The sequence below is a fragment of the Diplotaxodon limnothrissa genome, linkage group LG19, assembly GCF_057381915.1.
Source record: "Diplotaxodon limnothrissa isolate DT_005_m linkage group LG19, D_limnothrissa_male_GT1.1, whole genome shotgun sequence".
Classification (NCBI taxonomy): domain Eukaryota; kingdom Metazoa; phylum Chordata; class Actinopteri; order Cichliformes; family Cichlidae; genus Diplotaxodon; species Diplotaxodon limnothrissa.
Genome location: NC_140614.1, coordinates 31,592,710 through 31,664,798, shown reverse-complemented (window position 1 = coordinate 31,664,798; position 72,089 = coordinate 31,592,710). Strand labels below are relative to the sequence as shown.

Genomic DNA, 72,089 nt, shown 5'->3' with positions numbered 1-72,089 from the left:
TCATTGCTCCAGGCTTTCAACTATGTTGTCACCCATGATATGCATCAGACATGGATCCAATGCTGTGTGAGATATAACCATTGGGTAAAGGATGGGAGCCCTTGAGCTTCATGATAAGCACTGTCACAGAGACATAACATATGTATCTATGCTATGCTTTGCTTAATGCTCCAGCAGGCTTTGGCTGGCTTCACCTGGGGTGGCAGGTGAATTCCCCTGTTGAGTACCAATCCCCACGGGAGAAGGGATCAAAGCATGGTGTCTGAAGTAATGCAGGGAATAAGCGGGCACGAATAGCCAAAACAGGTACATCTCTAGGACTCCGAAGTCTCCAGGGGGGGGATCTCAAACCGCAGATGGACTTACTGATCATCTGACTCCTTCCTCCTCAGGGTGATGGAAACTAAGCAGCCGTTAGAATGCAGCCTTCTCTCCAGATGGGTGGATCACAGGTCAAATCGTCCCAGACAACTGACTGGGGACATTTGGGTGGCTGGTCCCAGGGGGACAGCACGGGACAAGAGGGAACCTGCCTGAGACTGGCAGCTGCAGCACTCCCTCCTGGCCTAACACACCCGAGGGTGTACCTGCTGCTCGACTTGTGCCCCAGTGGCATGTGACAAATGGTGACATGCTTCCGCTCCCTGCTTTGTTAGATCGGTGGCCCTGATTGAAAGCAAAGCAGCAGGCACCTCTCACACCCATATGTCTGCAGAGGATCGGAGAGAAAGGAACGCAAGAGGGGGCAGACTCATCTTCAGCTTTAGCGAAAGGCTCAGACAAATGAAAATTAAGTGATATCATTCCAGTGCATAAACGTATGCAATTTTCTGCAATAATGGGGTAGTGAAGATGAGCATATGCACTGCCATCTTTTTATTTACATATGGATGAGTCCACTTTTGTTTTCACGCACACTACTCTCTTCATTAAAATGTGCAGCTCAAGTCATTCAAAGAGGGATCATATTTCACAGAGGAATGAGGAGAGTTCCAAAGGATTTTGAAGAAATAAAACAAGAAAGGAGACAACTGAGCCAGGCCTTCCACTGAAGTTCAGGCAGCCTTTATTAAAAGTGCAGCATGATTGATAACCTGTCAGTCATTGGAATAATCACCACCAATCCCAACTCTCGCAGCCAGCTCAGCTTCCCGCCCTCATCCTTTATGCCCCTATCACCCCGAACACATCCACTTGCCATTGAAAACCTGTAATTGAATGAGTTTTTGTCATTATTGTGATTAATCATATTAATTTGAACTAATTAAGAGATGGTTCGAAGTTATGACAATTAGATTAATGAAATTAGTTTTAACTTTTTTTTCACCCAACCCAATAAAAAAGGGAAAATCAGACCACGACTGTTATGAAACAGTTGGCAATCTGGATTTTGGGACTAATTGAATGTCTGATTTTATTAATGATGAAATTTATAAAAGTCCTTGAGGGGGAAATTAACGCGGATTCAGCTGCTAAGAGTGGAAAATTAATTAAAATTCCTGGAGATATCCCTGTCATTAAAGGCACAGGCCCTGTTAACCCTGGTCCTACTGTGAATAGCTAGTGTATACACAGGGGCTCTCCACTGTGAATGGAAGGAGATGTGCATATATATATTTTAGGGATGACATTTTTTTAACCTTTGCATAGTTAGGCTTCTGTCTGCATTAGAGAGCCATTACATCCCAAATGTAGAAGACTATCAGTAAAATCAGGCCATACTTAAAACTAAAGTACCATTAGCTATAAATGTCCAATACCAAAATCAATAAGAAATTAAGACATATTTAAATTGAAGCTTCTCATCTAAATTAGTCTTTGTTAGTTGTGCATTTTTAGCCATATCATTTACTTGGTTTAGTGCTCTGATTTAAACTCAGTACCTTAAAAAATACAGTAAAACACAGCAATGAAATAACAATTGCTATGGGATTTTCTAAGGAAGCTGTATACAGAAATTCATCCATAAAATATAAATCAAAATTCTGGCATCTTTGGTGTTTGATTCCAAATGTCTCCCAAACCATTGCCCTTAGCGACTTATTTTCTCATTAGCTCTTATTATCTTTGCTAACAGGCTAAACCAAATAAGATAAACAGTGTGAAAAACAGCTAAGCCTGATGCTAATCTTGTGTTAGCAATTAGCTCAAAGCCCTTACTAAAGCAGCTAGCAAGAATGTAAACTTAGCATTGTTTTCTCTTACCTGTAATATCCCATGTGTCTTTTTGAATGTTGATTTATGGTGCTTATATTTGAAGTACATTTCTATTTAATTAAAATGTACCTGCCGTCTTCCATTCTGGATGTTTAACATGCATTTAGCTATGATTCAGGTTGGATAAAATGCCTGCAGACAGAAGAAAAAAAAAGTGACTGGCTTGTTACAGCATCAGTTAGTCATGAGAAATTAAAAACAAGCACTGTACAAAGATTGAACTATCCCTCCTTTCACCCTCGAGTCTTAATTTTTAATATTCCAATATTTACGAGGTAAGGATTGCACTTACCTCTGCTCACTGTCGTCAAATAGAAAAGTTAATTTCTGTGTGAGTCAAACTGCAGTTTTTTGGGTCCTTTCCAAGCAAACTCTGTCCTGTTGCTTGGCCAGTGCTTGTGATTGACACCCAGGTCAACCCCTGCCACTCTAGGTGCAGTGGGGGTCTGACACTTGTGTTGCACGGGCTCTGCGCGCTCCTTCAGCTCTGCATATTCACTAGCCTGTCTCCCTCGCTGCAGGCCAATTCATAATTAACAGCTGTTGGCTTGTCAAGAGTGGCCCTGGCCGTGGCACACACACATATATTTATATTCACTGTGAAGACCCCCTTGCCATGGATGGATTTCAGAGGCCATGAACCCATTCTCTTTCCCTGAATGATGGACACTCACCTGAAAGCTTAAACACATACTCAGTCAACCTGCTCTCGCCATCCCACCTCCTCCACTCCCATCCCTCTCACTTCCTCTCTCTCCTTCTCCCTTCCTCTTGCTTCCTTTCTCATTCAGTTTCCCTCTCTCTTTTTCTCTCCCTCCCGCTCAGCGCCTTCTGCCACCATGTCAGGAACTTTTGCATTAGGTCCAGTCTGGCTGGCTCGTGAGGAGGCAATATGAAAATGAAGCGTGGCCATGGCTGGCCCTTTGCTGTGTGTGTTTGTCATACCTGTTTAGCTGAAGTTGAAATGTAAATATAGACCGCGGGAGATCTCAGCAGCGATAGGCTGCTTGAAATTCTAATAAACAAGTAGCTGTCCACCTGTAATAAATGATACCCATAAAAAAAGGGTGATTCCTTGAGCAGATAAAGATGAAAAGTAATTGTTTGTGCTCACACAAAATTAATCAGATCAAAACAGGGGCAATCATTTTAAAGAGACACCAGACCCATAAAAAAGGCAAAGCTGTGATAAAATAGTGGCTATCAGGCATGCAGTCTGGAGGTTAGCATTACAATAATATGGAGGGCCGGTATTCATGTGGCTGGAGATAGGATTATTGCATATATTCAAAGAGGGGGGAAATGTTTATGGTACATACGTATACAAGCAGAGGGTCGCAAAGACATTCAAGGTACAAGGTCATGAACAATAGGGAGCTTTACTGCAAGGAGGATATAATTGTATTCAAACTGATGCCAATAAAGTACAATATTAATACAAAACAGTTCACAGGAATAATATTTAGATCCCTTTTAATATGATTAAAAATGACAATCTAGCTTATTTACGACTGAGAGCAACTGATGAACAAGGATCGATGCATTACATAAATAAACTTAATGATTATTAGGGGGTGATCATTTATCAGGTGACTTGCAGTCAATAATTTATCAAAGGGTAACTGCAAGGTTATCTTTCTTAGTATGGTGATATTTGTCCATCAAAAAATGTTCAATTACCGTATGTAAAAAGAAGCCTAATTTGAATGAGGCTTTTCACATGTTTGTTTTGCCATGGCTGCCATCACTTCTATTGAAACTACCACACTTGCAGTGCCAGCCAGGGGTGTTCCCCTTACCCAGATGCTATATTGATCAGCACACACAGCTCGTGCCATTCGGTCTGAGGGCCCAGATATGATAGACCACCTGGAAAGGGAAGAGGCAATGCAAACACGGTTATTTTCACAGCTTTGATATGCTAAACACACAAAAAACCCACTGCAGAAAAAAGGGGCCAATTTCTCAGTGTTTAGCAATACAAATGGTGAGGACATAGAGGAGCTCTGTTCAGCTCTTATGCACTGGCTGTGGTCCTATGCAATGTGTTTACCAGGGCAGTGGAGAGAGACCCTGATGCACACAAATAACATAGAGCTCTGTGCCCACTGGCCACCTTGGAGACCATCCATAATCTATTTCTGGCATGTGGAACGTTTATTTTGTACAATATTGTCTATTTGAATTGCTACGTTTTTCCTGCCTGAACCTTCCTTCTCCTGTTGATGATCTTTTGCTTGGGGGTCGATCGGCAATTTCCAGGGACAGCTTTTGAGCTAAGATGAACCTCAGAACGAATCGCAGCTTCCCCAGAACAATTCTGACCTACTTTTTTTGCCCTTTTGCGTGCAAAGCTGCCAAACTAAAGTACAAAGAACTCTTAGGGTGTCAAATAGAAGAGATCAACAAGTCCTCCATTTAGCAGCTGTCATAACTGAGTGGGTGATGAGGCTGAGGTTCCTTGGGAGGGTATTGTACAGTATGCTTTGGCAAGTGTCTCTTTTAGTTAGAGGGAAAAAAAATTTGCGCTTGAAAGTGAGCGAGCCAGCACCCGAAGGCAGCACTTGTGTGAAACTCTTAACATCGACCAAATTCCCTGCTCTCTTTATTCTTGTCTGGCAGGTTGTAATGGAGTTAATTGTACAATAAAAGCTATTCTCTAAATCATTTCCTCTCTGTCCATACAAGATTGATCACGGAACCAATCCTTTCTACTGCTGTAATTTTCATATTTAATGAGCGTGACTCCAAAACTATTACACTAATTAGTCAAATCTCACATATCGGTAATGATGCTCGCAGTAATTAATATTGTATTTAATTAAAAAATGACCCATTTCAATAGCTTGCATGCAGGCATTGCCGGTTGCCTGGTTTGCCTGCGGGTAGGAGGGGATGTTATGGGTGTGTGTGTGTCTGGGGGTGGTGTGGTGGTGGGGGTTGGGCTGTTGTGCAGGGGCAGTGGAGATGGATAGAGAGCTTGAGGAGATGGGGAGAGATGTGTTGGGGTGGGGTGAGTGGGTTAGACAGGTGTAGGTGTTGTGAGCTGCTCTCCCTCTAGCTGTGCCATTGCAGATTTCCACTTTTCTGCAGCATATGTCTGTGCAGTTAGCATGCGCTCGAAACCCCCTCTTTTTTCTTACCGAGGGCAGCCAGCCCGCGTGATTTATGTGGGGCCCCTGTTCCACTGTGCATACACTGGAAAATCTCCAGTTTACACAAGAATTGCCTGAAAAATGAGATCTGTGACTACATTCTTTTCATTAGCGGCTTACGCTAGCGTGGAGCCCGGGAGCCTCTGAGCTCCTAATGATGCACACGCCAGGCCCGTAGCCTCCCAGCTGCTCTTGGGCTCTCATTACCTCCAACATTCATGTCACAAACTCTCTTATTTAATTTCCGCAACAATTAAAAAGGAAAACAGTTGCTAAACTTGTCCTGCTTGAGGCCTCTCAGTGCGGCATGCTCAGCGGCTCAGGCAAATTGTTTGTGGAGCAAATACTCACAGACGCAAACAAACATTCGGCTGCTCATCTATAAAGGGAAACTATAAACAACAGCTGTATTGTGATCTTTTATTCCGTGCAATACAGAGCCAAAAAGAGCTCCCAGGTAGGAAATGACATTAGGATAGATATACTGCAATGAAATTTTATTACCATGGGACTGACTTCACAAATGCACACTTGGAAAGCAAAAACCACGCCTGTCTATCTCTGTAGTGTCAGATATCATTCGCCTGCTCTCCTGCAAACACAAAAACAACATTCAATCTCTCTCATAGCATAAGAACATGCAAAGACCACCCCCCTCCCCCCGCCCTAAAGCTCCCCATACTCCTCCTCCTCTCCACCTCTCCAGCCATCAGTAACAAACAATGATGCTCTCGTCCCGGGCAGCAGTTCAGTTCTCTTATCTAAATAAGATTTAGCCTTCATTTAAACAGGGCCTCCATCAGTTTGGAGAGATGGCAGAGGAATAGTCAGCGGGATAGAAGACCTAGGGCACCTCGTTTTATCTTTATTTATGTCTCTCTGCCTCGCTCTTTTCCCAGCAACAGGACTGGGTGCGCACATGCCACCGCGAGACGCACTCAACAATGTAATTGGGGTGATGAAAAATTATCGTGATTGGGGGCATTGCCTCTCTCTCCCTCTTGCCCCCCTTTTCCCGCCCTGTGCTCCCCAGCCCGCGCCCGCTCCTCCCGACACCCCCACCCCCAACCAGTAATAACATCTCCGGGCCCATCTGTCACCATCTAATGTGACAAAGTTTTTATCGCATGTATTAAGGCGGCCAGATTAAAAAGTAAATACGGCAATCTCACCAGGCCCCTGCGCTGGCAGGTTATGGTGCATTTCACGGTGGCCTGAGCACCTCATCAGTGTTCCACCGCCTGTGCCCCTGGCAGGGAAACAAACAGGCCCCCAGGGAGCAAAGCCTGAGGGGTGGGGTGGAGGTAGAAGGGACCGTGTTGGGTTGTGGTTGGCTGCGAGGGGGGGGACGACACAGGGGATGGGAGGTGCTCCAAAAGCAAGAGGATTGGGGTTAAGGAGATGTTAACAGATGCCGTTAATGTTATATGTCTTCTTCCTCAAGAGGTAGGCAGCAGCCTGTACTGTTCCTTTGTTCCTTCCACATTTTCTTCTCCTAATATCCATGGGTTAAGAGCATGGAGGAAACTGAGAAACTGCATGGAAGCAGAAGATGCAGAGGGTCCATGTAGCCAGGTAGAAAAGGTGTTGTATAATTTTAAATAAGGATTTCCTTCAACCTCATTCACAAAAGTGCTGAATTGTGCGTTGATTCCCGCAAACATCTCCCCCTGACCAGGTAATTCCACGATGCTATCAACTGTCCTCCTCCTCCGTGCATCGCTCTCTATCCGTGGTCAGTAGTTTGTTTCCAAAGTAGAGTGTTTTCCATCTGGCCGATCCATTCCAGCTCTGCACTCAGAAGGAACACAATGTGGCTCTCAATACCGCGGATGGCAGATGGGGAACTGAATGCAGTGTGCCTGTCAGATTAGCTTCTGTAATGGCTCATTTGGGCTCCTATGAGGAGATATTAGCACATGTGTTCCATACGTCTGTGCTGAGCTCCACTGCACTACCAGGAGAATCCTTCAGAAACACAAAACGCACATCTCAGGAGCCGCCACAACAAGGGAGACCAAGTGGAACAGAGGGGGTGAGAATTTTCTCAAAATCTAACACCCGTACAAGATTACTAAACAACATTGACTCTAGAAGCCTCTGAACAGCAATTCAAAGCTTGTAAAGTGTGTCCCGCACACTTCGGTGTGTTCATAATGAAGTGGCCGAGGCTGCTTTGAATAAAGCCTTAATGAATCTTAGTGGCAGCAGGCTTGGCAGAGAAGCCGACAGAACAGGATGCAGAGATTGTCAGCTGAGCACCTGGGATAGCTAGGCCGCGTGCTGGGCTGCGTGGCTGACAGGCTGGCTGCTGACAGCACTGTGACAGGTCAGTGTCTGTGCCGGAGCGCTATCTGTAGCCTCCTCCAGAGGGAGAGCCAGCAAACATGTGTAGCTGTCTCTCTGCCTGTCATTAGGGGCTGCTTAGCGAGAGGGCCCCAACGCGCCACTCTAGTTCACAATTAACTTTGCGTGGTGCTGAATGTGACAGACAGTGGACGGTGTGGGAGGATGTCGGACCAGTAGCGAGGACAGGGCGGCCGCTGTGCTGCTCCTGTCCGCAACAGATGCTAGTTCAGATGCCCGAGACCTCGGTGTCACTGACCATTCTCAGTTCCACCACACTCCACAGACCTGAGACGGCACTTGGACAAAGACCAGGAAATTCAGTGGCAGCAAATACTCTATACATGTGTCTTACACTGCATAATGCATTAACTATGCTGGGTAGAACTATAGGCTAGAGTCCAGTTTAATAGGTGTAGGTCAACAAAATAAATTCAGTCGTATGGCACTCTCATGCAGTATCTACACACACACACACACACACACACACACACACACACACACACACACACACACACACACACACACACACGTAGGAAAATATTTAGTATACACATCCAGAAATGCATACACTATTATATATTGTACATATATTTATTAGTTTCAGGTTGGCCATTCTTGTATTTTGCTCGTTTGTGTTGTTGTGTTTGCACATCTCTGTTGCTTGTGGGGCTCGCACACAAGAATTTCACTCGCATGTGCTGTGCCAGTGTGCCTGCACATGTGATGTGACAATAAAAAGTGATTTGATTTGATTTGTTTTCTGTCTGCCTGCAGCTGGATTCACTGTATCAGCCTTATACAGACATACTGTATTACTATACAGTAAGGCCTTCTGTGTTATGCCTCAGCAGTTAAATGCACTTAGCGTGTGAGAGTGAGCGTGCTTGCATTTGTAAGGGCGAGCGTGACGCGCTGACAGGCTGCTGATGTCTGCCAGCCAGGCCACACTCTGCAGATGGAGGACACCCATGGTGCTGAAAAGGCCAGGGCCAAACACTTAGTAGTCAATTCACCAGAAAGGAGTCCACCAAGAAAGGTCAAGTGGACACATTACTGCATTCACCGAGGAAGACATCAGCTTTATAGGGCGGAAGAAATCAATTCATAATCTCCTAACTGAAGCTTTTTCTCTGTGTGTGTGCCAATACCTGCAATATCTGTCTCTTTTTAGATGTGTGTATCACTGCTACAATATCGAATGACCTATTGTGTATGTAGTCTTAACGCACACATTTCACAAACACACATTTCCGTCACAACACTCTCCACAGCCAGCTCCTGAGCGTTGCACTGAGAATTTAAATAGCATGTTTGAGTTACTTGTCTTACCTGTATTGACTTTAATACCACAAAGGTAGAAAGAAGTGATCTCAGGTGCTTTTAAAGGTCTCACATGTATATTTTAAACACTGCAATGCAACACACTGAATTGCACAGTACAGAGCGGGAATATCTTTTGTTTTGTTTTTTCCCAAGATCTCAGTAATAGCCCGAGAGGTCAATTGTACTGCCGATTAAGAAAACACCAGCAAATATAAAAATGCTGCAAAGGCACACGAAACACAACTGAAGTGTTTCTGGGGAGACAATAATGTGACGGGACAGCTGCAGAGGTCTGCACTGATACTTGCTCACAAGAAGCAACGGATTCATTGTTGTGAGGTAGAAAAAGATGCAAGGTAATGTGTGTTTTAATCACAATTTAATTTGATTTTAGCCATTATCTGTTAGCATGTCTCTTCTGCAGTCACATTATTTTTGTTTCCCCAAAACACTTTTGTTGTTTTTGTTGTTGTTGTTTTTAATTTCCTTTGTATTTAAATCAATTTCCATTGTGTTTTTTGTGCCTTTGCTGCATTTTTTTTGCATTGTTGTAGTGCGTTTGAGCTCCATGGGCCACCGTACTAGACAATTTGTTTTAAGGGCTACAACAATGCCACACTAAGATTTGGAAAAGTGTTTTGTGGGTAATGTAGAGGCCACATTTTAACAAGAATGAGGCAAACTTGGTGTAATAACAGTATTTATGTCTTTGCTGCATTATTTTTTTCTATCTGGAGTAACCAGAAATCTTCTAAATTACACAAACCTGCAGTTTGAAATGAGTTTCCATCCTCTCTCAGCTTTGTGAGCTGTTATGTCAAATTAAAATTCTAAGATACGTGTTTATGGCACTTTTGATGATTCATGCCATTTAAAAAAAATCCAAGACAATATAATAGTCACAGTCAGTGTTTGTTATGTTACATTTTAATGTTGTGCTAATATTAGTCAAGTAAATATACAAATGTGTGTCTCTGCTGGCCACACATACACATTAGATTTCTAAAACGTGTCCAGTCTATCTACATACTGACTACTGATATTTGTCCTCGTTCAGCGGGTACATGATTATTGATGGGCAGACAAGGTCAAGAGTCGTCAGGCCTTCCACTTTCTTGTGCATGGCAATTAAGAGTGAATCAGCAGGAGGGAGCGAGGGAGGGGCCTGATTTCAACTAGCCAGTCAAAGTGCCAATCACCTCTATTTGGTTCTCCTTCCTCATCTGTGGATGCAGCTGGTAAAAGGGTGAGACGATGTGTGGTTTGAGTGGTGGGGGATGGTAAGGGGGGGGAGGCTCCTAAAATATGTTTGGCGAGAAAGGGGGTGTCTTTAGGCTTTTAACCTTAGCTTTCTCCCGCTACCTAGCGTCTTTGTTTAGCAAAATGGTATTCCTGATTTAATCAACGCTTCAATTAGATGTGATTGCATAAACACTCCGCTAATAACAGCAGAAAGCCGCTTGTAAGCGGTGCAACATTTGAAGGAGTTTTTCTCATTATGGCAATGAGAGCAATCTTGTTACACAAATGATAATTAGGTGTCATTAGCACATACAAACTGGGTTAATTAGGGAATGGGAGCACAAACACTTGAGGTGGACTGATCAAAGTTCCAGTCTGACATTGTTGGGAGTAAATTCAGCTAAGGCTAGGGCTACAGAGTTATCACTCACATCGGCCATAGAGCTGGACCAAAAACAAAATATGATTACACAGAGAACCATCCATTATGGAATGTATTTTATCATACTCCCAGGCTCCCGCTTATCGTCACAATTTTTTTCCCCTCTTTATTCATGGAATATTCCAGTGGTAATCTGTAGCTGCTCAGAGCATCCCCCACTGCTCCAGTAAGACGGTAGACTCACACCTGAACTTTGATACTCTTTAGAATAATTGCATATCAGCATACAGCATCACTGTGGAGCACACCAAACAAGCTCTTATGCATGGCAAAAACCCCACTGTTTGCATAAGCCCATTTATTATGAGTGATAGCACTGCCTTCGCTGACATTTCGTAAACTGGAAGAGCCTAATCTTGTTTGGGCCTGATACTTATTAAAATACCAGAATAGTCAGGCAGGCGCTGTCCAAAGCAGCACTGACCATGTCCTGATAGCCGTTGTGTTTTTGGTTACAAATAAAAATACATTTGTCTTGTGGCAGGCTGGCTGGCTGGGTTTGTTTGTGTCCGACGTGCTGTCCGAGGTGAGAGGAGCCCCGTGGCTGCCTGCCTCAGTCACATGATTTATGATCCAAAAGCAGCAGTTGAATATGGAAAAACTTCCCGATGGCTGGCCAGAGAGCGAGCCCGTCTTCCAGTCACGTAACCCTTGAATAACGGGCCAGAGGAAATGCTGTCAATATCACATAGAGACGATCGGATGTGCGCTTCTGCTTAATAAAGGTGAGAAAAGAGATTTCTGAGATGGTGGTGTGGAGGTTAGCAGCTAGGGACAGGTGGGGGATAGCTTTGCCGAATAATTGAATTCTACAATGGTTGGCAGATATCTGAATGTGACTTTGTGCGGCTTCAATCCTTTATCCCTTCCCAGTCCGAGTATTGACAGCTAAAAACAACAGCCATTATCTGTTAATTACATTAACATTTTATCAGCAGTGGGTTGCTGGGGTGCATGTCCCGCAGCTGGAAGATAGCTGTCAGTCAGAAGCACAAGCATAGGGGGGAGTGGAGAGGGGAGGGGGCTGGAGGAGCAGACCCTGGAGATGTAGCCCTGCTGGAAAAAGGCCTTCTCTCTGAGCTGCCCTACTGCCCCCATGCCCCTGCCCCTTCAGGCCTAACAGGGAGGGGGGCTGACAAGGGCTCATCGCTACCTCCTCAGTTGCCCTGTCCACAGAAGACAATCCAAGATAACCGCTGACACCTGCCAAGCTATCCAACCCCAAGGCTAGAGGCTCACCGATTTAAGCAAACTACTCAGGACAACGGCTTCAAACACATACGACCTGTGCTTCTCTGCGGTTCCCGGTGAAAACCAAAGGTGGAGCTGTTGGCTCTGCAAGCCTTCTGTTACATCTGTAATTGTATCGGACTCCTTTTTAGCTGTCTCTCTGTGTGTATCAATGGACAGTGCACCCTGACTCTGTTGGCCCTGCAACTCTTTTCTCATTACAGCTCTCATATGTTTTATTTATGCCGTTTGTAGAGTGTCCAGCTCTGTCTGGGCACTAACATGGGTGGCAGTGCCAAGCCAAGGTCTATAAGAGCGGGTGCCAGCTAGTGCTGCAGGACTTGGCAGTGTACTCAGTGTGACAGCCTCAGTCAGGGAGCAGAGAAGTAGCTTCGGCTCTGCCGCAGGTCTTTGGGGTGATCCGCAGACCTCAATCGCATTACCCCCTGGCTAGTGGGGACCCTGCTGTGCAGACTCCACCCCTCCCCTTCTGTCTCTGTTTATTGATTGGAAGTTGACTTATAACTTAATATTTTATCTTCTTATTTCCCCCACTGAAGCTGCTTCCTGTCAGAGGGGCGACGAAGGGATCAATGGGAACCTTGTCTGAGCAGGGGAAGGTCCCGGCAGGGGTCAGCCACTGATTGACAGGAGCCCTGCATCCAGCTGGCAGCAGGACAGCTCACGGTCAATGAGAAAAGCCATGTCACTCTGACCATGTTGCGTTTCTGCGTAATTAGGAACGTTTTTACATGAGAGTAGCTGCAGTGTCTAGTCACTGAGGGCTTAAGGACCAGCGGCTTGACTGAATACACACATACACCATACACCGAACCATATACACACACAAAAGAAATGCTAAGAACCACTGCTGACAAAGAGAGAGTAAGAAAGAAAGAGATATCAAGTGTAGTAATCAAAATGAAAAATGGGTCTCCAGCTACTTTAAACAAGAGCTAATTTATCACCAGAAAGTACGGATAAGTAGCCGAGTTGTTGCCGTTCAGTAAGTACCCGTTCTGCACCAAATTATTCCACCCCTGCTTGCGTGCAACCATAAATCATACACTTCCACACATCTTTTCCTATTAGCAGGCGTGCTAGGCATGGGCGCGTGCTCAGCTACCAAACACAGACTAATAGGCTACAATTTTTAATTTTGAGAATGCAACTCCCCTCCTCCAATCACTCATTCCAAGCACCCACACCCCCAGCTGCTCCTCACATCACAATATTCACATTATCACAGGAGTGTTACACAATCGGGTTTATCACTCCGGAGCTCGGCTGTAAGTGCTGTCCTCCCCCCCCCCCCCCCCCCCAGGGTCCTCGTTTTGTGTGGTGTGATTGGGGGGCTTCACATTACAGACAGGAGCACAGCCCATGACTATAGATAGAGCTGATCTCTTAGCTCGGGACACAAGGGGAAACACCTGCTAGCACTGCGCTGCACGGACTACACCCATCAATAGAAAGGACCGACAAAGTGGATTTAAAACATCATAGCAAAAACAAACATTAAATCACTAAATGGTATAAAGAAGAATATGCTAAATAATTCTTATGCATCTTAAACTTGAAGTTTGCTTCAAATTATATTTTCATACTTTCGGGAAATAATATTTGTTTGCTTTCTAAATATTACATGATAAGGTAGATGGTACTGTCACAGCTGTCCCATTAGACTGTAAATAAAAGACAGGTGTAACAGTCATCGCTCTTTGTTTTATGATAATAATCAGGGTGCAAGATTTTTGTTTAAAAAAAAAAATCTTAGCAAACGTTTTTTGTTATTTGCGAGGAAAGTGAGGCTGAGAACCTGAGTACCCTGCATGCACATATCCTAGACAAGATAGCGACACACTAAGGGCCTTTTTATACCCATCATGCAGTACCTCACACAGTACTGTCTGACAAAGGTCGTTCACCTTCCAATTTTCGTCTCCTGGCACGTTGTGCCATGGCTGCTGAAACTGATTTGAAGAGTGTCTCTTACCGTGAGCCTGGTTCTGCTGGAGGTTTCCTCCTGTTAAAAGGGAGTTTTTCCTTCCCACTGTCTCCAAAGTTCTTGCTCATAGCGTGACTTATGATTGTTGGGGTTCTCTCTGTGTTCTTTATATTATTGTAGGGTATTGACCTTACAATAAAAAGCACCTTGAGGCAACTGTTGCTGTGATTTGGCACTATATAAGTAAAATGAAACTGAATTGAATTGAAATAGCATATGAATGCCATTTTACAACATTTCTGCCCTGGTTTCAGTTTTCAGACCACCAAATATGTCCATCTTTTATATACAGTTACTTGTTTGGCTTAGCTTACAATAAGAATAAGAAATGGAGGAAAAAATATAGCCTGACTGAAAACCCATATCTGGCTACCAGCAGATTCAAAGCTCACTAATCAACCAATGGGATGGTGACCTTCTCATCTATCTAACAAATTATTATTAATACTTTAAACTGACTCAAGAAGAGACACAATAGGTTTTTAATTTTATCTCCTGTGTTTGCATATGTTACATGAACTGTTCTGCACACCCAATTCACAACTCCCTCAATAGAATAACAACAGAAGCTAAACAATGGGCAGGGAAATAAATCCATCACACAGGCTAGCAAGTTAGACTGGGAAGTCCCATGGAAGACAGCAGCGCCAGCCCCAGTCAAATGCTAAGGGGACGTTATATGTGATGGATGGAGTCTTTGACTTCCAGTAGAAGTGGCATGATGGCCTGGCATCTCTCTGAAGTGCTCCGTTCGCATTGTGACCAAATCCTGTTATGTCCCTGTTTCATTGTGGTGACAGCATGAGGAATGCTTGGTTTTGTTCTCCCCACTGTTGCTATCCATCATCTGTGGAGAGAGAGAGAGAGAGCACAGTGGCACTTTGCTTTCCACCCCCATCCCACCCCAGCGCGTGCACACACACACACACACACACACACACACACACACACACACACACACACACACACACACACACCTACACATGCTCACACCTACCCACACATGCACACACCTTTCCCGGCACATTCCTCTCTCGAACTCTCTGTTGAGACATCCTGTCTTTGCCACGGCGCTGGCCCCCTCCTTTTCATCTACACAAGTGTTGTTCAATTACGGGCGGGTGACAAATTAAAGGAAAAAAACCAACAACAACATTAGGTGTCCTGCTATGGTGTTAAGGCCAAAGCGCGACAAAGGAAGAGCTTCAATATGCCTTAGCTCAGATTCTCTACCTCTCTGAGGGTATTTTGAAGGGAACATTTGGAACAACATGGTTCCAAAAGATAGTTGCATGCACTATCAAATTTGATAATCGTTGGTCGAGGTCTCACGACAATGATGACCACAGCCTTTTAGTCACATGATTTTCATGTCTTGAAGAAATTATACTCATTAAAAAGGTTTTGGACTGATTTACAGTACACCTAAACTAGGCTTGGAAAATGCCCCACAAAGCACAACAAAGCTGCAGGATACCCTCACTTTTTAGGGTCATGGATTCTTCTCCTTCTTTTTTTTCATTAAACTGTAAACATCTGAATCACTTCTGTTTTTCACATACTCCCCACTCCATTTGAGCGGAGCCCTTTTTTTATGGGGGAATATGAAAGGGCAGTAGAGGAGATATATGCTGCAGCTCTATTCAGAAATACTTAGCTTGTAAAGACAGCCTATCCTTTCCCCAATCAATCCACTATTTAAAGGCGGATGTAATTTGAGCTCAGTCAATGTGCTTGGTGTTGAAAGCATCCTGCCTGGGTTTTCCTAACCTGGGGAAAAAAAACAGTGATGTCCAAGCGTCTAATTAAAGCTTGAGTCTCACTTGATCACATTCTGGAGCGGTCATTGGGTGCGTGGGGGTGTAATAGTTTAATTACCCCCCTTTTTCCCTACCCTCAACGTGGTTAAAGCTAATATTTAATTACAAAACAAACAGAAAGCAGAGACCTTGGTGTGCAATCGTGAATCAATGAAGCACAGCCAGGACCTATATTGTAATAATAGGGGAAACTCCCAGCTTATATTGCCGCATAAAAGACTCATAATTAGTCAAACGTAATTAGCAGAACATTACGGAATTATTAGGCTGCAGAGCAATGCCTTTCATGCTTGTGTGAAGAAAAAGCAAGGAGACGACTAATCAATGAGCTAGTCATTGCACAGGCTTATGCATATAAGTGGTGTTTATATACTGGTGAAAACCATCCAGCTCTTTACTGTAATGCAATCTGACCCTTCATAATCATAGTGTTGTCATTTTTTAAAATTTATTTCTTTAGCTTGTGCAATCTGATTTAAAGGCTGATGCTTTATAAAACACCGTCGGAACATTTGTTAGCATTGTCAATAAGGATAAAAGTGATAAAATCCGTCTGTGGATGTTTATTGAGGAATATCACACCTCAGGCAAAGTATACAGATATGCCATTATTCTGCTGCCTAATAAGCACCGAGAACCTGGCACTGCATGCGAGTGTGTGTCAGCGTGGATGATGCAATCTCAAGTGTTGAGATCTTATCTCATAAAGAGGCTTATAAATGTACAACTATCTCATGTCATATAAAGGAGCCCACTGATTTATTCCTATTGATCAACTGCCGGAGGCCGAGACAGCCTCGTAACGGAAATCAACACTCCCTCAAAGCCAAGGCAGTCTGACTGCACAGACACATGTGCACGCAAGTCATCTGTTGGACTGTAAGGATTAAAATGGAAATTATGCATGATTTATCACGCTCCGCTTGCAAGTAACTCCATGGAAAGAATTACAGGATGCATTGCAGAAAGACTGGCGGACAGGTGGACCATACAGAAAGGCATGAATATTGCAGGTGCACGCTACACAACAATCCCATCCCCAACTTTGGTGAGCTTTAAAAAAACAAACAAGTGGAGTAAACTGACAGCCAAGTTTACGAAGTGTTTATGTGACATCACAGCTGACCAGTGCTAGACAATGACCCTCAACCTGTCTCTGTATGGTGCCCCAGAGGTGTCATAAAACCTGGGCAGGGAGCTTTGCTTGGGATGACAGAGTGCCAGGCGCTCTCCCACCAGGACCTAATTTCCCCCTGTGAAAATGGATAGCACGTCCATAGCGTAGCTTAGTTTAAAATGCAAAATGTGGACATTATCTGGCATGGAGATTCAGCGGCATCCATCACACTATGCTAATGCAGCCCAGTGGTTAAGATATTCTAATGTAAGCCACCCTGGAGATGTAGAGGAATTAACACAAACAGAGCAGGGCGGCGGGAACACAGAGGGGTCAGGAGATAGGACAGGGAAGCTGCTCGTGAGACAGGCACTGCCCCACACACGCACAAACACACACGCAACACACACACAGGCTTAAATAAAATGAACCCCATTAATGTTTCTGAGCATGTACACACACACACACACACGTTTGCAGGTGCACGCGCTAATACACCTTTGAGGGAATGTCACCTTTGATAGATGTAAACACTCAAATTGATGGAGGAATATTTCAATAGACATAAACATTCTTCAAACCAATCGCCCGCTTATGAATTTCCCTAATTGTACAGGAATTAAATATCTAACAGGATTCGTTTCTTGCTGTTGTATCCGATTCCCTCTCCATTCACATTTTTCCTCCCTTGCCAGGACTTTCTTTCCATTCATGTTCCAGCTGGAGGAGCAGTGAGGTTGTTTCCCTATCCTCTGGGTTGTTTGGGGCTGTGCAGAGTCCCAGCAGAGTTCCTGTCCTCAGCTCTGCAGCACTCATGAAAGCCCTGTCCCAGTATCCTGCTCTGCCTGCCAGAGCTGTAAGGGAAGGCATTATTATCATTATATTAATGTGACATTAATTGCTTTTACTTTTTCACTCCATTAAGTGTGCTCTATCTCTTTGGGAGCCTGGCCAGATGGTTTATCACTTCCCATGCTGTTGGTAGCACCATTAATGGGCTAAGACACTGGGCTATAAAATAATTGTGCCGCAGTGTTGGAAATGTTCATCGTGCTAATTGAAAAGTAATTGCGGAGGTATAGTGCAACTGTCACACCATAAAAGCCTGTCATAGAGAGAGGGAGGAGTGCTTTCTTGTAAAAAGGCTATTGTTTGCAGTCATACAGTACAGCACAGCAAGTGGTCAAAGCAGTCTTTAGGCTAAATGTTAACAGGGGCAATGATCCATTGAAAACATTATTCTTTTTTCCCGCAACACCTCACATATTAATGTAATAAATATATCACCGCAGCTCTCTTTTATACGCCTGTCGTGATTAACTTCATCATAGTGTTTTGTTATGTCTTTAAGCCGTGTCTATACATAGTAAAATTAACACTGTGAGCAGGAGTATATGAGACAGTTAAATGAGAAAAATGACAATTAACAGTTGGGAAAAATTACGGCACTGAAAGGTGATTTCCCAGCAGGAGGCCATGCAATGTAAACATCTTTCTTAAAGCAACGGAACGAGTACGTAAGTGGTTAAAAACCATGCATGGAGCACAGACACACGGCCGCCCTTGCTTTTTCATGTGCAATCAGCATAAGCGTGCATTAAGTTCCCGTGGTGTGAATACATGCTGTGTTGCATGTGCACGCTCATGCGTAGTCACCTCTGATCAAACATTTGCATCCGCATCCACGGCTTTTCTTGCTATACCGTATATCTCGGTGTAATATAAATCAGAATTACAATTTCAATAACTCCAGCATGATCAGTAATGAGATATGATTTACTTCTAATGAACTTTGGATATTACAATGCAGAACCAAGAGTATTAAATCGTTAAAGTGTTAATGTAACATTATAAAATGCCATTAAGCTGGCAATTAATCAGCATGAAAAATAAAAAGGAAGGGTTTTAGTGCTGGATTTCTAATTTCTTAGTTAGCGCTGAGAAATAAGACCCTGCAACCCTTGATCTGGATGAGGACGTTGTGAACTTTGGGCTTGACAAAATAATATCTGAAGAGGTTGTGCAAAACTGCGTGTCATAAATGTTTTAAGGATGAAGCCGTACTAGAGATATGTGTTATTGTCCCTTTATTGATGTAAGCTTGTTGTTTGAGTTGAGGCTCTGGTTTAACGGAAGGGCCGACGGGCGTTCTTTTAAGCCGTCATTACTAAAACAAAGCAGCCTGCTTTTCAGCCCCTCATCGACTCCCTTTCGAGCCCCTGTCGCCCGGACAATCCAGCTTATTGACACTCATTGACTGGGTGTTGAAGAAGAACGGGATGGTGAACTTGTCTAACGCAGATCAGGGTCAGGGCAAGGGACAGGGGAAGGGAATGTTTGTGTGAGACCCCCACATTCGGCTTCATGCATTCAATAGTGCTGCGTTCGTGTTTAAAATCAATAAAGTGCCGCAAAAATCAGGCCAGAAAATGGAGTGATTGATTCCAACAGATTTGGTGCCATGTTCTTGAATGTGATGTTATTTGCACTCCTTTGATTCCACAAAGGTTGCAAACATCATTGAGACTGTAAACTATGTGTGTGGGCCGCACTGAGATGGCCTAGCTGTAGGTCAAGCAACCGGCATGAACTGTGAGCCACCTCAACCCTTCACCCAATTTCCCCTCCCTCGTTCTCTCCTCCTTCCCAAGGTCAATATCCTCAACAATTAGTCCGAGGAGGAGGAGGATTTGAAGCATGGTTGCACCCTCTACAAATGCCCCCTCAAGGGCTTTAGGGGGCAGCAACGGTATGTCAGGCTAAAGTGAAAAGTGTACCCATTCCCTCTTTATGTCTCCATTTGCCACCCTCATTAGGGCCATTCATGAGCACTTAGAGGCCCCCTGCACATCCACACATCACCCTGGTGGGGTCTGCCCTCTCCTCGATGCCCCTTTCCCAATCAGATAACTATCATTAAAAGTCCATGTGTGCTTGTGGGTGTGTGAGTGTGGAGAGAGGCATCCACCAACTCGTATCCATATCAAACTAATACAGTATCGATTGGTCCCAGTCACCATGGCACCAGGACAATAGTCCAGCCTTGCTGACCACTCAGTCTCACGCCAGTCTCCTCCTCCACGTGGCAGACTGTATGATCCATGCTTCTGGCATATCAAAAGGCACGGCTCTCTGCATTTAACGTTGTAACCTATAAAGAGGACAAAATCATAAACTTCATAAACTTCATCCTCCGGGTGGCAGATCGATGCAGCCGTAAATCTCTGGCTCATCCTCTTCGCCGCTCTTTTTTTTTTTCTTCAAGAGGGACAGATGCCCGCTGGCCTGTCAAGCCTCAAAGGAAGAGAAAACAAGACGGGGCAGTTGTCAGGGAGCAAGAAGAGTGTGAAAATACAGCGAGGTGAAGGAAGTACAAATGTTGAGCTCAGAGAAACCAGTCCCCCGTGAGCCCATGTGCACCGTTACAGAGAGAGAGAGAAAAACATGGGATGGAAGCACTGCATTCAGCTCAGGTTGTGTTGTTTGCTCCCACAATAGACTCATACACTTTTACTAAAGGGGAAAAAATGTTTTGAACCAAACACAGCGTCGAGTTGACGTAATTTTGAATTCCTAATATCTGACACTGTTCCTCAGTTGTTTTGTCTGGACAGCTGTCCCCTTCCATCCAGCGGACCACACATTGTCTCAGAAACGGGGTGGGCTTGCAGAAACTGTGCACAGAAGACAAGAAGCTTCTGATTTTCTTGATGCCTCAGCTGCCTGAAAACAAAGAGCACGGGCCTTCATTTTTGATTCAAGTGAGTGATTTGCATAGAAAAGTTCATAAGCACGGGACATAAGGATATGGTCGTAAAAGAGGGCAATAAAAAATTTAACTATGACAGAATATTAAAAGTGGCAGTAAATTGAAGGCAGGGTGCAGAATGACCCTTATAGAGTGACTTCCTCGGTTGGGACTGCTAATCTCAGCGTGTGAGAGGGGGCACTCACTGTACACAGAGAATAAAACATCTCCTGCCGACCCCTGACAGATATGGTTGTCTCTCACACTTTCATCCTGCTGGATAGTTAAGATTTAAGATAATGACACAACGACTTTCACGTTGATGCCGACATTGAATCTTTTTAAGAGGCCTCCTGCTGCCGAGCCGGGACGGCCTGTCAGCCACTGGCAGTGAAAGAGTTGAATGTCTTGCGCATACTCGTTTCCCGATGTCAGGAAGAAATTGTTCGTAACACCGGCCCCTCACACTTGTCTCAACTCATTTATTTCAGCCAAGGTCTGCGGATATAAATAAAAGGAAATGTTACTGGAGCATTTAAACTCGGCGCCAGCCTTGAGACCAGTAATGTAACCACATATCATCAAAAGTGCTGAATCTCCTTTTGTCACCACACATGACATGCAATTCCTCCAAACATATTCATGTTTGTTGCATTCATACAAATAAATAATCACAGGAAGCCAGGAGGGCCCTTTAAAGGCTGACCTCTACAGTAATACTGAGTGTCCATCAGATTTATCCCGTGGCTGCTAAAAATAGAGCTTTGAAATCTGAAATTGCCCCACACAAGCCTTTCTGCTCCCCCAACACCAAGCTGGGTTTACAGGATTTTATCATGAATGCAGTTCAACAGGTGGTCCATAGATGGAGCTCTTCTCATTAGAATATGCATTACATTACATTACAAGGCTCTTCTCCGGTAACTGTGCGCCGTCCATCATCCTTAAACAGCATCACAAGAGCTGTGCTGTGGTGTAGGCTCAACCTTTACCTGCTCCATGTTAAAACAAAAAACCCAAAAGTGTTGCCGTTTTCAGGAAGAAAAAACATTTAAACGGCTATAGTGACCATTTTAGTTGTGTTTCTCTGCCTTACTTAATACACTGGACCCCTTGTGGGTGAGTGTCAAACCACAAACCACCGGGTCCCTGGAGCGGTATGACTTAATTGAGCTATCCTGGGAAATCTAATTACAATAATGCACAGAGGATTGTGTAATATTCCCTCTGCTTCTGCTCTAACACCTATCCCTCACACACATGAACTCGTTACGCTCTCTCTCACTCACACACTCACACACACAGATGAAATGAAAGGGGAGGATGAGAGAACATGTACAGACACTTATAAGTTAGGAGGTTGTGGGTACGCGCGAACTGCAACAAGCGTAAAAGATATTTCACAGGAGATGTTTTCATCACGATTCATGAACCAGTAAAGCTTTAAATAGCAGGCAGGCAGATGTGCTGGGCACTGAGGACAAAACAATGTGATGTGATCGCAGGAAAAAGTTTCATTTAATTTTTCAAATTAAGTTTTTCTGTCTGTCTTTGAAAGTTTGTGAGAAGCAGTAAGAGAAACCAGTTTCCTGGGCAATGATCATAGCCGTGTCACTGTAGAGAGCTGTGAGCAAGTCACAGTAATTCAAATGCAGGTATGTGCGGTGTGTGTCTGCGCTGCTGGGGCCAAGAGACAAGCTGCAGATCACACACATACTCACCGATGTGGTCACAGGGATTTCTAAAATTATTCATCCTCTGACTGCTCACTCATTAATTACGTTGAATGTGTCCTAAAACGCCTCGCAGATACATGAGCTCTTACTGCACAAAGAAAAAAAGAGCATGTACACTAAAAATATTGGATGTTTGTCAGGCTCGGGTAGATTTCTGTTTGCCTGAGTCTGACAATAAGAGGCGCTTTTAATTGCTCCATAAAAAAAAAAGAAAGAAAAGAAAACTTGCATAAGTGGCACTAAACTAAAATGAATATATGAATCTTTTTTTTTTTATTTACCCCAGAGTTTCTTTGTGTGCTGTGGATTGTGTGCAGTTTCTCATGCTGTCAATATGTGTGTGAAGTCTGTTTGTGATTGAGTGCAAGGTCAAAGGGACACAATGGAGAGACGGGGGAGCGGCAGTGAACTGAGAGGGGGACTGCTACTGTGCCCAAGGCCATACCCGTGGAGACGGACACCATATTGAAATTAGCAAATGGACTGCAGAGTGTAGCTTGCTGCACCATTTGTGGTCCCCTTCCTCCTGGTGATATACCGACGCACCCAGTGATGGGACATCACTGTGTTAGCTGGGCAGCAGGGTGAGGTTTTGGGGTTGGGCCGGGTTGGGTGTGGTGGTGGTGGGGGGGGGACAGCTGACCTCCCCACTGTCCTAAAATGAAACGGGTCGAGTCTTATTTATTTACAGCATGTTTTGCACTCGTCCCATAACACTGTAAATTACCTGCATGGTCAAGGCTTCTTTCTCAGGCAAGGAGAGACAGGGGAGAGGAAAGGACATAAAACGTGCGATCTGGATGATATTTAATTCAGGAATCACATATGATCTGTCAATTTCCATAAATCACACTTTATGAGTCATATTTTAAATACAAAATCACATTTATGAATACAAATGTGTGAATTACAAGCGGTCATATGTGTTTGTATGATTTACAATACGTCTATAGGCCCCAGACAGAGTGCCTTACCAATATTTATGAGATTTCTATAGAACATCTCATCAGAGGATAAGGGATGGGCGATTTCCTTGCTGGGGGTCTTACGTGGCTGATCACGTATCTATTTCAGACTTCGCATGCGTGCTTATCGTGATGTTGACTGTTTGACTCCCTGTTCATCTCCTCCTGAGATGACACGAAAAGGATGGCCATAATGTGAAATATGATGTGACACATTTATCCTTTGGAAAGCATGTTGAGTTTTGTTTGCTTGATACAGAAGAGCGTGACACTTACTTGAACGTGATTATATGGCAAAGCAGGCGGCCGGAGACAGCAGACTCAGTGTATGTGTGCAAAGATTTCCATCAGAGGGAAGTCTCTAAGGACCAGACCTGGTCCTTGGCTCAAAAAAGGTAAGGGGCCTCCTCCATTATGGCAAACAAGTGCATTTGTTTTAAGGCCAATGGAGACTTCTAACCTTTGCTTGACACACCGAAAAGGTCAGGCCTATCCGTGGTTTCCTTCCTTCTGGAGTGAAGACGGACCATTTTCTCCCTGCTCTTAGGACCGCTGGAAACCTTTGGTACAATCCCAGGACCCACACTACTAACAAGCATAGTGCAGATAAGCAATCTGCACACAGTTTTAGCCTAAAACATGTAAATAAATAAAATAAAACAATTAATGAACAATCCCAGCTCTGAAACTGTAGAACAATCCCACCTGCACACTCGGATGAAACAAATGTCTTAATATAATTCAGAACACAGGCTGGAAACGCTCTAAAAACACTGTAATTGTTTTAAACGCCTGTGAAGTGAGCACACACAGCACCCAGTGTGAGTTTTTCTCCATTTGATGGACGTATCCATGCTTATCAATGTTCCTTATCTCCCTTCATTACTTCCTAACCAGTGGTTAAATTGGAAAAGCCCATAAGAACGTGTGAATACATGGCAGAGGCAATAAAACAGTAGGAAGAAGAGCCCCCGCCTCCAACACACACGCACACACACACAGACTGTACATCCCACAACAGTGTTTTTCTTGGGTGGAGGCAGATACACTGAGCAGATAGTTGGAAATATTTCTACTCCCTCCACAGCTTCATATCAGTGAGCAGCACAGATAAAGATATAGGTGGGTAAATAAATCTCAAAATGAAGGAACAAAACCCTTCACAAGCAGTTATCAGTGTGTGTGTGTGTGTGTGTGTGTGTGTGTGTGTGTGTGTGTGTGTGTGTGTGTGTGTGTGTGTGCAGTTTATTACCTGTTCTCTCATAGCACTTGTGTTCCTGCAATGTTTAAGTGCTGGGAGAACACAAGTGCACTGATTTCCGCTAAACGTGGCATTTTCTCTGCAATACTAGCAGGTCAGTGTGGTCTCATCCTCACTCTTCTTGTGTGGTGTCGCGTCTCCGCAGGGACTTGTTCTCAGTGGATTTTTGTGGGTTTGCTTAATTTCTACAGTGCTTATCAGCTAAAACGGTGAAAGACCCGAACCGCAGTTTGGCCCAGAAACAGGCCGCCGTCGTTTAAGAGACACAAAGCTCGATATAATATTTCCCGTTTTCTTTTTGTTCCAGATTTTTTCACTCTGACACTTAAGAGTCTGCTATCGGATTAAAAACGGGGATTTTAAACGTTCACCTTTCACTACATCGTTGCGTAATGGCTCTGATGAAAAAAAATGTAACCAGAGTCATTTGACAAACTGGGACAAAGGTCTGCTGATGGCCATTGGGTTTTTAGGACAGCAGCTCAGCCATGCATTAAGTGGCGAGGAGCTCAGGAGTGTAACCTGATAAATGCACTTAAAACAGTGAAGATGGACAATGAGAGGGCGAAATCTCAGATGGTCGGGCCTGTGTGCCTGCTAGGCACTTTGACAGCCTATTGATCAGCCAAAGAGAGTATTGTGTGGGGTCAGAGGTGTGGGGATGCATGGCTCAGATACTGTTAGTGGGACACATACAGCACAGCGTTAGGATCTATTAGGAAACAGATCCACTGTCGAGCAAATCACATTGTTCTTTTCGTTGAAGATCAAACCTGTTGTTGACTTTCACAGTCCTCCCTGCAGAGATGGCTGAAATTTCTCCTCCGATATAATACACAACAACAATATAGCAAACTGTCTGCCTTCTCAAAGTGATGTGACGTAACGTTTTCTGTCTGGCACCATTGATAGCCCAACGCTAGTGAAAATGCCCAGCTCCTGTTATTGAATAGTAATAGGCTTGTCGGCCGGTGCCTCCAATTTCACAAATGGAGCAATAAATACACATAACAGAATCAGTGGAACAATAAGAACGGCCATAAAGAATTGTTGGGCAAAAACAAGGAGCACGGGTGGGGAGGAGAAGGAAGGAGTGGAGGGGGGGTCAAAAAGAAAATTTGACAAAAGAAAGAGATGAAAAGTGTGAGCGTGCGAGAGTGAAACGGAGAGGGGGCCAGGAAGATGGTGGCCCACTCTTCATTTCTGTGCCACCAGCTCTCCTGGGCATTTACGTGCTCCGTTTTCAACCTAAGTGTAATTTGAGCCCTGGGTTGATACAAAGTGTATGCAGCAGCTCTGTTCAAACCCAATCACTCACCCTGACGTGTAATCCTTTCCCTCACCATCATCAACGTTGCTTTGGGAATAATGAAACACACTTAAGCAATACGCAGCAGTCGTACAGCTGCGAGCGGGGCCGCATCTTGATGAGATGCCTCGTAACTCTAATGAAAGGTGTTTTGACCTGTCAGTGGAGGTAAATGATTGCCTCGCTACTGTATCTGTGCGAAACGTATCGATGGCAATAGCCGGTCCCACTGGATGATTTGCATGAGAAATGAGGAGCGCATTACTTTAAAAAATAAATAAATAAAAAATAAAAATGACAGCAGCTGGCAGCAGCGCTCTACATTGTGTTTGGCCTCCAGATCTCCTTTTTTCTTTCCCTTTCATCCTCAATTCATCTTGTTTCTTGTCTTGTGATGCCATTGTTTCCACATAGAGGATTATCACGATTAATTGGCTAGCAAGACGTTATTTCAAAAAGGGAAATTGGCTCTTATAATTATATAGTGAAGGGAATACTTTAACTCCCTGTAATATCAGCTTCCTGAAATAATGGCGCTCCAGCCCCTCACTCCCCCCCTCCCCTCCTACTCTCCACCGCCGCCTCCATCAGCGTTAACATGTCTGTCTGCCTGTTTCCTGTGACGGATCCATTTTCAACAGTTCCTGGCCCTGCAGAGGCTGCGGTTGATTACTGGATGGTTGGGTGGCCTGCGTGAATCTCTCACTGGCTTGCCTCACTTACTGCCACCAATCTCTGGTCTTCTGGGAGCTCCTGTGTGCTCTTTGTTTTGTCCCATCGCCGAACTCGCTCTCAATGTGTGTGTGTGTGGAAAGGGGGTATTTACACCAAGCAGAGGACAAGGTTAGGTGAAGTTGCTACACTGAATTAAGTAGATACACAACAGCGTCAGTGCTGCGAACACACACACAAAAAACCCCTGTAAAAAACTGTCACCCTTAAACATTACCATCCATGTGAAATTTCCTTCAAAGTTTTACTCGACAGACTTTTAAAGCCAGAACACAAAATAATCACAGAGGTCGGTGAGTATTTAATTCATTGATCCTTTACCTTTTTGAAAATCAAAACATAAAAGTTACACAGATATTGGTGATTTCAACGATCAGAGATATCAATGTACACCATCGCCAAATGATATATTTCACATCATAAATACTCACAGCGCAGAAGCAGCAAATCAGTCACCTGCTCCTGTCTGCAGTTTCATCATCGAGGGACCAATTCTGACAAACTGATGTTCATATAAACACACACTTGCTTAGTAACCAAAGCGTGGGGGTCATGCCCACTGACGGCCAAGTCGTATGGTCGATGTGAACGCATGCTTTACCTTTACAAAGAGATCTATGAAGAATGACGGGGAGGAGGAGATGTACAACTACAAATGTTTTGGCAGGAGCACTGCGGGAGAGAAGAAGTCTTTGATAAAAACATGGATGGCTCAGGTGTGTCACAGACGTGAGGATGATAAAGACCAGAAAGTGCTGAATCAGAGAAATATTGACAAAATGATAATGAGGTAGTAGTCAGCAGGGCGCTGCATACTTCTTTTTTTTTAAGTGGTATTTCGGCAACCTACTGTATTGACGCTGATATATTTACACACTTAGACACAGCTTCTAATGTAAGACATGTTGTCTTTTCCTTAACATAGTGTCATATTGCAAGGTGAAGAAAAAAAATCTAATCGAGTTTCTTATGGCTGATCATCTTAGGCCACTACAAATTTCTATTTGTCGAGATTTTCTGCAGATGCTTTCATTAATGCCGCGCTTTCACTGAAACAAGCACAAAAGTCATCAGTGGAGCAAATCAAATACAGTTCTGATATACAGGATACATGTTACTGATTAGACGGATTTAGAATATGTCACTTGATCGCTTACAAATTCTCCAAAACCTAAGTAAAAGCATGCTTTTAGCATGGTTTCAGTCAGAATTGGTCCCTGTTGTATTGCACAACAGTTAAAACAAGTCAAGTTGGTAATGTCACCCTTTACAGCGGAGCTCGTTTACTCGATGGCGGCTAACTCAGGTTTTGGAATTGGGCGGGAAAATTTGGAGAGGGAGTGGGCGGTCAACCTTGGATGCACGGCCAATCAGACTGCTACTTAAAAAAAACCGTCATGGCGGCGGCTGGATCAGTGTTAAACACTGATATCACAAGCGTGGCGGCAACTCTACCCTCCTGCGATGTCAGGGATTCCTTTGATCGCGGTATCATATTGTTGTGACAGCGCCACAATTTATCACATCACATAAAATCCTTCAGCAGTCTAAGCATTCCCCCTTCAACACGTTCCCTCTCACACGAAGACCAGTGGCATGACTCCAGTGGACTGGACTACAGTGTTACTCACACCCAGCACAATGGACCTACAGCTAAACACAGTGGGGGTGGGGGATCTCTCTCCCACCAGAGTCCACACCTTGCACTGACACAATGATGGGCTGCTGCTACCCGTTGTAGCATACTGACCCTCTATTTCTTGCATAGCTATTCACAGGTACATACTTGAGCACCCCGAGCTCTTTCTCACTGACGTCTACCTGCCTCTCGTCCGGCGGGAGGGGTGCTGCTGGCCGTGGTGTCAACGCGAGGTCAAGAAGAAGTGCTCCACGTGTCTATCGTGGTGCGACACTGCGCACACAACAACCTCCTGCTGGCTTAAAAATAAACCCAGTGTGAAACGCCACAACCGCATCTCTGCACCTGCCATTTACCTCTGTTTCGTCGAAGTCCTATAAATGCAGGCGCAGCTATTAAAAGACAGGAGGCGTCTAAAATGGTGAGAGCAGATGCTGGGCACCTTGCTCCCAGTGTGTGGGATGACTCTGCCACAGGCTTAAAGGAGACCAAAATAGAGTGGTTGACATATGGGCCTCTGATTGTTTGAACACGGAATCTCCTGGACCTCTGCCACTCGGCATAAATCCTTTGATACTGCCACACCAAAACCCGCTGATTAACTTTCGCCTAGCCTGAATCAGGTCATCCATTTGCATGTAAAGAGGCAATTTTCAAAGGCTCAAACAATGACCAAATCTGAGGTTCAGTCTGGGGTTCATTGGCTTGCACGAGCAGCAGCAACACAAACCGCTTTGGAGAAGGAGAAACGGTGGTTAACCGAGGTACAGCGGCGTGTTCCACCGCTGAGACGGGGCTACGCAAATATGGTCTTTTAGTAACAGCAGCACTGAAAAGCGCACAAAAGATAGGATCTGAAGCTTGGCTCCCCAATGGCTCGCTTTATTGCTGAGTTACTACAGAATAGGAACAACTGACTATTGTACCTGCCTACGCTAGTTTGGTTAAACATGGGACCAGCGAGTCTTCCAGTCTGAGCATAGATCCACGACGATCACACGGCATAATGCTCTGGAGAGGTATATCCAAGGACATTTAAACTGATAAGAGTTCACATATAAGTAACCACTTTCATTCTTTTTCCCCCCATTAGAAGAAGAACAAGAGAAAATGGCCACCAAGTTCACCAGACTTTGAACTGTACACTCAGTCTTTCAAATAATAAATATTTACAAATATTATATTCCAGACCACAAAAAAGAAAATCAGCTGTTAGACAAGTAGGTGTGTTTATGATGGTTGACACCTCTTCAGAACGTTTTTTTTTTTATTTTTTTGGAACTTTAAATTTTCTGAAAAAAAAAAAGTCTTGTTATCAAGATCTGGCAACTACTTGCTGAAGTAGTTGCCAGATGCTGAGCGGCAGAAGGGTCCTTCTTCATATACAGCATGACAACTGACAGTTAATTAACAAAAAAAATTATTACTGTACATAGTATTTCTTATATATTTTAAATTAATCTGCATCATTTTATATTTATACTAATAACCAAGTTTTGCATTTGCTCTTTTTTTCCCTTTTTTTTTCTTTTTGTGTCCCGGGGTTCCAGGAAGAGGAGGAGTGAGAGAGGTCAGTCTCCATCCTGCCTAGCAGATTCAGCAGGGGTGTCTCCCTCTCTCCTGAGAACCCTCAGCCTTGGTTCAAGTCACTTTCTGTTGCCGCAGCCAATCAGCCACCCTCCGATCAGACCTTGGCTTCCAGCATCTCCAGGAAGAGTTTGTGCATGGGCACCTTGCCCTGCACTTTGATGCTGTAAAAGTGCTGCACAGCCTTTGTGGCTGTCTGCCTCAGCAGGGGCAGGGTCATGAGCAGTTTGCCAGCCCGTCGTGGATCCTCCTGATGCTGGCTGCTCTCATAGTCCTGCAGGGCCTCGTGGAGCGCGTCCTGAAGCTTCTGGACTGCCTCCATGTCCTCTATGTGCATGGAGTCTGACAAAAAAAAGGAGAGAAAGAAAAAAAAAGAGCATGAATATGATGGATTTTTTACATTTGAGACGAAGAGGGAAAAGGGAAATTGTAAGAAATACAGTTTGCTCTTCTAGACGGTGGTAATGTAACAGCAGTCATGGGAAATAGAGTCTTCTAAAACAAAATAAAATCTCATGAGTGATCTTAACTGCTCGGTCAGTTGCAGCAAGGTTAGGAACACATTATCAGTATAACTCACACCCTGACAAGATAAAGAATAGATCATAAAAAAAGAAAACACACACACACAACAACAACATCTGCTTTGTTTTATTTATATATTTATTCTTTGGTGGATTGGGTAGGGTATTGATATGGCCCTTGACCAGTGGGACTGAAAATCAATGTTATCCTCCAGTAACAATAGCATGAATAGCATCCAATCTTTGCTGAGTGAGTACACATTAAACACCTGACTGTTCCAAAGGACAGAGTGTTTTCCAAAAAAAACAAAGGAAAAAAAGGGAGCTCCATTAGAGAATTGGACACCATAAACAAACGTGAGATGAATGCAACACTTCCTTTTGATACTGTCTCCTGCAAAACGGATGCGAAAGCGATGAATGTGGACATTTCTCCACGAGTTTGCGCTGTATTATCGAAAAGTGTCCACTTCACTACATTCTCCTGCAAACAGCTAAAATATGACTCTCTCACTTTCTCTCTCAGCTTCAGATAGTCCAAATCTCTCCCACCTCACCTCCTGGCATTTCTTTTTAGAGCTGTCTGCAGTTTCAGTCTGGCTTCCCTCCGGTGTTCTTCGCTCCTATAACGTTTCGCTACAGTGCCACTGTTTTTCAAGCGATCCTCTTGTACATGGTGTTACCGTACTCCCCTCTCACTTTCGCCTTTTTCTGCTCCCACCTCTCTCAGGGACAGTCTAGGGGTCGCCCTTTCTTTCACTGGTTAACTGGCATCTGGCACTCAGGAGGCAGCATGTCATTGGCTGCCTGACTCGACTCACCTTGGCGGCGCATATTTTACCACACGGGACAATAAAAGGCAAAACAGATTTCAGGCTTCGCCCCAAATTCATTGACTGGAACAACTGTATTCCCAAGACCTTGAGACATTTCTCACCCTGACGGTTTTCAAATCCACAGTGGTAAAATGAAGTAGGTCGTTTTGTAAAGTGAATGTGGGAAAAGGAGGGGGGGTGAAGGAGGGAGGGGATGGAAGAACAAAAGACTCTGATGAGGATGTGGTGTGACATAATTATCTCTTGTTCTTTTCACACAGGCTGCATTTTTACAAATCAAACCAATTTTTTTTTCTTTTCTTTTTCCTTTCTAGTTTCTCAGCAGCAAAGGCATGCGCACACTCTAACAACCGACCTGACTGGCGCTGCGCTTTAAAGGAAGGTTTTGTCGAAAGAGGGAGAAGAAGAGAAAATAAAAACAGGGATGGAGACATCTCGACAAATGGGAAAGAAAATGGGGCACGAGAGAAAGCGAGCAGCTTACAAACACTGGAGGAGGGGGCTGACTAAAATGTAAAAAAGAAAACAATAACTTTGAAGAAACAATTTCCTCGCAATCCATCAGTGAGCCCACGTCGATCCGATTGATAAACTGCTAATTACAAAATCAATTGCTATGAATTTTCACAGCTGTCAGACAGAGGGGCTCCCGGGAGAGTGATCTCCCAGAGACCTTGTTCTAACGTTCTGGACACCCTCCGCCTCCCCCTCCTCCCATCTCTCCTTCCTCCTCTCACCTCACCTCCCTACCAACGCTCTGTTATCTGAAAGCAAAGTCCAAGCATCAGCATTTTCGTTTTTCAGTCCCGGACAAAACAAGGGAAAAACTGGCCCGGTGACCCAGGCGTGGATTGATCAGAGGAGGACTCCTCAAAAAGGCGCCTGTCAATAGCGGCGTGCCGTCTTCGCACTGGAACAAACGAGCCCCATCACGCCCTGATACTCATTCCATTTGACTTAACACATTTTATTGACAGCCCCCTGCGCTCCTAATGAAATGCTAAATTTATCTCCCGTGGCTGCCGTGCCCTGCAGCTACTGTTATGGAGATGGAGAAAGAGGAGGGAGAGGGAGCGCTGGAGAAATACCACAACATTGAAGGTGTTCAATTAAAAAAAAAAAAAACTCCCTCCGTCCCTCTTTCTCGTACACTGGCCTTATCTTCTCTCCATCTCTCCATCTCACGCTCCAAACTAAAGGTTACACTGAAAAACTCATGAAAAACTAAGAAATGTCATTTCTGAAACTGTGTTAGACAAAACCCATATTACACTGACTAGTGTGCATTCCTCAGAGGTCCAGTCGGGAAAAAGTAAAATGTCCTGAGTGAGTAATGCCCATGAGGATTTTTTTCAAGAATATTTTTAAACCTTCACTTTTGTTTAAGCCCAGAGATTGTGTCCTTTTTAGGATAGTGTGCGTGTATTCATTTGTTTTAATTCAGGTGAATTAAAAGCTTAAAATTTCATTGCTTCTTATTACTGTATGGTTCATTAGTTGTTGTATGTCAAATTTGCATACTTACACTTTTTAAACAAAATGCAACAAAATATTTTAATTACAGACATGGCTTTTATTTTACAATCGTTTTTAAATAAGTGATTAAACTAAAGAAAGGTGATTTTTTTAAACAAAAATAGAGGAAATGTTGGATAAAAAAAAAAATTAGTTTTAAAAAATTATATATTTGGTTTCCCCAAAATTTTTAAATCAAATTATTAAAAACTCCAATTTTATTTATATTGTAATTTAACTCTTTTGAGGATTCTCTTTTAGTCTACATTAGTATAAAATAAAATGTATTTCAATAAAAACTCAAGCGCACTCCGTGTCATATATGATGCGTCACTGTGCTGAAGATAACCCACCTGAGTTGGCAAGAGCAATGGCTTTGAGGGTTACAAACTCCTCCTTCTCCACTTTGAGCTTCTTGTATTTGCGGACCAGCTGCAGGATGGACACGTAGAGGTCGAGCAGGCCCGTCAGCCGCGAGTGCTCCTCATCCATGATGTAGTCCTCGGCGTACACCAGCTCGTCTTCGTACGGCAACGAGCGGAACACGATGCTGAGGATGAGGATCTCCATCCAGGCGCTCTGCAGCAGACTCATCTGGTCTCCCAGAGAGAGAGTAGAAAAGCCTGGGCAGGAAGAGAAGGGGAAGTTGAGCGAGAGAACCTGAGCACAATCTGCAAGCTTATATTTCTAGTCAAATGTTAAAGAAAAGGACAAAAAAAGAGCAATTATGTGATGTACGTAATTTTATCTCTTCCACGATTTAGAAAAAATCTTCTTTATTAGAGGGAAAGAAAGCTAAAACCGTAGGATGTCGGAGATGCGATCAGTAAAACAAATACACATGTACATGCACATGTTAGCGAGTGGTCTTTAATTTCAAATGCACAGTGCAAGGTCCTCTTTGAAGCTGGTGTCAGAGCACTTGAGTGGGCTTTAGTGTAAGTGAGGACAGTAAATCGGTGCAAAGGTCCGGGATACACAAAGCCATGTGGTTACCCCTTGTATCCTGTCACTCTTGTATTGGTGTGAGGGGGGATTAGCACCAAGACACATCCTCATTGGAGGGGTTGAGGACATGACACGCACTGTGTAACAAGAGGAGGTGATGAGGGAATGCACACACACACATCCACGGAAGTGCAAGAAAACAGACATGCATGCATATTCAGATAAAGGCATCTACATGTATGCACATGAATGCATAAACGTAAAACGACGCACATCAAGAGACACAAACGAAGCCGGGGTCACATGGTGCAAGTCATGCCCAAAGGCCTGCTTAAACCCAGGGCCAAACTCTTCGACAGCAGTAGAATAAAGCTGAAATCGGCACGAGGACAATACACCTCCGTCTCTTTCTACCCCAACGCCACGACATATGCTCAGAATAGAACATTAAATCAAACAAAGTGTGAGATCCCTGAAAGATGAGCTGTGAGAAATTCAAACAAATTAATAAGAGCAAAAAAAAAGAGAGCCAGAGAGGAATCGTCTCGTCCCTTTTCCCCTTCGTAGCTCCCTTTAGCTGTCAATAAACCGCATGACATCCCCCAACACTCCCCATATTCATTCCCCCCAATCTCCCACCTCCCCTCCTCCTGCACAGCGTTCCTGCAGGCGCCTCATTCTGACAGCATATTAGGCTCTTCGGCTCCACCCCCGATTAATAAGATTGCTTTTACAAGTTTGCTGTTGCCACACTTGCGTAGCCGTTGTGTGATTTAAGGGCGATAGATTACAGTATTGACCAGAGCGCTCACTGCACCCGCATTCCACATTTTCTCTTAAATATAAATGATCTTACTAGGGTGCAGCCACCAACCTGATGTTTATCTCTTTCTGCCAGGACAACATAAACGCATAGACACGCACGCACACACGCACGCATGCAGCTTAAGAAGAATAAGAGACATAATGAGGAAGCGTCAGAGAATGCGAAAAAGAAACAGGACGATGAGAGCGAGCGAGGGAGACGGGCGGAAAAGAAGAGCTGGGGAGAGAAGTACCCGAGTGTTCAATTTCCCTTATCGTGGTGATGACCACTGCAGGGGAAGAGCTGGAGGATACATTAATTAACAGATTGTGATCAGAATGTGAGGGCCTTCACATTTTGAAGGGGAATCAATAGTCAGTAAAATAGAGTGCTAACTGAAAGGTACCAGTGCCCTGCTGGACTGGTCAGAGGTTGTCTCTGAAGAGTCCAAATTAGACCCAACAATTCAAACTGCCAGAAGCACTCACAACACTTTACTATTATCAGTGAAGGCAATAAGCCATATTTTAAAAAGGCCTGTGCCATTACACACATATCCAGACAGCATCTTAAAACTCTTTGTTGTGTTATTTCCTTGTCTGCATACGTGGCCATTATGTCGGACAGAATGTGGACTGGCCGGAGCAAAATTGTCATGCAAGCGTGGACGTGGTCTTGATTGCCGCATCAGGTTGGCATCACAATCACAGGAAAAGGCTTTGTGTAGCCTTTTAATGCCAAGGAGGAGTGAAGCGGAACTAAAGCGCTGTTCCCAATATGACAGCTCGTGTGAAGGCCTTGTTCAGGGCTCGCTGAAGTGGCTTTGGAGTTGTTCTGATACAACAGACACCTCTCAGCCATATGCACACATGCGGCTCCAGCAGCCTACAATTACCTTTGACGCTAAAAGTCCTTGAATTTAATCCAGTGTTGTGAGATGGAGAGGTAGTGTTTTTCCCTTGCTCCATTTTCTCTCTTCAAGGCCTAAATTATCGCTCCAAATGGGATCTCATGTCGTTGCCTCGCCTTTTTCCACTCAATTTAATCGAGTAATGAAGTGACTTCCCGACTCCGCAGGTCACACGCCGCTCCGGCCGCCGCACTCTGAAGGTGGCCCAGTTAAGTGCCGTCGGAGTGGGTGATTTCCTCTAATGAAATATCAATATTTACATCTTCATTTCCAGCCCACTGCCTTGGCGGGGTTTGACCAAACATGACACAATATTGACCAAATCACAGAGGCCTGTCGGTGCGCTTGAAGGGCCTTTTCCACTCCACTGCTGAGTGCACCGGCAGCTTTCTGTCTGAAAGTCTTTGCGGCCGAGGAGATAATAACAATGCAGCTCTTGAGTTTCTCTTTGTTCACTTTGACTTAAGCACCCCGCTCAAATAGGGAGCATTTATATCTCAAAGAAAATGTTCACTTTCAAAATTCTCTGCTGCGACTTTTTTTTTTTTACACTGCTTGTGAATGAAAAACTCAATCGAGACAAAGGAGCACAAATAAATACGAGTGATAAAGAAACAGCACCGCATAATGGCCCACCTAATCGTCAACTGCATCATCATTAATAGCTCAAAGGGCAAAAATCAGACCACTAAAGTCCAACAACAGAAGCCAAAACCATCATCTCCTCCTTTATCTCCCCAAAAGCCCTCGGCTGTGAGCAGGAGGGGGCAGCCCAAACCTACAGACGGCTGCTTTAAACCCCTTGCAGAGATTAATCAGAGCACTGTTTCATCTGCCAGAGCACAGGACTGTCCAAAATGAAATGCTGGAGATTTCTGTTGAGCTGGAGTTCATATTCTATTAATTTATTATTGTTTCCCTCTCCCCGAGGGCCATTAGCGTGGGTAATAAAAAGAGATGTAATTACGAGGCACGGTGGCCCCCTCCAGCTGCAGCCCCCTCGTAACTCAACCTCAATCAGACAACAGAGCAGACAGAGCGAGGGAGAGAAAAAGAAAAAAGATGGCAGGCGGGAGAGAGGGAGGGAGAGAGCTAGAGAAATGGGGGATAAAAGAGAGGAGAAGATATGGGCCAGGGAGGAGGGAGATAAGGAAGAGAGAGAGCAAAGGGGGACCAGAGCATAAGGGAAAGGCAAAAAAGGAGATAGAAAGAGGAAAGAGAGTAATTCTGGCTGGACAGGGGCTGATCTATCATGGCCAGATATCAGAAGGACAAGCAGGCCCTGAAGACTTCTGCCCAGCGGCAATCTCACCTCAGCCAAGTCAAGTGCTCTCCGGGCTCCAGTTAGAGTAAAACTGCCCCTAACAGGACCCCAGAGGTTGAGCACATCTTTCTTTTTTCTAACCTCAAACTGGGCTGAATGATCACACTGCCATAAGCTTATTCTATATCAAAGCTTTTTGTTGTTGTTTTGTTTTATTTCAGATAACAGTTTAAAAGGGGGAAAGGACTGGGGAAAATGTGCGTGCACCTCTGTTTTGCATGGATTCTTGTCACTTCCAAGTGTGACACACAAGACATACAAGCAATATAGGAAGAAATGTCCATTTTGAGCAATTTTACAGATGGCGCAAACTCGTCTTCATGGACCTTTGTGCATATAACTCGCATGCCGACTATGACCCTTTTTTGCATTTATATGACGGCGTCAGGAGGATCCAATCAATAGCAGCTTGGTAATAAATTGCTGTGCTTGACGTAAATAATTTGACCTGAAATCCAGCCACATGTACAACACAGACAGCTCAGTTTGCTGCGAGCTTTCTCTGGACATTGATTTGATGACACAAAATGCTGCTTTTTAAAAAAAAAATTATTGAGTAAAGTCTAGTCAATACAAGCTGACTAGATGAAAAAGAGGTTGATGACTGAAAATTAATTGCGTTTTCAGGAAGCGCCTATCAGCCTTCTTTTGACGTGATAACCAGCCCATTATCCCATTGTAAGTAGCTGGAGAATGGGGTGATTTGACCAGCAGCCTGTGAATGTTATGAGGTTGAAAAACGTTAAATACAGTAATCCCCTTGTTTTAATCTGCACCCTATAACCTCCTGACCCGGGCAGCAAAGTCTTTAGCTCTCCCCAGGGTCCCACTGGCCACTACTGACTTTACATATCTCTTAGCCCCAAAGACCAGGACGAATCAGGCTTTAATCATTGCTATAATTACACATAATTTATCTCCACTGCCATCAAGTAACACTGCTTAATGAGGTATGTCTCTCTGCTGATCATCACTTAAAGGCACATCGGCAAAAAAGATTTCACACAAAAAGATTATGCACACATGTTAAAGTTTAAGAAAGTATTTAAATTTGATCTATTTTTGTCATTAAAAATATGTATATAACAGCGCCGGATGTACCTAGCTATACATCTGTCACAATAACTAAACAAGCTTGGCTTCCTGGTCCTGCACACTGTTGGCTTCCTGTCCCCCATCTCAATCTCCCTGCATGAGATTGGGGGGTTCTGCCTTCCTTCCACTCTCTGACTGGGTTCAGGCCTCAGCATCCACCTGATTGCTCAATCTGTCTTTATCTCCTGTGTTGAAGCCTACGTCAGAGGGTAAATTGAATATACTAAGAGCTGTCTGTTGGTGTCTATATTTAATAAAGTGCACTGATGAGGTGCTGATTTATTGCCAGGCAGTATTCACACTCTATTACAAGGAGATTACGCAGCTCGAGTGGGATCAGGCTGGCAACACAGTAAGTAGATTTTACAATTTAATGGCAAAGAGAAAACAGGAGCCCGGGAGGAGGAGGGGGGGGGGGGGGGTGAAGGAGGCCAGGCGACTATAGTGGAGGGTTGAGCTGACAAAAACAAGACAACGTACAAGAGGCACAATCTTTTTTCGACATCAGTGCCTCGGTGCTAACAAATAACGCGCCAGGCAGTTGTGTGTCAGACGCAGAAGCTGATGAACTGAAATCCAATAAAGCACAGACGATGAATATTCCCAAAACACCAGCGATGAAAAGAACAATGCAAACTAGTCTGATTCATTAGGTTCCTCTGGCCTGAATCTAATACGAGAAAATCCTTTGCGTGTATATTTTATAATAATTCATTATAATTAAAGCTGTGTGACAAATGAACTTCTTAACGTTACAAATGTAAACAGACCTGAGAAATAAACAATCCTCACTCAGTGTCAGCCAACATCACTTTATTGTTCAGATGATACCCATTTATGCATCCAATTGGCACCGTCACACTGCGCACACTATTTAAGTTCCTTTAGTCTACCTATACAATTGTCATGCATCTGCAATCCGCTTTGCAACCCACATCCACCTTAAATCCTTTGACTATATTGGTCCTGACTGAAACGTGTTTTCTTTGTATGGTGCAAAGTAGGACAGTGTCAGTGTTTGCTTGGCCCTTTAGCCCTGAGAGAACTCCCAGCTGAAAACACTCGGAGCTGGGAAGCTGGGAGGTGAGCTGGCAAGCACCAACCAACGAGCACCTTTTGTATAAACAACAGGCACGGCACTCTTTACATATGAACACATGACATTCCCACTGCGGGTGTGAAGGCATGTGGGGAAAGCACAGGGTTATGGGGGGTTACACTTGAAACTCACTGCTGCTGAGGAAGGCAGCAGTGTCAAGTTGGTAAGCAGGTTCTAGTGTACTGAAGTGGTCAGGGCACTTAGTTGCTCACTAAACGTCTTGGACAGAGGAAAATGCAGCTCTAAATTGATGGAAGGGACCAGAAGGGGTGGCCAGAGGATTGCTATGTGTGTCGAAGGTTGTTAGCACCTTAGGAGCAACAAACCATCTGTCAGCGTTGCCCTAACACTATTCCTAATGACCCCGTGCCCCTAAGGCAACAGCCGTGTTACTTTGTGCTGCCATTTGGAGCAGTGACACTAAAAGCTCAGCGGTGATTATCAGTTAATTAAAGATGCTCTTCAGATGAGGGCAAGGCTGCAGTTTTGCAATGGCAAACCTGTTAAAAAGGACTGATATGTGACACCACGCTGATCTGAACAACTGAACGTGTTCTTATTTCGCCTAAAATTGCAGAATTCTGTAACACCTGAAAAGAACTTCACGTATGTAAGCCGACCTTTCACGGCCAAAATAACAAAGTCGACATCGGAGCCTGTAAGGCAGATATCGGCTCCACTAATGATACAGCTTTGTTATCCTCCAATTGTCCTCCCATTAAAACCCAATAGGGCTACTCTTCTCAACATTACGCCACTTTTGAAACTCGTTCCAAATGTTAGCTGAAAATAGGAGAAATTAAAAATCAATCGGGAGAAGGTAACTGCCAATTTTCATGACATTTAAATTGTTACACTCAGACTTCAGTTGCTGGCCCATCTGTCAGTGGCCTAATCAATGTGGTCTACTTCATAATGAACAGTTAATCTCTTTAATTCCATTGCCCAAGGCCACAAAAATCTATCAGGATACAATCAGCAGGTTTTTTCCCCTCCTTCTCTTCCCTGTCGTAGCTGGAGAAGAGAAATATAGTAGGAGCGGAGCGTGGTAGGCTGCCCTGAGGTACCGCTAGTGCATGCAGTGTTAGCGCATGGAGTCTCGCTCAACCAGTGAACCGTCTCTGATCAGGTTCAGCCATGTACAACTCAATTATGCAGCCATTTCATGGCCAGAGGACACCCACTGCCCTAATGCAGACACGGACCGAGCACTTAGTTGAAGTGGAACTCCTTTTTTGCCCTCTTAAATTGTTATTTAACAAGAATGAGTGTGGTTTTACGAACAAAAGCATTAAAACGTGGCCACAAACGAAACCAGTGTCGAGTCTTCTTCAGAAGCAGATGAGAAAAATCTGCTTCCGTCTTGTCAACGTGCAGCCAGTGCAGATTATTTAGGGCAAATCAGTTAGTGCAGCTATAGTTCCACGCGCCGGCTCACAGTGGAGCACACAGTCGGGCTTAGTGCTTCAGGTTTTGGGTTAAAGGATCATTATCGCCACATTTGGAATGACGAGTCGTCAGCTGCAATCTATGGGGCAAATCCCATTAACGTTATGAATCTATCCACTGTACAATACGTGTTAGTATAATCTGATTAGCAACGTTTCAACACCACGACACACAAAATCCGAGTAAGCATGTACACATATTAAAATGATGAAGCATTTCAGGGATGCGAGATAAAACCTTTAATACTTGTATATTAGTGTTTTTTAAATAATTGGCTAAAAGGACCATCTATGAAGAAGAAACATTTCTGACTCTGAACAATACAAACTAATGCTCTCTTTATTCTCTCTAAATGCAAGTTTGCACTAGTGACGATTCTTCCTGTCTGTACTCTACAGTCAGCCTGGGAATGCTGTCAATTTTGTGCATGTCTGCGCCACTGGTGTAATTTTTGGGTCACAATGATGAGAGTGTGTTATCGGGTCAGCTGTGATCCAGTCCTGAGTAAGCTCCTTGGTTAAACTCTCAGTCTGCTGACCATGCATGGCCTGTGGGGAGTGATCCAAATGGTTTAGTCGCGTAAGGGACTGGGGCTGAGGCCAGGGGCTGGGACCGTATCCATCTCTAATCTCCTTACTATCAGATCTGTACCTGATTAATACCCCTTCTTCTGAGAAGTACTCTAATACCTATCGGTACACAATGCACCACCCCGAGGTCACTAAGAGTCATGTGTGTGCCATGCGTAGAGTGTGCATATGTGTCAGTGTTGTAATGATGTCGTGCATTTCCTGCATGCTGACAGATGCATGCCTGTCCAAGTTATGCTGATGAGAAGAAGAGGTTATGGCGTTGGCACCGAGGGACACATTGATTTAGTTTGTTACCGCTTTGTCTCTACAGCACTGCAGTGCTACAGAGTTATGGGGGTCGAGCGAAAGATCAAGCGGGAATCTGCTTTAGTTGCCAAAAAAGAACAGCTAAACAACATGTACTCTGTCAAAATCAGAGGAAAAACTCTCGAAGGAAGCAAAATCTCTGCTGATGTGAGGTGGCCTATCCTCAGTTCAACAGCCTCTTATAACCTAACACCTCCTCTATCAGAATGTCTATGGGGCAAGGAAGAAACATGATTATGCCCATCAATAATTCAATATGTGTGTGTGCTTGCACTTGTGTGCATTCATGTGTGCATATGTGTGCCTGTGTGTGATATGATGTCTTGTTTGACTGGGCAGGTCCCCAACTTTGCTCTTAATCTCCCCGGTGATTACAACATACAATGGCACCGGGTCTGTGTCCCCCCTTCTCCATTGAATGGAGGGATTTAAAATGCACTCTATTGATTTGTTTCTCGCACAGCGATGTCCATTTTGCACACCCCTCAATCCTCCACGCACCCGGAGGCTGTATGAGCTGCTGTCATTAATTATCTACGTGTGAGTGCATGTTTATTTTCACAGAGCAAGTTTAAAACTGGGGGCAAAGAGAGATGAAAGAGGAAAAATAAAACAGTATTGAAAAGGAGCATGCCTTGAAATAAGACAATAAGAGAATATTTTATATGTATTGTACCTGGGATGTGTTTAGCCCAGCCGATTATGACCACCAGCTCGCGGTCAGCCAGGTCACAGAGCGTGGTCAGAGCCTTGATGTCACTCTCCGGCATGGTGGGGTCAGGCATGGCATAGATCTTCTCTGGCTCTGCCACCAACAGGTGAGACACTATCTTTGTGACTGGATTGAAGAGGAAGGAGGGTGGGGGTGTCAAAAAAAAGGAGAGGTCAAAGGTTATTTCACCGTAATGCTTAGAGAGGCACACAGATGTGCAACACTGATATGCATGACAACATGACGAAACAGTAGCATGGTGGTCCCACCTTCCCTTTTTTTTGCCTGTGTGTGTGAAGGAAACGCGACATTGTGCAAAGGAAATTTACAGTGTGCAAAAAACATGTGAGACAGGAGTGTCCTCGAGATCTCTCACTCTTTAATATCAGTCATCTGTTCAGAGACTTATCGTAACTCGGCTCCGAGCAGAACAATACGTGGCCTATATTTACGACAAACGAACTCTCAACTGTCCAAACATGCAACATGATGGAGGAACGCGAGTCTGTCCTAGAATTTTATCTCAGTTTTACTTGCTTGCTCGCCTGGTAGAGGAGAGGCAGCGGAAGAAAGAGACAATGGGCTATTGACGGGGGGTGGGGGGTACTCACGAGGCTTTTTGGTGGGAGGAGGGAGCGTCAGGCCCAGGTACGGATTGTTTTCTGTGTCCAACCTCCTCTTGTACTTCTGTCTGCCCCCTCGCACACGGTCCAGACGAACCCCTAAGAAAGAAAAGATAAGACCGCCGTGTAAATTGTGATGAAGTTGTAAAGACAAAAATATAGGATTATGGTTCAAAATTACACCCTCACATATTCTATATTATAATATATTAAAGTAAATGTGAGCTACAGTGCTGGCCTTTAGCTTGTATGTAAGGAATATAAAAGGACTACGTAGAGGTATAAAAATGTGTCCGTGTGTATGAGCATACTTTCAGTGTGTGTGTGTGTGTGTGTGTGTCTGTGTGTGTGTGTGGGGATGTGTCAGAGTCGCGGCAGGCTTCCCATATGTGGTCCATGCCTGGCTGGTCTACTGTGACACAGCTGAGCCCAGAGCAGGTCTAAACATATGAATATTTAACGCAGGGTCAATGATCTCACAGACTGGCCCTCTAATTATTTAGCTTTTGGGGTGAGGCAGACTGAATACTAATTAGCTGCCAGCCACTTGCCTCTTTGCTTGTGTGTGTGTGTGTGTGTGTGTGCTCAGGTGTGACCTTTTTCAATATCCACAAACAGAAACTTAACCAGCCAACAAGCAAAGACATAGTCACACATACAGTGTACAAAGCATCCACTGTCATACTGCAGATAGATAACTAGGTATTGCTTTCCAATAAAAGACCCTTATTTCACCCCTCTTTCACAGGAGTAGCACCGAGGCCTTATCATCCGCAGCCACACCTAGGGGGCCAGGTTCCACACTGATACTGTAAATGTCAAGCTGGCCTCATCATAACATAAGTTATTTATTATCTCATTATTTGATAAGAATGTTTCTATTAAGATGTCTTTTCTATTCTATTAATTTTCAACATTGTAAACATATTTCATCTGCGCCGTTCTATTCATTTGATGCCACTCGGCAGGTATTTGGCCATTTAATGAAATTGTATGCAAACATTTATATCCTGCATGCCCTTATTTGGAATTGTGTCACTGCCACCGGACAGTCTAAACATACCGGCTATCTTAATCCAGCTGAGAAGGAGAATCTGTTCAATTTACCTTGTATGCATAATGTAACACCACCACCCCCTTACACAGACGTGCAAACAAATTTAATACTAAATGTTGGATGAGGAAAAAGGCTCAATGAAATTCTTGCGGTGGAGGAGGAGTTAATTTGTCAGCCTCCCGTGTCCTTTGAGTGAACAACACCCGCAGCTGGAGCACTTCCTTGATGATTTCATCACTTTATAACAGGGAGGACGGTGTCAAACCTGGGCATTGTGTGGCCACTGCAAATGAGCCTAATACAATTTGCCCATCAGCAAGTGCTCTTGGAGAGGATGAGTTTGGATGTGTCCCATGCGTGGCGATTGGAGGTCGCCCGGTGAACGGATGGGGAAAGGGAAAATCAGATGATGTAAGATAGAAGTGGTGGCCTTCATTTAACAAAGAGGAATTCAGCAGCAGATTTATGCAAAATAGCTGATTTTTATATACAACAGACACAAAGCCCTACTCGCTCTCTGTGTGAATGGGGAGTCCAGTAAGTTGTATTAACATGTAACTATGAAACAAAGATTTTTTTCTACTTATATAAATTATTTGATTCCCTAGAAACACAAATCTGATTAGGACTGTCTTTCAATTTCCTGACACTGACAACCTACTAACCTAATTACCCCCAACTCCCAGCAGAGCCTATCCTTCCCAGTGAGTACCAGGGAATCATCTGACATCAACTACCTGTATTTCATGCACAAGCGTGGATACTTGGTGACAATTTATTTTTTATGTGCATTGTATCAAGCAATCAATTCTGGCAGTGTTGTGGGCTACTGCTTAAAAACTTTCTGCATTAGCTAAAATACCGTTATTCTTGGATGCATGTCCTGTCAAATGTGCTATCACCACTTTCTACAGTTTCTTCCGGCTCTCCAGATGAGCTTGGCTGCTGCCAGGTGGCAACGCTTCTGCTCTCCGTGTTCCTCTCTGCCGGTTGAGTCGTGTGGCTGTGTCAGCCAGCATAAAGCCAACTACGGAGGTAGATGGGTGCCTCTTTTAATTAGAACAGTCCTGGCCATAATTAACAGATGCTGACAGGAATTAAAGCTCCGCCCTAACCTGTCTCATTTTACTGTCCAACAGGGCCAGACACAGGCAGAGAGGAAGAGAGAGTGATTAAGAGCAGCCAGACAGATTCATTCACTCATGCTGTCAGGTACTATAGCCAGGACTTTTATAGGGGCCTTTGTGAGGTTCATATGCCCCTTTGGTGACGCTTTAAGCGCTCCGACTCTGGCCAGTCTGTTGTGCTCCCTCCAGAGTAAACAGTAGGTGCGTTATAAATGTGCAAAGCGAGTTGAGTGCCACCTCATCCACAGTCATCTTGCTGTTTTATGGCCCACTACACAGTGCGGCAAGGGTAGCAGCGGGTGAGCTCGGGTATCATCTCTTCAAAGGAGGGTGCTCAGGGAGGGGGCTTTTGGCCAAGGCGGCTGGCATTTGTGCACGGATTAGCACAGGCCTCGAGGTGGGGGCTGGGGCCAGCTGACCTACAGCTCTTCTTTCTCTCCAAAAACAATAATAATCCCCTTCCGAGCACACTCCTACAAAAGGGCCTGTCTTCACTCACTTTATGCGGTAGGGGTCCTTATTTTGAGTCCCTCACCTGTTCTGGGTGTCTCTCCCTGGGGAAAGTGTCAGGATGTCTGGGATGGTTGGCAATGCCAAGGGGGGCTTAGGCGGTCCCTATTTTAGCTGGGAAAATCAGAAGGCCACATGGCAAGGCATGGTGAACCTTGCCTTTCAAGGAAGCCGCCCGCTAAACTGCCGTCAGCACTATTTCAAAGGGCCCTCGTTGCCAGCTTTGCATGCTTCTAAGTGCATCGCAGCATTTTTAATCACGAGTGGTGATGAGCAGGGGTAGCGGAAAAATTGTCACGCATTGCCCCCCGTCCTCATCTGCTGACCCCAGAGGCTGCCATAGTGACACCCTTGTCACATACTCCATTTACAGGTTAGCTACAGTATCCCTCGTGAGCTGACATCCTTGCTCGTACTGCTAATTGAAAAGACTAAACGGCACTTAAACCTCACTTCAGAGTCTAAATTAAACTGTTGAAAAAACATTTCAAGTGATGTTTGCCACAGTGGAGGCCTCCTGTTACTTACTTATTTCAATTATAGATCTTAGAAGCAGACTGGATTCATCTTACTGGTGCACACAACTTTGAAGAAATGACGTTTAGTACTTTACTTCACTAAACATTTTTTTTTCCATTTGTATGTTGTGCGTTTTACTATAACTGACTGTTAGAGCTTGTTCTCTGCATGAAAATGTATTGCATATCAGTACTAGGGCTGCCACGATTTGTCGACTAGTCACGATTACGTCGACTATCAAAATCGTCGACGACTGATTTAATAGTCGACGTGTCGTTTGAAGCTTTGTAAGATCGCAAAAGACGCAGGAATAATAGCAGGATTTAAGAGTGTAATAACGGACTGAAACAGAAGATGGCAGCACAGCATGTACAAGGATGCCAGCTGCCGTTAAACCCCGAAGAAGAAGAAGCAGCTGTGTCCCAGAATTCATAGCGCGGCCCAGCTTAGTTTCCAACAATGGCGGTAGCTAGTTAGTTTTAATTAAGTGTGCCTATGCCAAAAGGCACACTTATTACTATTGCTCGGATTTATTATTCTTATTCTTATTTTCCTTTTTCAGCCTGAAATTTCCGCGCGTAACTCATCCCACAGTTTTGACACAAGCTTCATATATGTTATATCATTTTGTGCGGCTGGATCAGGAATGGTGTGCTATGACTTTTGGTGTTTATTACTTCTATAGTTTTTTAAATATGAATATTTTAATGCAAGTTTTTGCCCATTCAAATGAATGGGAACGAACGAAAGTGAAACTTTACTTACTTTGTGGTGTGTTTGCTCACTCACTTAATTTGTGGTGTGTTGGCTCACTCTAGTGGTATGTCCCCGTATTTGGATTACCATAATGACAACAATACGAACGGCGCGCACAGCGTCGGTGCTTTCAGGAACCATTGGAATTCTTAAGGTTGCACGAAGCATAACGGCAAGGGTGTATGCTTGGTGGAAAACTGCATATCCCACAATTCAAAGCACGCCTCTACCAGTCAAACAATGGCGGCTGCCACTTGGTTTAATATATTCCTCTTATTTGTGTTTCTAGGTCACAAAGTAAACTTTTAAGATATTTTCAGGTGAGAATGTAGGTGTGTAAACGTCAAATATCTGCTCGTTTTGTCAAAACATCCCATATTGGCAACAGATTTCTCACGATGTTGCTGCTAGCCGGCTAGCTAGTTTGGCCGGCCGGCTAGCTAGCTCGGCTAGCTAGCGCCGCTTCGCTCAAAAGCACCCAGGCTTGGCTTTCAGTGAGGCGTCTCTAACTCCTTTCACCCCCGATCGCTCCGCAAACAGTCTTTGTCTTAGCTGGACTTATTTTTCGTTTATATGGGCCGATGATGCTGGTCGATGTGGAAAAAATAACTGAGTTGTTCATATACCGGTGGCTAGCTAGCTCCGCGTTAGCCACCGGTATATGTCTCTTCCCCTCGTATGCGGGGAAAGAAACACCGATCGACCGGTGGTGGCTAACGCGGAGCTCAATCGTGGATAAGGGAAACCCAATGCAGGAGAAGCAGGCGGCTGGTGAACTGAATTTCAGGTAAGACGTTATTAACTGCACTCTATTTGGGTCAGATATAAACCGAGTTTAGGTGTAGTTTATTTTCGTTGTGCTGACAGTTACAATAACTGTACTGCGTGCTAGCTAGCACGACGGAGTTTCTATACAGCTGTGCGCGCTAAGTTACTGATTTTGAACTTTATGACAGCCTCCCCTATTTTCAGGCGAGAATGTAGGGGTGTAAACTTCAAATATCTGCTCGTTTTATCAAGAAGTCCCATATTTTATCAAGAAGTCTCATATCTCTCACGATGTTACTGCTAGCGCCGCATGGCAGCTAGCTGGCTAGGGCGGGTTGGCTGACACCTAGGCCGGGCTGACTGATACCCAGGCCGGCTCACGCTCTCGTTTCACCGCCGCATGGCAGCTAGCCGGCTAGCTGGCTAGTGCGGCTTGGCTGCCACCCAGGTCGGGCTGGCTGACACCCAGGCTGGGCTGGCTGACACCCAGGCCCGCTCACGCTGTCATGTCACCCCTAGTCTTTCGTGATGACTCTTGGTTGGCTGCTGGACTTATTTTTCATTTATATGGGCTGGTGATTCAGTATGAGTGTCCGGTGAACTGAATGTCAGGTAAGACGTTATGTATATGTAAGGTAGTGACTGGAATAAGTCACAAGGTGTCGCTGTTGAGCTGCATATATGTTGTAAATTTTAGCAATTTTGACCATTTGTCCTCTGCAGGACACCGTAGTTCAGATTTCTCGTTCGCGTGGGCGCCATCTTGGTTCAGTGTTTACTGTGATGTGCAAAGGTAAGCACTGTCAGTGGCGAACTGCATTGGTTTTGTTTAAAAATAAGTGTTCCACTGTGTAAAATAGCGGTTTGTCATTTAAGCCGAGCATATATTTTGTTTATTGAGAGGTTCATGTATTGTCTGATGAGAGTATGAGACAAAGATATACTTTTCTTTCTTACTCTCATATAAAATATTTAGCTTTTATTAAATAGTTATCTGAATCTTACAACCAAAGTTTGTATAATAATACACAAGATTGGCTGTAGACCATTGTTAATCATTCAGAACACTGTGTAAAAATAACAAAAAACAAAAAGTGAATGAAAAGTGCATAAATATTTATTTTACGTGTTTGATGTGTGTGGCAGGGCGTGGTCTGCAGTGCCGCTGCAGGGGAGGTGGACCCACCTCAGCGGCATCTGCAATCACGCCTCTCAGGTGTAAAGTCTGTGCTCTCTCTGCTTTTTTTTTTTTTTTTTGTGTATGTGTCGGGCTATGAGATGAAAAGCTACAGCCGGCTGTGTGGGTACAGCAACTATGTGTGAAAAGTGGTCCATAACGTAATGCTTCAAAGTGTGTTCATGCAAACATTGTCGGGTCTGCTTATGAACCTCTGCGCACAGCGTCTACAAATTGGGGCTGTACGAAGTCACCTCATCTTTACACAAAACCGTAAGCTGTCATCTGTGAGGCGCGAGCGGTGTTTGGTTTTACCATAGTTCATGGTGGAGAATGGCTGCTCTGCTGAGTTTTGCTCTCTGTAGCCGTTTGAATGGCAAACTATACTGATTAGCGGCGGCATAGGCACACTTAAAATTTCTTCAGAAATTTTCGCTTTCTAGTATTACTCTTATTATTCTTTCTGGGTCACAAAATAAACGTTTAACATATTTTCAGGCGAGAATGTAGCTGTGTAAACCTCAAATATCGGCTCAGTTTATCAGGACACCACATATTTTCAAAAGCGCTCCGACGTTTTCGGAGACGTCTGTTACCCACTAGCTCGATAGCTAGCCGGGGGCTAGGTCACTAGCGCCGTGAGAACACCGGACTCCCGGCAAATTGTTTTCAAACCCACCGCCGTCTTTCGCGACTCAGGTTAAATATATATGAGTCACTTAGATAAATTAAAAATGTTGTTGTTTGGCTTTTTTTTTTTTTTTTGTATTTTATTTGTTCCTGAGTAAATCGGTTTGGCTGAGATTAAAGTTATAGTTTTTACACAGCTGAATAAACGTCAAGCAGACAGCTGATTATCAGAAGTGTGAGATGCTGGAGAATATACTCCGGTGTCCTGTTATATTTTAGATAGCAAGGAGTTTATTAAACTTTACCGAAACAATCTGCAAATTTCATTAAAATTGAATAAACTATCATCTTGTCTTTATTTTTAGTTAGCACCTTAAAAGCTTAAAGCTGTAAGCTAATGATAGTTATATAAGAGCAGATGCTGCTGGTGCAATAAGCTGTAGTTTTACGTCCAGTGGATGATGATCTGATTAGTCGACTAATCGCATAAATAATCGGTGACTAGTCGACTATCAAAATAATCGTTTGTGGCAGCCCTAATCAGTACAGACACACTCCTTTGTTCAGCAAATCTTCACAGCTGTCGCACTGCTTCCTTGCAAAACCAGATGATTCCTTTAACACACAGTATTCCAAAATTAGGACAATGGAACAAAAAGCTATTGTCTTTGGTCAATGCTGTGGATGTGCAGATAAAAATATATATTAACTTTACAGAAATGGTCGATTTTCTTGAGCTCTGAGCAGCCAGTAAGACTAGAAAAAGCACTATGTAAAATATACCTGCCCATTCTTGCATGTGGAGGCATGTACAGTAGTGTGAGTGTGCGAGAGAAAGGAAGTCGTGGTGGACAGCAACTGCCACTGAATGATGTCAGTCTAATCTCTCAATACTATCTTGTCTTCTCTCTTGCTCTAAGCTCTGATCTGTTTCCATTGATCAGAGGAAAAACCTGTTGCATCTGACATTTGATTAGTCTATTGATCACTTCCTCCTTTACACAGTCAAGGGAAAGTACAGCTACTCAACACAAGGTTCAGGCAGGCCTCCTGTAATCGGACTGCTGATCTTCCAAGACCATTTTCCTTATGCCTCCTATCCGGTTTCCAATATTGAAGTGCCAAATGTGGCTTTAGTGGCTTTGCTTTCACAGGTGTACCCACACAGAACAGAGACGTGAAATCTTAAGTTGTTTTATTTTTTTGTTTAAATCTAGTGAAGGATTTAAACTTATGTTTCTTTGGGGGGTCAGCAATGCACTTTGTTGGGGCTATAAAGTTATAATTAGGCAATTTTCCATTGAGACACAATGTGACCTTTCTGCAGTAATGAAAGTAAGTTGCAACCAGAGCCACATGAGCGGTTGCCACCATTTCCTGAGCCGACGGCTTCATTGAGCTTACAGTCGGCACAGACCACGTGTCTCTCTTTCCATTTAGTCTTGGTGACACAGCCCCAAGACAAGAGCTCAAGCAAACGCTCGTTTTCTTGGTCACAGCCAGCATGTTTCATAATTTCGACTGTGACAAAAATCAGTTATATGAGAGGGATCTGTGAACACCAGCACATGACTTTAATCACGCACAGTGACAATAGCTGCCGTGCGGTGATGACAGCCACTATGTAAAGGAGAAGAATTATTCTTATTCTGATAATGTGCTGAGTACACAGAGGAGTGCATTAGAACCTCAGGCTTAGCCGTACTCTGCATATTCAGGTTTTACGCTCATTTTTAGCCTGACCTGACACCAGTCATTCATTTATAGCAACGGCTACATATTTTTGTAGTCTCTTATTCTCCAAGGTGATATATTGGCATAAATTTTTCATCAGATAGTAATGCGATTACTCTGTCATTCTGGCATTGAGGCTTTATCTGGCTGTGCACAGTCCAGCAGATTCTGTTACTGGGTTGGGATCCATACGGGCTACGACTCCGGCTTCAGGTCGCGACTGGGTATGTATGCATCTATAAATCCCCCACTCTCCAATAGAAGAGAATAATGGGATGAATAAAAGCAGAGTATATAAATTTCATGGAGTTTGGCAGAGAATTTAAAAGTGGACGTTTTAACTGGATTTAATTTATCTTCGATTTCGGAGCTCTTATCTGGCAAAGCATTTATACCACCGCCCAACCGTGAGGGATGAAAAAACCTACCCTTCCTGCTTTTATCTGCACTTAAGAGAGAAGCAAAATAAAAATGAGTGAAAACAAAAACAACACTGCTTCCCTCCAGATATTGTCATTTCTATGTTATTTGTCTATCTTTTATTTTATTTTATATTTCAAGCAAACAGCAAATGATAAACTGACAGAAACAGAAAGAGTAAGGGAGGTGAAAACTCACCCACTAGTGCAGTGGGATGAGGGAGAGTGGACAGGTGCCTCCGCTAGAAGAGCAGCCAAGGTTTGTGTCTCGGGGGAGTCAGTCAGTGGGGAAAGGGAGGGGGAGAGAAAACCAGCCAGACAAATCCATCGGAAGCATGTTTAATTGTCACTGAATTCCCTGTTGGCGTGACTTTAAAAAACCATCCGCAGGAAGAGAGCTGAGATGTTCGGAAAACATTTAGTGGATCAATATGCCAGGGAGAGCTGAGACTGTTGCGGGTGTGTGCTCAGGGACCTGGCCTGAGCCTTTCCAAGTGGAATACTGTTACATTTCTATTACTCAAAGGCAGGGATCAAGCTATTCAGCATATTTCTGTCCTCAACTCAACTGCACATTATTTACTGCTGTGTGGATAGGAGGGGGAGGACAAGGGGCTGGGAACTGTTGTGCCGGCCAGCTCGTTTTATGCATTTCTCACTGTGGAAATGCATAAAACGAGCTGCTGCAGGAAAAAATAACATGGGCCTTCTTGGTGGGTCATAAGACATCAGGCACGCGATGATGATGTATTAGACTATTGTTGATCTGATCAATTGTTTTTGTATAAAGTGTGTGCTTCTATGCTACAAGATCTATGCTACATGAGTGTGTAAGAATAATAAAAAATGTTCTTACTCTTCTTACCTTCTTTGAGCATCCCCACTTTGAGGCATTTCATGAAGCGACAAGCCTGACATGATTTGCGTCTCCGTTTTGTGATCTCACATTCATTTGTGGCAGGACAGCTGTATTCTATGTTACCTGTGAAGAAGAAGAAGAAGAAGGAGAAGCACAGCTTAGCACCAATGCCATATTCAAATAACGAGTAGAGTATAAAGTACAAGCATTTTGGACCTGATGCTTAGCTGGGTGCTCCCAGTAAATGCAGAAAACACCATCATTGTGTTTAGATGGTCTATTATATAATAACCACTCTGGTATGGGCACCTGTTAATCATATAGATTCTTACAGAACCAATTTCTATGTGCCCTCCAGTGTGTGGAGTACCTTCTAGTACTGAGGTCCAGAGTCTGAGGAGAGGTGGTGGGGGCAAGGAGTAAAGGGCAAGAGGTTAGGGGTGGAGTGAAATCTAAAACAGTCCTTTAGGACCGTTCAGCAGATGCCACTCTACTGCAACACTAAATTGGTCTCATTAATTCTGTGCATGTCCCCTCCAGGCCCCGGGCGCAGGCCATGTCCCTCTGCGCTCAGAGGGGCCTGCCACTGCTTCAATAGCAGGCTAGAGAGCCAGACACACTGCCCCTGACCACTTTACATAATACTCCTGCAGACCCAAACCTGTTGTTACCACTGTTGCCATTGTTGACTATTTACATAGTGTACAGGCAAGAGGCCTTATGCATTATTCAGCTGCAGCGTCTGATTCCAGGACGGAGCAATGAAAAAGAGTTTCATTGCTACACAATAAAAGCGCCGGTTCCGCACTACTCTAGCATTAGCAATAGGAAGGGCAGGGTATGTGAGGCAGTTCCTCCGCTGCTGCCTGATTCCCTACATTTTACTGCATTCAGGGGTTTTCAATAAAGGGTTTCAGTGTAATGGTTGCTTCGGCCTAGGAATTTGAATTATCCTCATCTTGAGTGGGCTTTTAGCTTGAAGGATTTTGACATTGATATTTTCTAAACTTTTCTTTTAACCTATTGTTTGTCTTTTCCAGTGTAGTGCTGAAATAGATTGACATCTAATGTCAGAATCGAACCTAATCGTTATAATTCCCACAACATAAACATCCTTATCCATTAAAGTGCATCTAAGCAAACAGGACGTAGCAAACGTGCTCTCCACCCACCAACCTCTTCCAAAGGGGGAAGCATTTCCTTGTGTGTGCGCACACCGTCCAGACACATTCACACGCAAGCACATTAGGATTGCACCCCGACGTCCTGAAGCTGCACCCCAGCTCTGACCCTGAGTTCACATTTCTGTACAGAAAGCTGTGTAATATTCCACTGGCATTCCTATGCTAGCCCTCTAACATCCTTTGACAGCTTATGCAATTATGTTAACATTATTGGACAGATCAAGTAGAGGGTCCCAAGATGTTATAAATAATTAGAAATTCCTCTTTATATCTGGGTTAGAAATCATTATGCTAATTCTCCTCTTCTCTTTGGGGTTGGGGTAAATAAATGTGTGAGGCAAGTGGCTGATGAGCTCTGATTGTCTTTCCTCTGTCTGTTTTCTCTGTTGTCATAGCAGAACCAGACCATAATAATCCTATCCCTTTCTCATAATCTGGCAGGAGGCAATCAGTGCCGCCCTGCACAGAAGTTAATCTTCTGAGGCTTTTTTCTGTTTGTGTTTCCATTACACACTAACCAATCTTTAATTTTGATGTAAAGCACTAAAGCTAAAAAAAAAAAAATCTTTCATTTGCATTTCACTAAATTATACAATTAGGAACTTGTGGACCGCACACCACGATATGTTGCAGGGCTTATACAGCACAGCTGACCCTGTGTGGTGATGCTTATGGGTTGTTGTTTTTTTCTTCCTCCTCTCCGTTTCGTTTCTCAGGGGATCCCAAGGACACGTGCACAAACCGCACAAACCACACCTGGCACTAACTAAGTTAGCCCTTTGATATCGCACACTCCAGAAACAAAAGCAAACATGCGAGCCCACACTTCTGCGCTACCGTATTCACCCCCCCAGCTGACTCCCCCCCACCCCCACGTTCGTCTGATGTTCTGTCAGAGGGGGCTTCTCATAGCTCAAGGCAGAGTGAGAGGTGGATTAACTCATTTTTCATCCCTACATTTGATTTATATTTAGAACAGGGATTGTTTCAGTGTCAGCACACACGCAACCTTACCAAAGTATCACTTTCTAGCATGACTGCTGCTTCTGACCTGTTATTTTAAGTCAATATAAGTGCAGAAGAAAATGCTAACGGACATAATAAATGAACGTGAATGTAGACAAAAATGTAGCTTTGCAATCATGTTTAAAGCACAAGACTACAGCACGTTACGAGTCCCAAATCTATGGCAGATCTTTTTTATTACACGTAACTCATTATATTAACTGATTGCGTTAAAAGGTTTGCTCCCATCAGCAGTTTTGTAAACACAGACGTGAAAAGCATAAAGCTTCAGTTTCACTTGTATGTGGTCATACTCTTAACCTACATTATATCCAAAATAATGGCTAATTAGGTACTGACCCTTAAATAGTCAAAGTGAAATGAAGTCAACTAAAGTTAAAAGATTTAAATATTTAATTTACTTGCATAGACGCCATAACTGAATTATTATCGTCTTTGCTTGAGTTGTCTTCTTAAAAAAATTAATAAAGTATTTTACTGGACTGTAATTCAGCGGACTTAACTGTATTGAGTTATACTGAAATTAACTAAACTGAACTAATATCAGGGCTCAGAGGGTATAAAAGAGAACAGATGGCTGAACGGCTCTAACAGTCTCTTTTGTCTTTTATCTAATAACAAATTGCACTATACTGAACAGGAGTTAAACACAGACGGTGACAACAGATTTAATGGTGTGCTTGTAATAAATGTCATACAACAGATCTGCCGTTCAGAAACGCTGCACAGATACACTGGCTGCTAGAGCGACTGTATGGCAACTTTCATTTTCTAAAACGAAGCGCACTGGCGGGAACCCCTTTAACCCGAGGGCCATGCTCGGGGGTTTATCTGTCTTTAGAGAGGTTATGGTATGGTTACCAATAACATTACAGAGTGAAGGGAGAAGAAAAAGATTTGCCTCCTTCTTCTCTTGATAAGTATCTGTCTCAATCTATTTTATGGCTTTTCAGGACCCATGCCAGGGCACAGAGGGGGAAAGTCAGGTCTTGTAAGTAAATTACAGTAAAATGGCAGGTATTTCTCATCAAAATCTAAACTGACTTTTACAGGCTTACTGTCAAGGTCTGTTACTTCATATAAAAGAGGGCCACTGAGTTCAGTCGGTTTTCAAGCAATTTTGCACTTGGGTTCAAAATGGGAAGAAAACACGGTTCAATAAGACATTTATGCTTTTGATTGGTGGGGCGCGCGAGGTGCAGGGCTGGAGGTATGATTAGGGCGCATTGAGAACAGGGGTATTTCTGGGATGGATGGAGATCTAGGTTGACTTTAATTTGGGTCTGGCCTTGACTAAAGCAACTATCTCCACATATGAGTTCAAGGGGCTTTTAAACTGGATGAATAGGTGGCAGAAGATGGATGTGCCATCCGTGTTTGTTGAAAACGGTAGGGACGTGGCCTTAAAAAAGCACAGGCCATAAGAGAACTGAAGCAGTCTGAAAGGACAGGCGCACACATTTGTGCACACACTCACTGAAAATAATATTTTATTTATATAATAATAATTTAAGCCTGCGTTTTAATAGCATTGTCAAGAATAAGTTGCTAAATCACAGTTACACAAGGTGAGCACAAGGTGATAAAGAAATTGTCGTGTACACGGTTAACATTAACTTCACATGTTTGCCCTAAGTGTTATAGAACAATGTGAGAAAGGGCTGGGAAAGACAGCTCCTTTGTTTTCTTCTCATTAGAGAGGGCCGTCTCACACTCCACCCTTGACTGCCTCGTTACTCCTTTAATTAATCAGTTCTCATCAACGGCACCCTCTCATTCTTTTCAAGGGCTCTACATCCTGCTCTTTACCGCTTCCATTTTCCTCTAGCAATCCTGCATGTGTTTCTTTCATCATTTCGGAAGGATTTTACCGCCCCCCCCCCCTCCCAAAAAAAAAAAAGAGCCCTGCATCCTCTGCCTGGGACCCCTGTCTGATTATTATGCCATTAAGCCTCTCCTCCGCTCCTCTGAAAGAGCAGCAGGCTCCCTCTCCAATCTAAAGAAGTCCTGGGTTTTTTTCCCCTCCTTTCCCTGAAATTACCCGGCGACGCGTGCCTGAGTTTCTAATTGGCATGCCCGTCCCTGGAGACGGCCCCCTCCCTTCTTCCTAATGAAAAGCCTCGGCCTTAATTACACTTTCCAAACGCTGATTGTTATTGACAAAACTCCTGTGGCTCGGACAAACGACGGCAGATTAGCTCCATTACAGGCAGCCCTCCAAGAAGAGAAAGAGAGGGATTTCAAATTGACAATGCAAAGCGAGGGGGGAAAAAAGAGGAGCATTCAATTTTTTCTTTCCATGTACCTTGCTCTTAATTGTTTGGGCCGTTGCTCCACTTAAGACGTCTCATTCTTTCCCGATGCCTCTTTTCTGTCCCATTGTGTCGCCGTCAGTGTACTTTTAGTGAAGGGACAAAAGCCCAGTTATGTTACTTGAGAGAAAATGTTCATCTTTTGTCAATAGACAGGATTGCTGATGGCAGCATGGGTAAACAGGAGGATTTGGCCTAATGCTTTTGTTTGCCTGCAAAAGGTACATAGACTGTCTAAAGCTGATAGGGAAGTAAGGTCCAAAATCAACACCTAGCATCAAGACAGGCAGCCTGCTCTCCATTTAATGCCCGCAATTATTTGCTGATGAAAAAATTCCCTGAAAGCAGCGGACAAAATTGTTTTGTTTCACCTTAACCAAACCCTTAGGTTCATTTGATCTGTTTTATCTAGTTTGTTTTTCACTGAATTTATTCCACGACTAAGCCAGCACAGCTTAGTTCTGGGCAGCTGTGCCTGTTGTGCAAATTTTTTTTTTCTGCTCAACAATATCTTTGTCGCCCTGATTAATCTGGAGCGGAGCGCACAGTTTCACAGTGGGGGGCCTTTCATTGCCTCTCCAATGAGAAGCTGTGATACATCATACCTTGCAGATAGAACAGTCTCACACTAGTCCCGTCCCCCCCACACACACAAGTCAGAACAAGAATAATAAAGCATGCACTCTGCACCCCCCCAAGGCATCTGGACAAACAGCCCCCACCCTCCACCAAATCTGCCCTCTGAGTGATGATATTGCCTCCATCAAACTCCACCCACCATGACAGATGATGTCATAATCTCAACAGTTGCCTCCTCTGTGTTCAAGTCTCCCTCTTTTTCTTTTATTTCAGTTTTATTGTAAAGATTCTTTTCAAAACGCATAATTATTTGTTAATCATTAAAGAGAATTTTATTTTTCTGTTTTGTTTTGTTGAGTTGTGAATAAATTAAAAACAGAGCCTGATATGTTTCTGGAGGCTACTGGTCCCCTGTGGTATGAGGCATCTTCCACACTCCAGTGATTTTTTTTTTTTACATAGGAAAGTGTTTGGACTGAGTATGTTTCAGTGCTGTTGTGAGGCCAAAGGTGTCTTGTATGGAGGGTGTTTTGGTGTTCTGTGATGCAGCGACATGGGATGAAATATCTTGTATTGAGTGTTTGTCGGGCGGGGTGAAAGAAGAAAAATACCTTGTATTGTCCTTTTAAAAAAGGCTTTGCAGGCCTCACAAGAGGCTACCCCATAGTGATACCCCGAGGCTATATCTCCACAGACCAGGCACAGCCTCTTGGGGAGGGAGTTCAACATGTATTCGCACTTTATGGACGAGTCCTCCATGATGGTGCTGGAGCAGTCGTCATAGCGCTTGCGGCAGGTGCCAGCCCCAAGCCCGCTGGGGGTGAACATAGGAGGAGAGTCCAGGCCGTTCGAGTGGCTGTTCATGGTGCTGACATAGCCGCCGCTGGCGTCCGAGTTGCCGCTGGGGCTGTGGTGGCTGACCGTGTCGATGACCGAGGAAGGACTGGATGGCTCCGTCTTGATGTAGGACCCACAGCTGGAGGGTAGATGCCGGTCATCAGCGGCCATTCTATTCAGCAGCCTGGAAGGGGGTGGGGGGTAGGGTTGATAGGAAAGAGGGTGTGGAGGGTGGAGAAGATGAAGATGATTAGCAGAGGTCTTCGGAGAGCAGTAATGAATCTCATCAACCAGCCAAGTGACAGAAGTGCAGGAGACAGCAAATTATTAGATTATATGGCAATTCAGAACAACTGTAACAGAAATGCTTCTTTCCTTTAACGAGAAATTTGGAGTGAATGGAGTGTGAAAAGATGAGCGCTAACATACTGCTTATTTACAACTACAGAGCAGAACAACTCACTCTCTCAGCTTTTACAGTGGAAAAACATGTGTTTGATTTTCTTTTCACAAAGGAGAGGAAACTGAAAAGAGGACAGATGATAAGTTTCGTGTGGTTGCAGCCTTACGTTTAAAATTGAAATTTAAATATGTAGTCATCTCTGTTTTTTTTAATCTTTCCAACTTGTCTGTCTACACCACTGTGCCCTAACAATCCCTTTACACCAGTCAACCAGGGGGAAGGGAAGTGCTTCATTAGCCACACATTACAGCAGCTGCGAAAGCGCTTCAGAGCAAAAATACACACCAAACACGGCGGCACAAGTCCGTACGCCACACAAACCCAGTGAAAAAAAGGTAGTTGAAAGAGAATAAGAGGAGGAGAGAAAGGGCACTCTGAAGACTTAACACACCCACACACACAGAGCGTGCACACACATCAAAGATGGGGGCATCTCCGTAGTCTAGAGAGCACAGTGGACCTTGGCTTGTCTCCTTGAGTCAGCAGTCAACCAAAAGGAAACATGATGGGAAGATATTGACTTTTTCACTGTCTGCCTAATAACTGTATTTTGGAGTACATGCAATCTGATGCTGTAACGTGTGCAGACTAAAGTGCAGTCTTTTGACTGCGGCCACAAAATCCTCTCTGAAGCCTCTCCTGCCCATATAAATCTACTTCAGTTCAGCTCTATAACCTTTAACTTGAAATTGCACTAAGAGAACAACGAAGAGGGGGAAAAAAACTTATCCTGGACACACTCAACTCGTTTTTCCATCTGCAAATAGAGTGTATTGAAGAGGTGAAGTGGTGGAGGAGATGAATAACTCAATCTGCTGGGGATGCCGTGTAGACACAGTAACCTCTTAGGGTCAAGGCGAGGTCACACACTAACATACGCACACACCCCTATGCATGAGGGTACCACTGAAGGGGTGAAAGGTTACCTGCACTTGCCTACATTAACAAAATTGAGCCTTGCGTGGCTTATGCAAATTCAGTTTCAAGGGTTTCTCATGAGTGGCAGCTAGAAAGCCCAAGTTGTGCTTTAGCACATTAGTTTCATTAGCATATTGCCAACTAACGGTAATGTTTACATATTTGACATGTCAGGTTTACCATCAACACGGGGAGAAGATGCTGTTTCCCACTTGGGCTCCTATCTTTTGGACTGGACTGCTCTCAGAGCACTTCAGAGGAAACAGGAAGCGAGAAGCGTATGCTGTGGTGTCCGCCGTTGGTTGGCCACACTGCTTCTCGCTCTCTGAGGCTGATTTAATTGTGAAGATGGGTGACGGAGGGGTTCAAGCCCAGGGGTCAGTGGGTCAACCTTATTTTCTCACCCTGGATTCCAGGGCCCGTGGAGATGGGGGTCAGCGTGTCAAATTAAATCTCATTCCCGGGTTTCCCCTCCCTGCTGTCATGTATATTCATTGGAGCTCCAGGTGCCTAGCACTTCTGGAAATTCACAGAAAGGTTAACTGCTAAAATAAATAATAAAAATAAAAAAAACGTCCCCTGTTAAACCGTTGACCTTGTGGAATAAGCTCTTTGCCCGAGCTCTCCTGGAATCCTTCTTGTGATATAAAACCTCTCAAAATATAAAACTGACACACAGCCGCCATCCTGTTTCGCAAAAAGCAATCCAATACATGCTTTATTTCCTCTTTCTTTCACTTACTCTCAATTTAACCAATTCATGCAACTGTATAACGGGTGGTTGTTAAGAATTACCGTTTTTTTTTAAATTACCTACCTCTACTCTTAAATGGTTTGCAGAAAAAAAAGTGAATCATGTTCATGCCTTTCTAAAATAGATCTCGCCGCTCTTAATAACGAATGCAGATTACATACCCATAAATTAATGCACGCTCTGTGTTCATCTGCTTTATGTTCTCCGTTTCAGGATGGATATGTGCACCTGCGCGACAGGGCACCTGCACTTGGCTTATTAAAGGCTATATATTAAAACATAGGAGCACAAGATGGCTCCATTTAGCTTTTATTTCAGAAATTCAGAGTAAGCTTAACCCAAGTTCAAAGGCCACCTCGAGGGTGACACTTAGCATAATTGCATAAGTGTCTTAACTGTTTCCCCTCCAGCTCAATGTGGTCATTTATAATGAATGTGCTGGCTAGAATCCCCTTAACTCACACCGCTATGACACATTATATCACTGCTATGCTTATATTTTTAACAAGCCTGCATATATTGATTAATGATACTGAGGGAATACTAACCATGAGAACCTGGCGTATTAATCAAACAGTCGAAAATATTTCTATAAATATTGGTAATCTCTAGTGGGACAGGGCCAATTTAAATCTATAAATACAACTGTACGGGAAAATGAATTATGAACATTAAATTGTTTGACAGCAGCAATAGTCCCGATAAATAATTCAATATGTGGGGCAGGTGCTAATTAGCTTGTGTGCCACAGACAGAGCAGACAGGAAAGGGTGTGTTGAACTGAGACTTGATGCTGTAAAATCTATAGTTCTTTCTTCCTTCCTCAAGGTAAGAGCTTTTTTCTCTCTCTCTTTTTTTTTCAAAATCTGCTGCCTGGCTGCCTAAAGGAGCAGCACTCATCTAAGACACAGTATCTCCCCCTCTCCCATTTTCTCCCTCTGTTCCTCCTCCTTTTGTTCCCTTTGTACCGATCAAAATTCATGCTGAGTAGTAGGTTATGGGCCCGCAAACGCACACTGCGCAGTTTGGTTTTAATCTGATTCCACCTGGCCCTCCTAACGGCATTTCAGATCCCTAATATCATTCCACCAGTGCTGCTGTGACTGGGATTAGCCGGCCTAATGATGTGGCAGCTCGTATCACACTCACCGTTCCGCGATTTCCGAGAGGAGAGCCACGGAGCGCTCTTTCCTAACATCTCCACTCTTTCCCTTTGCCTGCGAGCGAAATTCTGAACATTGGATGACACTGTTATGAGAACGGAGAACATTCAGGATCTAATTGAGCCAATTTGTAAGTATGCCTGCTGAGAGCTAGCAGCTCTCTTCAGGAGGATAGTGACATCTTCCATTTTTCTCTGTGTGACTGCCACGCTCTCCCTGTTTCATGTATAAATCCCAAGCACAGAGTACAACCCTGCGCTAGAGACTCAACTCAAGCAGCGAGTACATTCCTCATGTCCTTTTCACTCTCAAGGCCGCCAGATGCCAAAAAACACAATTTTTATAACATTTGCTCACCTCATCTTAGAGTGTCACACTCCTGCTACCTGATCAGACTGCACAAGCGAAGGGGAAGAACGGGTAGGCGGTGGGGGTTGACATCTCAAGGCAGGGCGATGGTGATATCAGATGCCCCAGTAGGGGCAGATCTGTCTCGTGGGCCTCAGGCGATGTGGCCTGATAAGCCACTGGCCCCAGAGTCAGCGGTGGTAGGACGAACTCAATTAGCTCCTGACAGACCCCCTTGCAGCCCAGCGCAGCCTCCTCAGCACAGCCAAGAACCCGCTGGCAGCTGCCACGCTGACCTCTCCTCCAGGGGCCACTGCCACCTTTTACCGCTCCAACACACACACAGAGCCAGGGACTCATTTTTTTGTAAAAGCGAAAATCATGGTCAAAATCTACACGGCCCCACAAAAGTCACAGAAATACGCACAGAGGCTTGAAAGCCACCAAGGGTGCTCGCCGCACATTCACACGGGGGAAAATGTAAATGAAAAAGGACCGAGGCTCAAGGAGGGGTTGGTTTGGCCCCTGGGAGAAAGGAAGGGAATGGAGATTCCAAAACACACTTAGCTGAAATATGGAGTGTGCCTCTCTCTGTCTAACTGGCTCCAGGTTAATGACCACCAGGGGAATAAGGGCCAAAAGACTCTTGGGGCAATGAGCATAAGTGTGTGTGTCTGTTAGATTGGTTTATGCGCTCATATGCGAGTGTGTATTTGCACTGCAGACAGTATATGAAAGATGGAAATTTGGGGGTTGGCGGTGTGTCGTGTGGCTGACGGCGGTGGTTTGGTTGGAGGCAAGACCGGCACTCCACAGGGACCCATTCTAATCTATGAGGAAGAGGCCCCTGATTTTGGAGTTTCTCATTCATTAGTCCTGCTCTAGCAGGGAGACAGGGAGAGGACTGAGAGGAGGGGGTGGACCTGAGGAGAGGGGAGGGGCATCTTTATTAACGGATGTGCCAGACACTCAGAAGACGCTGACAGAGATTTATGATTTGCAGATCTATGGAGGCAAACAAAAGGAAAGCGGAGGGAAAAAAAAACAGGAAAAGAGAGAGTGAGTGAGGGGCTACATTAGAAGAAACAGAGAAGAGAGTGTTTACTGTTGTGATGGGGAGTGAGGGTCCCAGATCGATAGTCAGGAGGCTACAGGGGCCAGGGCAGGGTTACCACTTCTCAGGGACTGCGCTGCTGCTGCTCCGTGGTGCTCTAGCAAAGGATTATATTTAGCTGCTTCACAGCGATGTTACTGTAGTCTTTATAAAGCCATGAGCTCACTCCACTACGACAACATGAGCCCCACGCTCCAGCAGCACCACAAGATAGAGTCGACCAAGAAGCAGATCACATCTATCGATCGCCCCTCCCGCTCCTTCCTGTTCTAGAGACGCTGCTGGCAGAAGAGAGAGGGCCTCTCGTGACACAGGCGCTGCTGTTTGTCTGACGTAAACTGTCTGGGCCGCTCTGGGCAGATCTTGTTCTTATAAGGGGCTGAGTTCAGGATGTTGAGGGAAGCAACCGGCTAATGACAGAGCTTCTGTCAGTGGAAGTGTGGGTGGGGGGGTCGGGGGGGAAGTAACCGCCGTCTAAACTTCTTACGACAGAAAGCAAGGAGTTAACAATCTTCTATGCAGAACCAGTGGGAACGGCTCTCTGCAGAGTTGGACAGCTCATCACGCTGTATGTAAAAAAGGAAGTTCAGGGATAATTCCGGCCTGCCGTGCCGTTACCAAAGATTACTTTTCATTACATCCATTATGTGGCACACTCATGGTATAATTTAGCAACATGAATTTACAATGGCTCTTGATAACTACAAAAAGTAATTATGGTGCATGGCAAAAAAAAAAAAAAAAAATTAGCCTTGGGGCCTAGAAAACTTGGGGTTAGGTGATGACATCGGACACAACCCTGTGTTGTGTGATATGTTACCGATACACAGGCAACAATATCACAGTACGTTCTCCTGCGATACTGTGACATGGAGGTTTCTCCCCTTTACTACAGACGGTTTAACTAAACCGTTTCTTTGTCATGTGATGGTTTTAAAAATGTGAACATTTATTAAAACTGCTTAATTAAATTTGGCTGTAAAACTCAAATAAGAGCACGGTGCAAATAAATGCACTAACAACGAGTCGTTTTTTCTAAAATTGTAAAGATAATGTATTATTCTCAGGAATGCATTATAGTGATATATTATGCAAATCCTCATGAACAGTGTGATTCAATACAATCTGAACTTTAACACTTTTTCTTAAAAAAACTGCACGTTCAGTTTTGCACGATAAAAGCCGACTGCTAAAGTTTTGCTTAACTGCAACAAATCCAGTAAAAAGCCAACAGATATCAACCACAGCACGCTCCATGAGGAGGGAGGTGGGATTATAAAATTTGAATAATGAAGAAAAGAAAAAAGTTTGCGCATAACTAAAAGTCATGCATTGCAGTTCAGAGAGCATTCAGAGATATTTGTGGAGCAAACCAAGAGAGAAAACAGGGCTAATTTTCACAGAAAGTTGCAAGCTGTGCTGGATGATTTTTTTTATTGTTTGTGTGTCTAAGTGTGTGTGTGCCTGTGTGTGTCACAAACAGAAAGAAATATTTTTATAAAGGGTTAAGGCTATTTAACACAGTGCAATGTAAATCACAGGTTTAGACACAGTCACTGTGCGTAGAGGGGGACGGAGGCATAGAGCCATGCATGAAATTACTTCATTAATCTTCTTCTGATAGGCCGTCCTTGTTTAGGAGGAAACTACCTGCCTAAAACAAAGAGCCAATCCTGCCTCCACCACAAATTATCCCCTTTATCAGAAGAGGACACAAATATAAACAGACACACACACACACACGCGTACATACACAAATGCTAGAGCAAAATTAACAGGTCAAAAATCGGAGGTTTATCAGGTGTTTCAGACGTGACGGCGTTTGCAGAGGCTCACGGTCAGTGAGCAATCACATCGCGGCGCGCGATACGACATCTGTGAGTTAAAGATGTAACTTGATTCCTCGCGTTTAAAGCGTTGTTCGAGGCACACAATTCAGACGACTCCAAAACGAATTGCTGTTACTCAGAAACACCATTGTTATGACTGTCACACGCCACAGCAGTCGACACAGTCACAGCAATAGCCTCTAGCTTTTTACAGGCTCATCTCTACCAGCTGCCACACATTCTCCATAAATAGTGCTGGTAATAAAAAGGCGGGTGGGCCTAACTGATTTATATGGTTGTGTCCACCACCACACCATTCAGGAATAATTAAACTTTGGGGATATTTCCTGAATTAATGCATCTCCTTCAGGGGTGGGGAGGTGGGGGGGTTGACATCTAAACGTGCGACGCGGTTTTTACCAACGTCTCGCGTCACAGGATGTAGTGGGAGAGGGGGCCTCTCAACATTTCGACAAGCAGCCACTCAGTGTGTGAACGTTTGATTGTACTTAAGGATGCAAGGGCGGTCTCTTAAGGTGACGTTTTAATGTGCACATGTTTTGTGACCAACAGGCAAATACTCATATAAGCACACGGTCGTATAAACTGAAGGCAGATGCAGAGGAATACACACACACACTTTTACACTAACAAATCTGTCAGTTATCAGATTTAATTATTATATGACAAGAAAAGTTGTAAAAAAATGTTAACCTCTAATAAAAACTGCCCTTGATGACAGTAAGGGTGAACAGCCTGATTTTCAGATTGAGTTATAATTTAATTTTCCCTTTGCTTCCATATTTGTGTCACTGAAAAGTTTGGAGAGCAGACAAGAATTTGGTTATTTGGAAACAGAGCACAAAAATTAGAAGCTTGTTCTGATTTATACAGTATACTGTATTTATCATTTATAATGACTCCACATTTAAAAAACTGAAGTCTAAACAACACCAAAGACTCAGAAGTAAATGTGTAAAATGTTCTTACATTTAAGACTTTCACTAACTCTTATTTGACAAAGACATTCAAATATTTTTGCGCTGCTTTTTAATTTATTTATTTTTTACATGAATTAAAATCTCAAACAAAAGTTGCTTTTATTTTTCTAATAGCAGGGTCCAAATATGTAAGCACAGAGACACTGACCGGCGTTTTGCACACTGTTCTGTTACTGGGTGATTATTGGTTACATCTAATTGCCCAGGGCAAATCTGGGATAAGCAATAGTAGTGCTCTCTCTCTCTCTCTCTCTCTCTCTCGTAGACACACCCGTAAGACAGCCTCTGTACACGCAGCATGTTTTCAGTTTAACAATTTCAGCAGTTCATGAAGCTGAGCCCTACAGCTTTCTTTAAGGCTGTGCTCTGCGTGTTTCAGCACATGAACCTGAAACATTCGAACAGCTCTCCAAAAAGCGATGACAAAAAAAACGTTATTCCTCTAAAAGCTGTAATGGGTGGAAGGCTCACGCAGACCATGCATAGAAGACCTGGTGAAGCTGTCAGTAGGAATCAGAGCTGCTTCAGTGATGGACGCTTCCAATATTGATTTCATAAATAAACAAAGCTAAGCATCGATCTTAATGTTATTTTGCATTTCAATTACTGCTCCGAAACATAACCTTCAAACAACTGACCGCTCAATACTAATAGCCTTCAATGATAAACACCCATATCGTTACCCACCTTACGTCATGTCATTTTTTAACTAAGTGTGAATTACTGAACCTGGAGTCGCACAATGTGACTGCAATCAAATAGAAAGCAAAATGTTTGCACAAAAAATGTTAAACTTTGTAATCACGGCTGATTTTGCTTTTAATCTTCACCGTGTGGTGTTTTCTTGTAATGCAACACTCAACAGCTCATGCTAACGGCTCTTTTCTTGACCGTGGTGTATTTCCCAATTTCTGCTTTCTATTGTAGGTGTGTGTATGTGACTGTATGTATGTGTGTGTGTGAGGATGCATGCATGCATGGATGTGTGTAAATGAAGAGGAGCCCTTCAGTGTTGGAGCAACAGGAAGAAGTGCTGACGCACTGTGTCAGTGATAGCACTCTGCTGCCACAAGGGCATGAGAGCCCACATAGGCTAGCATTATCCTTCTAGACTAATGGGCCTGGTTATTTTTAAACAGATTCTCACACTGCGGTGGAGGTGTCCAAGGTTACCATGGATGAGAAATCAGGAGGGACGCATGCAGTGACATTTGGTGATATCTGTGCAGGTGGATGTTATAAAATAGCTAAAGAGGTATTATAAGTAATCATGAAGAGATCTAAAGGCCAAACATCAAATAGGCTCTCAAGAGAGAGCATGTTATTATGAAAGCATGATCTTCCAAAACTGACCAATACTAAAAAGAAACATTCAGAATCTGGTCTTTAGTAAGTTTTAGAGTAAAGAAATACAGAAAAAAGAACCAGCCTGGATCCTAAAACCTTCTCTTGTCCTTTTATTTTATCAGTTAATGACCTGGGAAATAAAGCAACACAAGAAGGTGCTTGATTTGGCAGCTCCTTAAAAGCCAGCCTCAGCACTAACAACTATGAACCCAAATACCTCTGAAGCTAGAGAATTGAGACTATCTAGACATTGCCAACACACTCTGCATCACCATTTGGCCTGGAGAGAGACAACATGCTCCCCCTGCTCAGCTTGAGCTGAGTGACATATTTACAGTGAAAGTAATGATACTAGATACCAGAAATGAGAGGGCTCCAGCGTGGCCAGTGGACTCAGGAATCTCTCTAATGAATTGGACAACAAAGCCCTGTTGGTACAAGGAAGAAGTATTTAGAATTTGGCAAAAATCTGAGCTTAAGCACATTAGGTTTCTCTTTAAAAGGCACACATCCCAAAAAACCTCCTAACATTTGCTCTGGGAGATGAGGAAAGTAAGAGCAGGACAGGTGGGTTGCCTGGGCTCCATGCTGCAGCTACAGAGGCCACCGGCTCCTGGCTCATAGCGGGGTGGCAATTCTCGGCCAGGAGCTTCTTCTGGTAATGTATTCTGAAACCAAATTACCGTAAGCTGATCCCATCTGGATAGCGTCTGTGCACGGCTGCTTTGGTTACCCACCACTGCCTCTAGCCTGTGATAGCATCTCCATGAAGACAGCAAAAATCTGATTAACCCTATAACAATGAAACACTTGGTCAAAGAGCAAGGAGCTTTTAACTTAAGATACACTAATGCAATTCCCTCGCCTTGTTTTCTGAAACCTAATAAGAATCAAGTGGACGGACTGCTAGAGATGGGTGTTTGCAGGCTTTAATGCAGCAAGCTGGGAATGAAGTCAAATAAATTGAAATCTAATTCATCACTGTGTGTTAACTTCTTTCTGCTTCTCTGAAAATACATTAAAAAGCTCTTATTTCATGAAGGGAAATTGGATAGCCTAGTTAGTTTATTGCAGTGCCTCTGCCAGGGCTTAAGGGAAGCCTGGGTGTTGATGGAACATTTAGAAGCAGAGAGAAGTCACATCTCAATTCGCTGCCACTCAAATGTTGTGTTTTCTAACAAGCACTGAAAAACTTACACTTGCAATCCTCAACCAGAGCTGGTTTCTAAAGAGAGTGCAACAGCCAGTGCAACACAAGTGAGTGCAGAGAATCTAATTCCACTACACGATAAAAAACACTTGGATTTAAACAACTGAAGCAAAACTGTAAAACGGGGCGAATGTAATGGGAACATAAAACATTATTAGAACAAGTTGCAATAACGTCGACGTTTCTTTTCAATTGATTTCCAACATTAAAGAAACAAGAGAAGCATCTCTCTGTTTAAAAGATAAAAACTCTCCTTCCAGCTAATTCCCAGGCAGTATTGATGCCTTCGGTTCAGTATAGGTACTACAGTGATACGGCACTACACTGTTGTGCTAATAACATAGAGCACATACGTTCTACTAATCCTCTCACTTAAGCATCGCGGCCGCATCCAGCGCTCAGTAAGAGGCTGCAAATACCAGTGCATAATTAGCAGAGAGCTACTGCTGAGCCAAAATTACCAGCAGCACACAAGCATGTGCTGAAAAGAGCCCACAAATTAACTGTTTTGGGGGATTGATATACGTTCACATTACTGCTGAGCATTCCTTCATTAAGATATTTTAGGTTTACTGATTGCCATTTCAAAAGAAATGTAAACAGTTACTAATATGTTAAACACCTGTTCACAACTGAGCTTTGAAAGAGTAGATTTTCTGCTCACCGTCAAGTACAAATATAATTATTTATATTCAGCATAATCACTAAATTATATTTAATGTTTCCTATTATTTTAGACAGATTTTAAATCAGCACAACATAACTACATCTCTGATAATAAACAAACATAAATATACTTCACTCTTTAAGTATTACTAAAAAATATCCCAGCACAGCTACATAAACTTTGTCTTTCACACCTGAAAAATGGAAAAACAAATACTAGATTATGTGTAATTTCTTTAAGAAATACAATGAAAAAAATCTGAATTCTGACACCTGAAAGATCAAACTGATTTAAACTAAAAGACTTACTAAGCAATTATTTTTCGACATAATTGAAACTGTCCTAAAATTTAAATGTTTAATGTTTCACCTTGTGCAATTCATATAGTTCAATTTCTGCTGAAAACTGGATTTTACAGGAAACCATTAATGAGTCCATTAAAAAATGAAAACTTAAATATGTGATTACATATTGGTGTAAATATGTAAAGCTCTTCTAAAAGAAATAAAAATTGCAGTGGTTTTCTTTTCCTAATTAGGAAATACAGACAAAAGAATACAAAAAAGACATTATGACTTGAGCCCATCGTACCTGACATGCAATAGAAATGTTCACTTTTTTAGGGTTTGTTTAATTTAATTTTAAGATGTATCAAAGAATGAAACTACACAAAATACATCTTAAGGGAAAAAAACAGAGATGATTCCATTTATTCCTTATTATTCATAAGTATCCTAGAAGAACTTTGAATTTGCAGTGATTAAAGCTCAAACTAAAAAAGTCAAAAAAGTAAGAAACACTAAGAGAATTGAGCTCTAACTGTTTTCTGTTAATGATTTTCACATTTTTTAAAATCTAATTAATTAAAAAAAACTAAATATCTTATTTATGGTAAAACTGAATAATATGAGAACAACACTAACAAGAAAAAATTATTTACCAAAAATATTAAATTATTATAAAACACTGTCTAATTTGGGAAAAGCTCCTGAAATTTCTTTAAACTTCTACATAATAACCCTTATAATTATTATCATTTACAAAATATATGATTTATAACCTGCTTAAATTCATAACAAAAAACTTTAGAACAGCCAAATGTCTTAGAGGCTGGTTTTCATACTATATCTGTTATTGGTTGTTGTTAGATATATTTGTACCATAATGATAAAACTGCTTCTAAAAAAGAATAATAATAATTACAAAGAAAACTGGTGATACAAAAAATACCTTAACTAAAGGTAATTTGTTTTGTTTTAAATGTAAGATACTGGTTGATTTAAAAAGTTTGGTGAAGGCACTGTAAGCCCAGACTGTCCCAGCAGCCAGGAGCTGTCGAGACAGCAGCTTGCCCGGCACGCCGCTGACTGGGACAGACCTGCCGCCTGACTGAGGTTACAGGGTCCTTTCATTCGTCTTGCCTGGCTACAAATATATATTACAGCGTGTAATTTATCCTCTCCAGTTCTACGGATTCACGTTAATCTCTCCTCTTTATAATATCATTCTCAGTCTGCCTGGGTGGCCGGATCTAGGGACAAAGCCATCAGCAAACAAGCTCCTAACCAAACTGGACAGGCACCCCCCAAATTCTATAGAGTAAAAAAAAAGGAAAGAAAAAAGGAAAACACACACACGCACACACACACACACACACACTGCTTCAAAGGGCCAAGTTAAATCAATCAGCCATGCTCTGAAAGATATTTATAAAACATACATCATGATGTGCCACACACCCATACACGCATTTACACAGTTGCACCTGCTCTGCTGCTCAATCCTGTCAAGTCCAACGATATTTAAAATCCCTCAAAACAACGAACGGGAAAAAAAGTGCAGGTAAGGAGTTTGAGTTGGCGTTAAGAGGCTATACAAAAAGAACAGCCAGGAATTAGAAAGTTAAAAGTTCAGCGCCTCGACTAGTAGAAAAGTAAAAGAAGAGTAGGTAAAGAGCAGATTATATTTTTTTAAATAGAAGAAAAATGAAAGGAAAATACAGGAAAAAGCAAAGGGATCAACGGCAGAGGTTAAAAAAGAAATAAAAGGGGGAAAACAGAGAAACAAGTGCACCTACTGGTTATGATAGCTGAGAGGGTCTGGAAGACAAAGTTCTGAAATGTCCATCAGTCCAGTTTTAGCATTCCAGGAATGAGAGGAAGAGGAAAGAGAAAACAATTGAGACCCGCTTCTTTCCCAAATGATAGCAAAGCACCCTCAGAGACAACGCTGCCGAAAACCCCCTCCAGCACCGCTTCCCCCCAGCCTGCACAGGTATGCTGGACTCTGATGGATTGAGTGGGCGTGTGTGTGCCTGAGCATGTGTGTTGTGTATGCGCGTGTGTTTATGTATATATGAGTGGGAGAGAGAGAAAGAGTGTGTCTGAGTGTATGTGTGAGAGGCAGAGAGGGAAAGAGAGAGAGTGAAGGGGGGAGGGACAGATCGACAGGAGAGGTAAAAAGGGGGTGGGGTGGGGGGGTGAGAGAAAGCTAGAGAGAGAGTGAGAGAGACAGAGAAGCGCAGGCAGCAGCGGGATGAGCGCTAAGATGGAGAGAGCATGAGAGTGCGAGCAAGAGGAATGACTCTTTCCATGGTCGGGATAGGGCTCTTTAAGACTCAAGGGCTTGATGAATATGGAACAGCTGCTGTTGGCTGGCTCTGAGGGGCAGGACTTAAAGCGACAGAGGGGGCCGGCGGTGCACTGGGGGAGGAGGGATCCAAACGCTCGCTCACACTCTCCGCTATGCACAACACGCATGGCTCACACGGACATAGACAAAACAAGCTATCGCATGAACAACAGCGATCTAGCGGTCAACACACAAAGTTTCCATCTCATGATATGACAGAGATGGGTGCTAGAAAGTTAAATAAATAAGATGATAAAGAGAAGTAAGGGGTTTTAAGTATCAGGGGAAGCTCCTAGTGTTCATAAAGCAAAAATAAATCAGAGTTTCAATACTTGCTGTTCTGAATTGAGTGGTTTTTTTAACAATATAAAGCAAGGTCTCTTTAAATGTGACATTTTACCTGCTGTATCTCTTTAGTTTTCTGTGTTATATCCAACCGTGCTGGGGTTAATTTGAAGTGGTGTCATAAAGCAACCACACATGAACACTGAACTTAACCAAGCAACACACACACCTCAGAGATATGACTGC

At 43.6% G+C, this 72,089-nt stretch overlaps 1 protein-coding gene across 3 annotated transcripts; it reads right to left on the bottom strand.

Annotated features, from left to right (window-relative positions):
• Positions 1-29,977: 29,977 nt before the first annotated feature.
• esrrb (estrogen-related receptor beta) lies at positions 29,978-71,054 on the bottom strand. Of its 3 annotated transcripts, none has more exons than XM_085343589.1 (8): positions 71,005-71,054; positions 67,410-67,478; positions 57,888-58,297; positions 52,173-52,298; positions 42,530-42,718; positions 41,961-42,122; positions 33,109-33,378; positions 29,978-30,222 (listed from the first exon to the last, which is right to left on the bottom strand). In XM_085343589.1, exons 1-8 carry the CDS (start codon positions 71,052-71,054, stop codon positions 29,978-29,980), a joined length of 1,521 nt encoding a protein of 506 aa, XP_085199715.1. The 3 variants fall into 3 exon arrangements, with proteins under 3 accessions (XP_085199715.1, XP_085199716.1, XP_085199717.1); XM_085343590.1 differs by having other exon boundaries at positions 42,608-42,718; XM_085343591.1 differs by having other exon boundaries at positions 42,608-42,718; positions 52,182-52,298.
• Positions 71,055-72,089: the final 1,035 nt, after the last annotated feature.

Coding starts and splice junctions, on each gene's coding strand:
- esrrb (XM_085343589.1), bottom strand. CDS start 71,054: ATGGACATTTCAGAACTTTGTCTTCCAGACCCTCTCAGCTATCATAAC. Junction 52,299..57,887: donor TTTTAAAAGGACAATACAAG/GTATTTTTCTTC, acceptor TCTTCTTCACAG/GTAACATAGAATACAGCTGT. Junction 30,223..33,108: donor CATTGCTCTTGCCAACTCAG/GTGGGTTATCTT, acceptor TTTTTTTGTCAG/ACTCCATGCACATAGAGGAC.